Below are 62,837 nucleotides of genomic sequence, written 5' to 3' on the forward strand. Positions count from 1 at the left end.
TGATAATTCACCCTTTCTTTGCAGGAGGTGTGAAAGAGATGGGAAATTAAGGCTATAGGAAGCAAGCAGAATGAGGAAAGATTTGGGCTCAGACTGGATCTGGCACTAGGACACAGAAGATGCTGAGAAGAAGGTAAGGTGCAAAACTGAGCTTTGAATCTGGTTTCAAAGTGTGACATGAACCCATGCCCCACTTCCCAAATCAGTATCCCGACAGGGGACAAGCAAGAGTCCCTAACTTAGAGAAGAATCTGGATGTGTGTGATTTCTTTCAGTTCACTCTGTGTGGGAATGACTCTTGCATGTCAGCTTTTCCTCATCGTTCACATGGAAATAAGCCCACCCAAGTCACTTATGGAATCCACTGAATTTTCATAAATATGCTGAAGAAGCTGCACACCCCCAATCCAGTAATTAGAGTAAATTAATGCTGCTGGGATGCCTTTGTCACCGTTTGTCTGACTCAAGACAAAAGGCAGAGAGGTCACATCCTGAAGGGAGAGTAATCCTTTATAAGCAGTGTTTAAGATGCCAGAGAAAACAATAACATCTGCAGAGGAATCACGCGTTCCCTGAGCGCACAGGATTTATACTTCCCACAAATACCCATTGTATCCTCCTTGTTGTCATGACTTGAACACATTCCTCAAGCATATGGAGGAAGGGACGAAGAGTTATTAAGTCCTTCAAAGGTGATTACTCATTCCTCCAACTTAACATTTTACATAAACGCTACAAACTCTGAATCGCTTGTCAGAACAGAGTATAGTTTTTACAGAACATGAACTGAGTCAAATGAGTTAGGATTTTCTTTTCATTTTTTAATTTCCAAGGGCTATTTTTAAAGCTCTCCCATGTTCAGCCAGAAAAAAATTCTTACCACCCATGTTCCATGTCCAAGACATTTGCTGTGTTGTTAGAGAAGGAACTGTTTTCCTAGCCTGCTCCTCCAAGAAAAGCCAACCACTCTGCATCACCAAGGGTCTCAGCCTCCATCCTCCACCAGCTTTTGGAAACAACTGAGCTTCAGACCCATGTGAAAACAGTCACTGACTGTCCAGCCATGTCATGGCAGCCTAAGTCCATAGGAGAGGGCAAACCTTCCAGGTGCCACAACATGGGTGCTCCAACAGGGTTCCATCCCACTGGGTTGCCTTGCTCCCAGCAGCTGCTATAACAACTTGAACTTCAACACTGACTTTCTACCTTTCACCCCAGACACCTCTGTCCTCTTCAGTTGGTCCTTCCCAAGGCAAGGATCCCCCTTTTTTAAGATTTATCTTTTCTTCACCTCTCTTTCTCCTTTCTAGATATTTACCCCAACACTTCAATGAATCAGAAAAACCTTTTTTTTTGGACTGTCACCATGTAAATCAAGGGATTCAGATCTCTATTATTTAGTATCCCACTAATTCTGCACCATCTGCAGTCTTCACTAGCAAATAAATGCGTGTGTGTCTGTGTATCCTTAACTGGATCACTGTTTGAAAATATGGGATGTTGAATGAAGAACAATTCCACCCCACAGCATATAAAAGCTTTAGCACTGATGTCTCATTTTGAGATGTGTTGTTGAGACAGTTTCTCATCTAATATGTAAAGCAGTCCCTGTAAATGATACCGTTTGCAAAATAAAAATGGCATATGGTGCTGTGTCTGTTGCTGTGGAGACACCCAGATGTGTCCTGGCAGCACAGATGCCGTGCTGTCCTCTGGAAGGTGGTGAGTTTGACTGACCATGAAATCGTTAGCTGGCAATCGTTACACTCATAGCTCCTCACTTCTTCTTAACAAAGGCTTGCATAGCCATCCACTTGTGCTACCAAAGTGGGCAGGGAAAGTCACTGGAAACTCCGGAGCATCACAGAAAAACTTCATGAAGAGTTGCAAAATTAGTGCACAAGTTATTTGGGATTAGCGGGGTTAAGAATTAGTCTTGGGGACTCAAAGAGCTGCTGGGCTGATTCCCTTGGCCTCCTGAGCAGGAGTTGTCCAAGCTCATCTTACTCTGGAGGTACCCGGGGAAAGAAAAGGAGCTATGATGGTGCTCTGCAGGGAACAGCTCAGCTCATCCCTGCCTGCTCTTGCACCTCACAGGCAGGGCCAGGGCGAACGCAGGTTCTCCTGCACCATCCAGAGATCCCTGCATGGCTGAAAACTGCAGACAGCTTTCAGGAAGCCTGAAAGGGAGCACAGACAATGCCAGGTGGGAGCATGGAGCATCGCTGCCTGAGATTCACGTTAGCAGCTACTGGTGCTGCATGCCCTGCCTCCCCAGAGAGTGTGGCTGTGGCTCTTCAAGACCTTGCCAGAGGTCAATTCCTACCTCTGCATGTGAACAGGCCAGATCCTGGGGGGAGAGCCTGCCCTCCTGGATTCACTTTGTGCCAGTGTCCCAAGCCCAGGGGACATCGAGCTAGCATATGACTTCATTTTACTCAGAGCATCTCAGCAAACTTCCATCCCTAACCTGTAGCACCACACAGAAACAAGGGAAAAATGAACACAGACTGATGCATAGAACATTTCCACCCCCCCAAAAAGAGAGCGAAAACAAGACAGAAGCAATCTCTTTCTTCTCCTGGAAGGAGATACTGGCATATGCTTGAGTTGGGACCACAGAGGCACTCTATTGGCTGCATACATACCTTTGCTCTAGGGAAAGTCCTCTGTCACCGTGATGCCAGGATGGGGAAAAGTGTATGCATTAACACATGGAGCAATCAGGCAGTATTTAACCTGAGAGCTTTGAATTGTGGCTGCTGAAAATAGGGTCTGACCAACATATGGGCTCATGAATCTTTCCTGACAACCCTGCAGTTACAGAAGCAAGAAGTGGAGCCTCCTGGTTTTAAATCAGTCATGAATAAATTTAGGTTGACAATTAGAAGGTTTCTAATAATCAGAGGATTAGGTTCTGGGAATTTTCAGACAGGAGAGGGAGTGGGCTGTGAACCTTTGTCACTCCCAGTGGAGCAGCATAGGAGAAGAGAGGAGGGAACTGAATGGCTTGGAGAATTCATCCTGTCCATGCCCCCAGGGATGGCTTTGTATCATCTGCTAATGGTGCAGAGCAATAGGCCTGGAGCAGAGCTGCTTGCAAGTTTTGAGTAGAGTGGCCAAAAAGGTCAGGTTGTCAGGGGCTAGCTTGTCAGCTATGTTCTCCTTCCGAGGACCATAAAGACACCAAATTTCCTGTCTAAGTAGTGACCACCCAGGGCTGCTGGCAGTGCCTGTGACCCTGGGCACTCTTATCCTGTCGCATGGCACCGGGACTTTCTTCTGCCCACAACCTCAAATTTTCTATAGGACGCTAGGAATTATTTTGCACCTTGGAGTGTGTGGATGCTTTTAAGTCTCCTGTTGGAATCACTGTGCTGTGACACAATTGCCTGCATTAACATTTAAATGCAACTCTGCCTCCCAGTCTAGACCTGCCAGCAGAGACCAGGCATATCCACTGTGTGGACATCCTTCCTTCCAAGGTCATGTTCAGGTGTCTAGGACCTGAGGAAGCCTGCTCACATCTGGGATGAGGATCTGCATGCATCGCCAGCAGCAGCAGCTTGTCAGCCTCTCCCTGGACCTTGAAAAATGCTTCAAGCAACCAGACGAAAAATGATGCCACTTTCAGCTAGTCAGACTTAATTTATTTCATTATGCCATGAACTCTGATTTTTTTTTCCATTATCCGCAGAGACTTTCAGGATGAGCTAAGACTCACATGTGAAATGTGAATGAGACAAGCAGTAGAAATAAAAGATAAACAAGGAAAAACCCCCTCCCTGTAAAGTTATTCAGGGATTCTAGGGAGGAAGAGAAGAAATAAGGAAAAAGCCCTCGAGCCTGTTTTCCATCTCTTCTTTAGAACACTTTTACATAGCACCTGACTGTGGCAGTAACACAGCTAGCAATGTAAATAGGAGGTTCAAACAGTGGCTCTAAAAAGTCTTGACTGGTGAGTTATTGTGAAAAATATTCAGATGTTGTGCTCTCCCACTGTGTGGCCTTAGGTAAAGCTCCAGCAGATCTCAAAGATAATATTCTTCCATGCTATTTAAATATGCACACCATTACTTTTTTGAAGCATCTATCATTTTCATCAGAGCAGAGCTTCCTGATAAGATCCTGCCACAGAAACCTTTATCAGGGCACAGTGCCCTGAAACACCACCCATGCTCCACCAGCAGCCCAAAGTGGATGCAAGGAAAGAGCTCAGCTCCGCTGATCACCATGATGAGCAAGTCAGGGCCTCTCCTCACTGTGGAAGGAACAGTTATAGAACAAAATATTCAGAAAAATACCTTCCAACCAGGGATCACTGGGGAAATGTTAAAAAGTACTTGCTCTGTAACAAGAACTGGGTCAATGCACTTTAGGAAGGAGGAAGTGGCTCTGTGCTGGTGGCAATGGCATAAATTTTATGTTCGTGACCAGCACAAATAGCTGTCTGCAGGTGGAAGACTTCTCTAACTTGGATGGCCAGAGTGGTCTGAAAGCTTATGGGGGAAGACGGAAAGTTTGCTGCAAAGACTTCCCTGGAGCCCACTCAGTTTTATCATCACTGAAAGGAGGGTGAGGCAAAGATGACCAACTCTTCATTTATCTAAAACAAGAATAAAACACAGGGACAACTGCACAAAGCCAAGGTTGGGCCACATTCCCACTTAAGGACACCATGAACTGAAGTTGCACAGCTCCCAGGAATGAAGCTCATACAGGGAAAAGGGTGCAGGTACATCACCAATACCCACAGGGTCTGTGTCACGGCAGGGACAAGGACTGCAGCACAGCCACAGATGTCGTGTTTAAACAGGTAAAAGCTGATCTTTTTGCTTCAGGAAATCCCAGTATAAATTCAAAAGTACCTGAGTGTTACAATAGTATATGCAACTTCAAGCTCAAAACAACATTAAGAATGTCCAGATGAAACCCCCAAACAAACCAACCCAGCCCCCCTCCGTCTCCCTGGAATTATAGAATGGAAGAACAAAAAGCTGAAGACCTGAAATTAGTAGACCACAGAGCCATCCCTGTAATTTGCTCCACTTACCACTTCCTTGCAAGCTGTACTTACTCATATACCAATAATGCTGTGAACAGAAATTAGCACCTCTTCATCTCAATAAAAGGCAGGCACGTGGAGCTTTCAGAGACACTATCAATGTGCACAGGAGAAAAGCAGAGAAATCTTACAGGGCTGGAAGCATTTAAGGGGCACAATAATTGAAGCAAGACAAAATAAATAGAGCTATAAATTAGACCAGATTTGTCACAAGTCCATCAGTAAATGCAGAGATTTCTCTTTCAGGTCTACTAGATCTCAATGAAAAAATTGAAACACATTCAGATACCAAACACAGTAACAGACATGCTAGTCAAGAACCAAAAGCATGCAAAACCAGCATTTTCCGAGAAGAAGAAATATGCATCACCAGCAAATCAGTTGGCCCAGAACTGCAGCTGGTTCATGGTTATAGCAGATTTTACACCTTTTAACTACAGATCATGCCAAGGGGTCCAATCCTACTCAAAGAATCGCTCACATCTCCCAGACTTTGCAGCCCAGAGATTAGGACTGCATTTGCCAAGTCCTGGTATTGGTTCAGGAAGTACAGCAATTATCTGCTGATCTCAGGAGTAAACTGGGATTGGGTAGACGCCCTCCTCTGCCCCCAGCAAGCCCACTACATGTTCTGCATGTGATATGCAGATATGAAGAAGCAATATGAGAAAACAAACACAGGGACTTCACTTCAAGCTTTCTCTAAACAGCACATCCCATTTCTTTACACTCAGCTCCACAAGGTAAATTAAGAAGCCTATCCACAGTCCAGCAAAGTACAACTTAGTCAACTATAAAGGCAAAATGAAGAATTGGCTAAGCACATCCACTGCTCTCAAGTGTTTGTGCCACCCCTTCTGTTCGGGACCATTCCTTGCACGGGAAGGCAGCACAGTCGCCTGGCCTTAGGAACAACCTTATGAAGAGCTAACGTTGCCATCGTGTGGTAACCTTCAGAAATAAACTGCACTCCTGTAGCTTTTCGTACTCCCCGTAGCTTTACAAAAAGGAGGAACCAGCACAGAGGGCTGTACAATGCTCGTGGACTGAAAGGAAGGTGGACTGCCCACAAGAGAGACCTGCAGGTTGCAGAGAGGTTTCATGAGTTGATAAAGGAGCACCAGATGACATGGTGACATGGAACAGCCAGTCAGAAATGCAGTGGAGGTATCAAAACCCAATATATTCTGTTAGTGCTCTTCTCCCATTTTGGCCAAATTGTATAAAACAGTACTTTGACAGAAATACTGCCCGTCAGGTGTGGTGTTACAGAGCACAGCTTTCCTTTAAGGCACTGAATGCTCTCTGTCCCCAGCAGTGCCTAAATCTTTGATGCCTTGCTCTCATGGTGCACGGCTAGGGCAGACACAACCCTTTAGTCATGTTTTATACCGCTACAAGGTCGCTCTTCAGGACAATCCCAGCTCCCAAGGATTACTGTACAACTTACATCCTAGAAAAGCTCTAGCTGCCTCAGCAGCTGCCAAGTGATAGGAACAAAAACACTGGATGAATTGCTGCAGTCATACACAAAGATGTTCTGGAGAAGACAGTACCATTAAAAACAAGTAAATGGTGTAGAAAAAGCATTTCTGAGCTCCTTATGATTGAAGGCACGTCTATTTTCTGTACAGGCACTTTTACCATTTTTTCCCTCAGTCTTATATAACCAGGCTTAACAGCAGTACAGAAAAAAAAAAAATCAAGAACCCCGAGGGACAAATCTTTCACCTTAAAGGACCTCCAGGTTGATAGAACTTTGAAGTTACTTTCAAGTAAAGAGTTGCAGAGTAGGTGGATTTAATCACTTCAAAATCCAATTTAAAACCAAGGTCTCCAGACACTTGAACATGGCTTTTAGTCCCAATTTGCATAATTTCCGGGGTTTTTTTCCCTTAGCAGTTATATCCCTTCATATCAACCATGTGCTTGAATTTTACTTCAAGGGTACATGAAGAGCTCAAGACAATGCTATACTTTTAAGTGTTTGGGTATGCAGGTACCTAATGCTGGCTGAAATAAGCAGCACTAACCATGTAAATAGTTAAAGCACACGTTTTTAACAAGATATGCTTAACAGTGTATTTGACAACATATATTTGAGTATGTATTTGACTATAAAAGTCTCACAACCTTCATTCTTTAAAATACATACTTCCTCCTCAAGTTTGTATTTGACTGAAAAAAAATAATTTGCTTCTAAATTACCAGATACCTCAGACTTACAAGATTTCTCCAATCAATATGAAGAAAACATATCCCCTGCCAAGAAACTACAGGAGAAAACACAGGAAATTATATGGATGCTGATACTGAGATTTGTAAACATCATTTTATAATGCAAAAACTAAATTGAGTACTTCAGTGTTGAACTACTATTTAGGTCATGCTCTCTTACTTGATGGTTTTGATTAAATAGTGGAAATTATATGCTGCATAGTTTAAGGAACTGGAGTTAATCTCAGGTCTTGACACAAAATCTTAAAACATTCTGAAAAGCAAGCATACTAAAATACAAGCCAACAACTTCTATCTTGTTAATACCTCAAGATTACTGTAGCTGTGCTTACAGGGCAACGATGGTGTCAGGCATCTGAAGCATCCAAGTGTTCAGGTCACTACTTAAAAAATGGTGGAAGTTTTTTAGAAAATAATTTAGTGTTTGAACTGCAACTTGTCAAGTCTTTCAATGACATTCTTGTATTCTAACCAGAACACATACTTTCACATATGCATCAATTTATACAGAACTATTAGCGTAATTATTTTCATGTATTTCACACTCAAGACTGTGCAAGTAATTTTGTACATTCCTAACCAACTCCAAAAGCAGACTTTTAAATGTCAGGATCTGACCTACTTCAAATAACTGGGAATGCAATTATTTCAGCTGGCATTAGGGCACAGAGTATTGGGCATAGTGTGTTGATGCCATGAAGATTTTTTCCCTTTTCTTTTATACCCCTGTTATACCTTTTTACAACTTCTGTATTCCTAGTGCTTTTTGCCTACATTCTTGGACTTGTTTGTTCAGCTAGAAGACTAAACATTTTAGAAGATTCGTAGCCAGAGATCAGTGTGCCCCAGACCCCAAGGTCCTCTGCAGAACACATTCTGTAAACCAAGATAGAACCATCCAGGGGAAGGTTCCTTGGGGAGGGGGGCTCATTCAAGCCTCCCACTGGGGAATTTTTGATAGATATGCTAATTAGTAAGACCTATAATGTTATACCAGATCTTTTGGGGGGTGCATTTTGCGGGGTGCATTTCGGTATATTCAACCTGGACGTAGTGCACCGAAGGATCCTTAAAATAAATACCAAGGTAAAATCTCTTTTTCCCTTCTAACTGTGTTTGAGTCTTGATTTTAAGACCAGGAAATGGCACGAGTGTGACAAAAGCATTTCTGCATGTTCCTGGGGAACACTAGAACCCCACACATGGACATTAAAAAATGAGACAGACAACAACTCTCCATCAGAAATAAAAGCGAACTTACAATTACAATTTAAATCAGATGTTTGTAATTTTAAAATCAGAACAAGGACACAGTTATACATAATGAGAAGTTCATTTTATATCTGTGCCTTCTGTGCCTTCGGTGCTGGTGCTTTCTCTGGCTTCTTAGCCTTTGGTGCCTTCTCTGGCTTTTTGCCCTTCACTGCCTTCTCTGGCTTCCCTGGCTTCTTGCCTTTTTTAGAAGCCATCCTCTGGAGCTTCTTCATTTCATGCTTGATGATTCTGTTTCTCTGAAAAAAAAAAAAAGAAAACGTTTACACTTCATCAGAACAAAAAGAGCAAGAGTTCAAATACTATGCCTTAATTCAAATTCTAAGCTTTCAGATTCTGCCTCTTTTCATTATCACCCTTTACTATGCCTTTTATTTGAAATGTCAAATTCCACCTAAAACTGTTCCAATCTACCAAGTGAGCACCATCATTCTGGCTGGTAACTCAGGCATCTCAGTATTTCATGTGTAATGATTTTCATAATAGGGTGAAATACTAACAGCAACCCATCAAGAATATCTGATTTTATCAGCAGGCAATTCCTTCCTCAGCTGTAACTTGGGAGGACTGACACATGGATTATACAAGTTCAAGTTTCATCAGCTACTGAAGAGAAAGTGGTGGCATACAAAGAAGCATGGAAAATTCAAACCCATAGTGTCACCCCATAACCCAAGCCAGCTGGGAAAGTAAGGCTACTAACAGTGGATGGGACTCTTAAGTGAAAGCTAGAAGCATTAACCCCATAAAGAAGCAGCACCCAAACACTTACCATTTTCTTCGCCTTCATCACCTTGTAGCGATCAAAGTCAGTCATTTTGGCTTTCTGTGTGAAAAGAAGCAGTCGTGAAACTCTGATATATACAAGTAGTAAAACTCAGCATTCCAAAGCATTCCACAACTATCTGATCATCTCCAAATGAGGTTTAGCTGCACTTCTGCAAGTAGCTCACTATTTAAAGCCTTTGCACCATCCCAGGATGCAGGAAAAGAGGCTGTTACAGACATGACTGAACAAAAACACATTTACTGTTAAAATACAAGAAGTTGAAGCTGATGGGTAGCAACCATTAAAAACCTATGCCTTGTCTATCTTTAATCCTGGCTTGCTACTGAAAACATGCAGCTTTTAGACTGTACCTAACTTTACAAAGCAGGAGCAGTACAACAGGCACTCCTCATCCAGTGAAACACTGTTACCTTTTCTCGGGCTTCAATCTTCTTCGCCCATCTTGTCGCTGACCATTTTTCATTTATGTTTTCCTTCTCCCAGGCACGTCGCACACACTTCTGACGAGCACTGCATTGGAACAGTCACAAAATCATATTCACAGTCTTTATCAAAAAAAGGTTCTTCCTGAAGCTGGCCTACCAAATTTCATTCAAGGGAAGATGACTCTACTACATTACTTCAGACACCTTGCTTCAAGTCAATGTCACATCTCTGTGGCACAATTAAGGTTCTGTTGAGTAAATGCTTCACTAGAACTGACAGAATCACAGAACGGATCAAGTTGGAAGGGACCACAGTGGGGTCATCTGCTCCAACCCCCCTGCTCAAGCAGGGCCATCCCAGAGCACATGGCACAGGATTGTGTCCAGCTGGTTCTTGAATATCTCCAGTGAGGGAGACTCCACAGCCTCGCTGGGCAACCTGTTCCAGTGCTTGGTCACCTGAGCTCTAGGAGATCCATGTCTCTCTTGTCCTGAGGAGCCCAGAACTGGACACAGCACTCCAGGTATGGCCTAACCAGGGCCAAGTAGAGGGGAAGGATCACCTCCCTTGACCTGCTGGCAGCTCTTCCTAATGCCCCCAGGATACCATTGTCCTTCTTGGCCACAAGGACACACTGCTGGGTCATGGACAGCTTGTTGTCCCCAGGTCCTTCTCTGCAGAGCTGCTTTCCAGCAAGTTGGCCTCAAGCCTGTGCAGGTGCTCAGGATCATTATCCCCCAGGAGCAGGACCCTGCACCTGCCCTTGTTGAACTTCCGAAGTTTCCTCTCTGCCCATCTCTCCAACCTGTAGAGATCATTTTGAATGGCAGCACAGCATGCTGGGGTGTCAGCCACTCCTCCCAGCTTTGTGTCATCAGGGAACTTGTTGAGGAGGCAGCTCCCCTTCATCCAAATCACTGATGAGTAAGTTAAACAATATTGGGCCCAGTATTGAACTTGAGGGACACCAATGGGTGACAGGCCTCCAACCAGACTCCATGCCCCTGTTTATGGACCTCTGGGATCTGCTTCCAATCCACCTCACTGTCCAGATGACCAACTATTCCTAGCACTGCTTCAGGATCAGAAACACTGCCCTTTTTTGGTTCTAAATTACAAAAATTCATACATTAACTAAGCTGAAAGAAACAGAATTAGTTCAGCCTCCTACAATTCCAGTATAGTTCTGTAGGCAGGTGCATGAAGGTGACTTAAGCAGTAGCAAAAGCAAAGCTGCTGCAGCATTTACATTGTTTTCCCCCACAGCATCCACCACAGAACTATCTGTGAGTTGCCTCAGCCTCTGTGAGACTTCCTTTGCTCCTGAACAGCAGCTATCAGCCAATATTGGCAATGAAAATCGAAATATGGTATTTATGATATCATATGATATCACTGTGATATCACAGTCTGCCTAATTATTACTGTTAATCTACTACTGTTTGAGCTTTCTACACCTAGCAAGCATCAGCCATCAAGTGACAGTGTGGGGGTTCTTTTACATAGATCAAGATGCCAACTACTCACCTGTGTGGGAACTTCAGGACAAAGTCGGTCAGCTGCATACACTTGAAGGGCATGGCCTGCCTCCTGACACCACTGCAGGGGCCATCCACCAGTGCCTGAAAAAGGGAAACAAATGTGGGGGGGTTGCAGCAGTTTTCCCATTGTATTTGATTTACACAGCTGCTTCCTAATAATGTATGAACAGTACCTTGACAACACTGATCCAAAATTGAAATACATATTATGCAGAGAAAATTGCTTGTACAACCCAAGCTTTACAGAAAGAATTTTAAAGGTCTGCCTTTGACAAAAAAACCAAACTGAATTTAAAAAAAAAAGAAAAAAAAAGCACACAGAACTAAGATGTGCACAGGAAGAGCCCCCTAGCCCAAATATTCACTTTACACATACATTAATGCCATTCCATTCTTAAGCTTTAGACTCCAACTGACATCCCTTGTCCACTTCTACACCTAGGAAACACAGCAGAGGGGAATGTATCATTTGCCAGTGGAAAAAAAGCTTGCTCCTAAAGGTTTCAAATACAACTGCAGTTAAAACCTATCTTTTAAGCATTTGCTTATTTATTTGAAAACAAAATTTCTGTTGGAAGTCAATACGCATAGCCTTAGATACAAGCTTCTGTTAAGGCAAAAGGAGGAAATACAGGCACAGCAATCACAACTTACCCTATTTTGGTCAATAACATCCACGATGGCCACCAGTTTGCCAGCATGTGGCCCGAAGGAGATGAAGGCAACTCTGCCAATCTCCACGAAGCGCTTGAACACCTGGAAGAGTAGGTAGGAATGGACAGTTAGGTGAGAACACACCCAAGGACCTTTTTCAGATTCAAGGCTCTGAGAACCTTTATAAGAGCTTCCCGAAAAAAAATCACAGAATGGTTTGGGTTGGAACGAGACCTCAAAGATCACCCAGTCCCAACCCCCCCCCGCCGTGGGCAGGCACATCTTCCACTTCACCAGGTTGCTCAGAGCCCCATCCAACCTGGCCTCTAAAACCTCCAGGAATGGGGCATCCAAAACTTCTCTGGACAACCTGTTCCACTGCTTCAACACTCCCACAGTAAAGAATTTTTTCCTACTATCTAATCTAAACCCAGTCTCTTTCGGTTTGAAGCCATTCCCCCCCTGCCCTGTCACCACATGCTCCTGTAATAGTCCTACCCTATCTTTCCTCTAAGTTCCCCTCAGCTACTGGAACGCTTTCGAACTGCACGAAACTCCTACACTTGAGCAAAGGAGCCACGGTCCCGCCGCGCTCCGAGCCCGGCCCTGCCCGACCGCGCCGCGCCCGCACAACACGCGGGGCTCGGCCCCGGCCCAAAGCGGGTGAGGGGGGCGCGGGCTCCCCGCCACCGCCGGCGGCGGTGCAGGCGCAGGGAGATGCGGGCGGGAGCGCTGTGACGGGCGGGCGGGATGCGGCGGGGGCCGCCCGGGCCGGCGGGGCGGCGGAGCCGGGGCACGGCCACACGTACCATGATGGCGGGTGCAGCAGAGAGGGCGGGGCGGCCCCGCCGGCGCCCGGAAGCCGCCTCGGCGCCGCCGCTGCGCGTGCGCGGGGCGGGGCGGCGGCGGGGACGCGCGCCGTGGCCGCCGCCCGGCCGCGCGCATGCGCGGTGGTATCCTGGCGCGGCGGTGCCGGGAGGGTGTGCCCGTCCTTTCCCGTCGCTGTCCGTGGTCTCCTGGCCCTGGGCCCCTCCCGCGGACTCCGTGGCGGCAGGAGGTCCTTTGCAGAAGAATCAGTTCTTCTCTGACCACCTGCAGGTCCCACCCTCCTCCACAGGCACTGCATTAAACCGTCCCTCCCTGGGGTCCTCCACCGCCCACCAGGAGCCTACCCTGTAACGCCAAGTGTGGGATACAAGGAGATTATCTTAAATCAGGATGGTCTTTGATCTAAGATGTTATGTACTTCGTGCTGCTTTCAGCTGGTAGAGTTAACTTTCTGCACAGTGGCTTGTATGGGGCTGTGTTTTGGATTTGTGCTGAACACAGGGCTGATAGTTCAGAGATGTGTTTGTTATTGCTGAGCAGGGCTCGTGCAGAGCCAAGGCCTTTCCTGCCTTTCATACTGCCACGCTGGCAAAGAAGCTGGGGTGCATGGGCAGCTGGGAGGAGACACAGCTGGGACAGGTGACCCAGACTGACCTAAGGCATATTCCAGACCTAGTGACATCATGTTCGGTATATAAAGTAGGGGAAGAAGGACAAAGGGGGGGACATTCGAAGTGATGACATTTGTCTTCCCAAGTCACCACTACACGTGATGGGGCCCTGGTCTCCTGGAGATGGCTGAACAGCTGCCTGCCCATGAGGAACAATGAATTAATTCCTTGCTTTTATTTGTTTGTGTGTGTGGTTTTTACTTTCCCTATTAAACTGTCTTTATCTCAACCCATGAGTTTCCCAGCTTTTACCCTTCATTCTCTCCCTGATCCTGCTGGTGAGGGAGTGAGCGAGCAGCTGCCTGGGGCTTGGTTGCTGGCTGGAAACGACCACAACTTTCAAGCCTAATCAGCAGGAAAGGAAACCTTATCAGTGGAACACGCAGCAGCTGGCATCCCCCAGCCAAGGACATCCAGGAACTAACAAGCTTTAAGGATGCAGAAAAATCAAGATGTTGATATGTGTCTATGTATACAGTTCTAACCTGGCAAAATAAGATGCATGTACCCTGTAGTTGAACTATAATACTAAAAATCACACCTACAGGTCAAAATGACCCTGCCCAGGTGAAGACCCCTCTGCTGAGCATGTGAAGAAATTAGCTGGGATTATGTAATTTATATGGAAATTACTGACCAATCACAATAGAGGGGCTGTACTTGGAGAGCTACAAACCCTGGAGTTCTGTGTATCGATAATGGCGTGAAAAGTTTCTGGAGCATGTTCTCTCTGAGCTGATGAGACAAGGGGAGGACTGCTCTCGTTTTATTGCTTGGTACCTAGGCCACATTACTCTCCAGTACTACTGGAAAGGAAGGAGTGGAGGTTACCTAAATTCCTGGTCTGAAATAACTGAATTTTAAAATTAAAGCTCGCCATAGTGGGATAGGATTGACTGTCATACTCAGTGTTGTTTACTTTTCTGTCCTCTTAACTGGTCTTATCAATGCTGAATCATGCCATGCAGTAGAGGTTAGTGCTTGCTTCTGCCAAACTTGCATATTGCTGTATGAGAAGTTTTGTCACTTTTCAGAAATATCCATATGCATTTCATTTCTTGCTGCTTCCCCATAGATGAGGTTTTTCATATTAAATAATCCTGTCCCTGTGCCCAAAAATTCTTTCTCTAACCCCTCTGTATCTTGATCAACTGCATTTGATAAGTGGGAATTGCTGCTTCCTATCATGCCAGTGAACGTGAAAGAAGCTCTAGAAAGCACTGGTGTCCCTGAGTGAAATGTAAGAGTGTTTAAAAGCAGAAGTTGTATTTATGTGTGTTTCTAATATATATATATAAGGAAAGAAAAATAGAAGAGTGCCTTGCTCTTAACCACCAGGATTTTCTTGCTGAGAATATGGCATTCAGGAGATAATGACTCCTGTCCACTTCAGAACCTCGCAGGATCAGTTCTGCAGATTGCAAGTTTCCACTCCCTAGAATAGCATTTCAGAGATTTCTTACCCCTCTATTAACAACAGCTGGTCTACCAGCATAAAAATATTGGCAGTGGGGGAAAACGTGCTAGAAGTAAAACGTACACTTGGCTTAACTTTTCACAATTTTATTAATCTTCATAAGCAGGCACTGAAGAGTATAAAAAGATAAATAATCTCTGGTTTGTACACATTCCCAAGTGCTGTTAACTTCCCTGTCTCTCCCAGAGATCTTTTCAGTTCTGGCAGCAAGACAGTGATCTGGCCTGTTGATCTGGTTCCAGCTCACACTTGGGGGGGAGTTAGCTGTGGTCACTGAAGCTGCTTGGCTGGAAGTTCAACACTTTCAGCTTTCCCAGCTGAAACTGCCAGGAGAGGTAAGACAAAGCAGGTGGGTATCCTGGTGGCACTGAGGGAGACTATATACATAAGGACAAGAGGGAGCCACTAAAAAAGCAAAACAGGTGATTCACAGAGGGAATTTGATTCTTTGAACAGATACTGGGCCTATCCAAGTGCATCTGGAAGTCCAAATGGTTTTTGAACAACTTATTCTTTAGCTGCCAGCTCTACAGAGACTAACTTCCAAGTCTGTTCCATTTGTGTAAAACCACATCTGAATGGCCCTGCCACTCACAAAGGAAAGGTTGTATAGGGAAAGTAAATATTCCAGAATACAATTTTCCACAGAAATGTGGCAACTAAAGAAAACATTTTAATGCTCTCATCCCACCATCTGGGGTTTTTTTCACCCATAACTGCAGTTACAGATCCATCACACAAAAGAAAAAGCCTTTATCTCATGCCAGTGTCTGTAATGTCCATGCACTCTGAAGTAAATTTTATACTTTATCAGATATAACTTTGATGCCACAGAGCACTTCATCATCTTATAATACCTTATTGCTACTGCAGTAAGACTGACAAGACTTAGCAGTATATCAATAGAGAAGGAACAAAGCCCTATTGATCCACTTAAAAAGTCACTTTTTTCTTTTTTCCATTTAAAAAGATATTTAGCTCCCTTCAAATCATCTGTCAGCCTATGAAAAAAACACAAAAGAAAACAAAACCCCAACCCCATAACCAAACACAAATAAGAAGGAGATATAGAAACAAAAGACTGAAATTAAAAACATTATTTATGGGTAAAAATACTGGCCACTGTTCTCCTATCTATCCCCTAATCAATACTGGGAATAGATGAAGCTGAGATAGTCCTGTGATTCAAGGGATTGTGAGGTTTGGTGAAGAATGCCTGGGCTTTCAGGGAAGCGAGCTGTTTGCTGCATGAAGGCAGCAGCACTTCTAGGAAAGCTCTGGAGCCAGTACGTTTGACAGAAGCATCTGCCAGGTGGATCCCAGTGCTGCTGAAGGACAGTGGAAAGGCTGACCAAGGCACTACAGCCATGACTGCAGCTCCAGCAGTATGTTCCTGAACCCACACAGAAAACGTGTTTTGCTGGCCTGGAGACTGGCTCCTGCTCCTCTTGGCCTTGAAAGAAGGGCTTAACATGTTAATGCTTTGGAATGTTCAGATCTGAGACTCTATCCAGACAGCTGAAATAGTACGTACATGTCAAATCAGTACGGACTGCCACTGTCTGAGACCAACAATATGTGGGGTATACAGGTCAGGGTTTCAGTACGAGAACCTACAAAAAGCATTTCTGTGAAAGCTAGAGAGAAACTCTAACTTAGACTGAAAACTCCAGTGTCTTCTGGAGGTAACTATGAGATAAATTTAGGTTTAGTTACTAAAGTGTGAAAGCATTTTGTTCCACCTCCAAAGCAAATCTTATGTACCACAACAAAGGCATTCTGGGGTCTCCATGGTACCCAAAGATATAGCCCTGTTTAAGACAGGCTTGAAAGTCATGAGAGGTGTTGACAGCTTATTACACCTTTATGTAATGGGGATAGATCCATTTGGAACAGCAATAGAAACAATTCTATCACAGCTCTTCCTTTCAGTCCTTGTCATTATCCAGTGCTTGTTCCAGTTTCAGAAATTAGATTACTTCAGGGCTTTTAGTGTCAAGCACTGCACACGAGGACAGCTACCATGTTCCCACCTCCCACAATTGCTACTGGCTTGTTTAATTTTATCTTAAACAACTGCCACTGTGATCAAATCCATCACCACTTGAGTTCACCAGTTAGCACAGAGTTAATGAACAAAAAAATAATACATACCTGGAAGGAAAAGGCAAGTAATCCCTTACAAAGCAAAGTGACACATCTGTCCATGTTTTCTCTGCTGCACACTCGACAAATCAGGTTTACAGAAACAATTACCAAAATACTTCAAAAGCACTCTAATTCACCATATCACAGACTCCTTTGTGCCTCTTCTCTATTTATGCTTCTGGTCTGGAAGTCATTTTTCCTGTATTTATTTTTGAAAAATGGGGGGGAAAATAAAGTTCTGCTTAATAGCACTATAAAATTTTTGTTTTGTCTTCAGCGATGTTCATTCATTCTGGAATAAATACATGTTCAACACGAGGGACGTTCTTCTGATGATGTGATACAATACACAAGTAAATGAGGAAGAGGAAGCACAACAGTGCTGTAGCTGTGAGGAAGACGAGAAGCCCAGCAAACAGAGAAGGTTTCAGAGGTAACTGGATCAGCTTGCCTTCTGCTGGAATCATGTTTGTGAGGCTTAACATGTAACCGAGTGACCACGCTATACTGCTGTTGCCAACCTGAAATAAAGACAGAAGAGTCCTGTTCCCATGGAATTTTCAGTCAAAGATGAGAGGTTCCAAAACCTTAACTGCTGTTACTGGCAACTACTGTCCTTTAAATTAGCAAGGAGAAATCTTTAGTGGAATATACAAAGAGGATATGGAACCATTTTAAATTACCATTTTTCTATAGTTCAAGAGGATGGTAAGAAAATTGGTCCCTGGGCTAAAGAAGTGAGACACAGGTATTGGATGGGTACAAAGATTTGTGGTCTATATGCAGACAGCCTGTTAAGCAAATTTTCTGTGCAAGAAACACATTTTAAACAAACAAAAAACCCCATCACTGTTGTGCCAATTCCTAAAACTAGCCCCTCACCTTAGCTGAACCCTAGGATGTCATTTTAGTTCACACAAACAAAAAAAAACCCACAAAGAGTCTCACCAACATGGACAAAGAGGAAGCCAGGGTAAAGTTCCCAAAGCAGGAACTCTATTTATCATCTTTTGGTCAATTTTTGGTTTTGTGCCTGCAAATGAACCAAAACTAGGCTCTTCCATTTAAAAAATAAATATAAATTAAAAACTACTTCAAAATGGGTGAAACAACAGCAAAAGGAGTATGTTTGCATTTGCTCCATGGTCTTCCTGCTTTGCTTTCTTTCCCCACTTCTAATTTGAGCAACAGAGTTTACCAGTTTTCCACTGTCCTTTTCATTAAGTCATCATCCTGGCACTTGAAAAACACAGGATCAAAGGGTGAAGTATCCTTTGTCCTCCTCTCATCATGAGGTTTAAAACTTCTAATTTTGCAAATCATCTAGCTCTGGATCTCACCCAGATCTTAGCATTAGGCCAAGGATCTTTTCATTGGTTGTGTTCACTGATTAAAAGGAAATATATACTCCTAGCATAGACAAAAAAATCACCCTCCAGTCATAGTGAGATTGTGCTGTTATCTTTGGGGTAACTTAGCTGATCAGCCAACATTAGATCTTGCTATTTTAGCAGGGGCAGATCTAATTAAGAGAATGTAGTTTTGCCTTTTGAAATTTCATGATTACCCTAGTGTAAAATCTAGGCAACAAAGGTATTAATTTTAAATAAGCCTTTTGGGGTTTTATTTTGCTTGGTATTTTTATAGTCTTGGCTAAAAACAGAAAAATGTTGCTGTTTCTGGCTGCTCCTATCTGGTGGAACAGCTAAAATTTGGGCACTCCTCCAGAGCTGCTAATGGTTGTCCACCAGAGGTCAAAATGAGGCAAGAAAATCCTACTTGATTCCTTTATTCACGAGTAATAGATACGAGTGTTCAGAAAACATTGCTTTTGATTTTTCATTCACAGCTTGCCAGCATCCCCAGCATCTAAGGGGATTTAAGAATACACCATGAAGATCTACAACCTATTCTTTTGTTGGTTTTGCATGCAAGTGCTGAAGCATTTCCAAACTACATGGACATTAAGAGACACTCTGGGATAGGGTTTTAGAGTAAGGCTTGGTGCAGTAGCAGAGAGGAAAAGAAATGCATCTATTGCACAGATACTGCAAGCCTTCTCTCTCTGTCCACTGAAAGGCAATACCCCATCAAAATACATTCTTATTCCAGAGAACCAGATTATGGCACAGATGGATGAGTGGGGTGAGGATGAAAACTGTCCTAGTTGCTTCATCACCACTCACTGACTACGAACAGCTTTGCCAGTTTCCCCAAGGCTCTGCCAGGAGACAGAAAAGCAGAGTTCTGCTCTCCAGCTCAGAGGGTTAGCTCAAACTTATCTGCTGAGGTGTTTTAGGCAGATCACTGCCTAGAGCAAAATGCTGGGGAAATGTTTAAAACACAAGTGTTTGGTCTTTGCTTAAAGCTCTTTAAAAGAATTTATGTAGCATCTCCAAATAATGCTGCAACCTCTGAAAACAGGCTGAGATTGCTACTGAGGTTGGAAAAGTGGCTTTGTTTTATGCCAACCATTTGACAGTCATTTACAAAGGCTGTTTACAGCCATTCTATTTTTGCTGGCTGCTGCATCTTCTGTCTCCTCCTCGACCTCTTTGGATTAAAATGACAGTAAGAGAAAATGATTATTACTCACCTCCTTTTGAAAATGTATCTGTGGCCAAGTTTCTGCATTGAAGTTGTAACCATGTACAAGCAAGTAATAAATGAAATTGGCTGAGAAACAGTAGGATCTAGCATATATTTCTTCAAATTTAGGCAGCATAAACTGCAGCTGAAAGCAAAAGATTTTTTTAAAAAAAACCATGTTAATTATGGGAAAAAATGCTTTGGGGTTTTGTAACTAGAGAATATTTGGATTCTAACTAGAATTTAGTAACATTTTTCAGAAACACCAAGTAAAGGCGTAGACAATTAGATACAGGGATTTAGGAAAAGACTCTAAAAGTGACATAGCTTATGTAGTAAACAATGAAAACGAACATAAAACTGCATATTGAAGATTGAGGATGTTATGGTTTCTAAAATTTCCATATCATTTCTACAGCATGATTAGAACTGTGAATTGAAATTTTGAAACCTATTCCAAGTGTTAAGCATGATAGAAATACTACATGCTTTGAAGCACAGTGGAAAAACAAATGCTAGGTTGATACAGACCTTCTGAAGGGTTCTGAACAAATAGCCAGTCCATATTATTTTTATATCCGACTTTTAGAGGTTTAAAATTGAAAAGATAAACCCCAACAACACCAAAAAACAACCAACCAAACAACCCACTTACCTGTGCCCAGCTCTGTGAACAGAAAAACCACATACTTGAATTGAAATCATCTAGGGAAAAGTGTCCAGATAAATTCAAAGCGTTAATTGTATAGTAGAATCCAGAGAAAGCCTATAGAAAAGGAGTAGGTGACAGGTTACTTTCAGAGCTACAGAAATCAAAAGCAAGCAAGCTCAAAAAAAACCACACTGTGTTTGCAAACCTACCACAAAATTCCCTTTTGCTTTTGGCTGATGTATTCCATTAAAGGGACAGTCCTCTCTGTCTCTGCAAGCAGTGAAGTTAAACAATAAAGAAACCATCTCCTGGCACAGACCTGGGTCTCCTGTTCCATGGAAATTCACAAGCTGGGTTGGGTAGTAATTTGCTGGTCTCAGAGACTGTGTGCAAAGGCTGCCAAAGAAGTACTTCATCGTTAATGCTGTATTATAATTTTGAGGGTAACAGGGATTATCCACCTTGGCACTGGTGTTTGATTTCTGGGGGGAAAAAGAAACAAACAAAAACAAACAAGAAACCCCAAACAATAAATGCTAGTCAAAAGCAAGAAAGACCTAATTTGGCATGAACTACAGGAATCTTTTAAAAATGCAGATGTATTTTTGTTCACTGACATGACTGGTCAGCACAATACTGCTGATCACTATAATTCATAGAAACTCCTTTCTCCAGAAATTGTTGGCAAGATCGGCAAAACACTCACAAGGCCTTTTCATCAAATGGCACAGAACTCTCACTAATTTTTAACAAATATGAAGTTCTTTGTATGAAACCTAAGTGCATTTGGCCACAGCAAAGCACAACTGAGCTCTTACTGGGGTCTCCAGACTCCATCAAAGGGAAGAGAACACAAGCCTAAGAACGTGCTCAGACAATTACTGAACACTTGCAAGAGCACCACAGCAAAGGGTCTTAAACAGACCTGGAGCAGCAGTGCCAAAAGCCTTTTCTCAGCTTCATCTCTGCCATAGCACTGGTAGCTGTGAGTGTAGACATTGTAGTTGTAACCATACAGCTTCACTTGCAAGGTGCTGTTGGAGTGCTCCTCAGGGTCCTCGGGGATAAATGAAATTTGAGTGGAAGCTCCTCCGAGATCCAGTGCACCCATAGTCTCCTTTCTGTAAGGATGGACCCATGTCCTCCAAAGGTTTCTCTACATGTAAAATTATAAACAAGGCAAATTAGAAATATCATCTGTTTGTTCTCCCCTCAAGCTTTTCTACTCTCTACTTCTTGAGACTTTCCCCCCTTCTTTGTCCTGCACTTTTTAAAAAAATAAGTAGCTATGAGGAAGACATGCAGATGTTTTTACGTAAGAGGGATGTACTTTCAGAGAGTGAAATGATCTTGAAAGATGGGAAAACAAATGCAGCATAATGTTCAACTCAATAGGATAGCACAACGATCAAAGCATAGGACTAGCCAGATCAATGTCTATCCTAGAATGTAGGGAATTGAAGTTCAGATACCCATGAGAACTTGAACAAATCTGGATGGAAGTGGTATCAAGATTTACTTGTTTCAAGGTAAGAAGAAACATTAAAGGAATAGAAAATTAAGAGATCACAGAGATAGTGAAAAGAGGGTGAAAATAGAGTGAAAAATGCAAAAAAGTCAGATGAAAGCTCCATCAAAGTCAAAAGAACAAGGACCCTTAATCTGCACATTTCCTCCACTGAAACTGCAGTCTGATCCATTCAGATGGCATTTTTCCCTATTACCCAAAACATTCCCCAGATTCTGTATTTGATCTACATAGTCACAGTGCCAAATATAAATTTTCTGTGATTATCTATGTCAATATTTACCCACTGAGCATGATGAGGTGAATGTATACACAAAAAGGGAAACAATGGGGTTTATGGGCTAGCAAATACACTTACAATAAAATTCTACAGTGAAAGATTCCCATAATCAGGCCCTCACAGAATTTGATTCTTAGCCCATTGTCACAAGAAAGGTCAGAACTTCTCTCTTCCACTAGTGATATTCCACATGTATCTCTTCACATAACTCTAGACTAAACTGGTTTCACAGCGTCTTGCAGTCCATTCTTTATGAATTTGTCATATGGAATTTGATATTTGGATTATTAAAACTCATGTGGTAGAAGAGTTACACCATCCTGAAGTTCATGATGCCATTTTTGTTGCATGAAATGCACACAATGAGAAAAATTCTTACAGAAATGGGTGATTCCAATACTGTATTTCTTAACGTTGCAAGTCAGCAACGCATTCACCATGAGTTACTTACTCACAGCACAAAAAAGTAATTCCTTCTTATTTAATGGCCATGATCTGATAGGAAGAAGCATTCAGCCAGGACACATAGTAATACCCAGCAGTATTGGTTGAAATTCCCTTCAGCCTAGCAGGACAATCTGGGAGAAGTGCAGCCAATGCTAAGGGCAGCACGCTCCTGCCACAAATGCAGATGAGTGATTGCTGATCATATGGGTACAGCTTTTACTCTGAATGAAATGACACTGAATACCTCTACCTAAAAAGGGCTCTTCTGACACATATGACTCCCCCTCTGCTGTGAGGCTCCTGCCTGACCCTATTCCAAGTTCTAGAACAGCAGAAGTATGTTTATGTTGGTATCACTTGGCCTGCACAAGATAATTGGTATCGTAGCCTACTGCTCATAGCCTGCAGCTTTTCAGCAGTCTTGGAATGAGCTGTGGATGAATGATTTCTGGCTCAGCTGAGGTATATTTGACCACCTTCAGTGCTTCAAACAGTCTTGTCTGCTTAAGACAAGTGAGCCAACACTGCCAGGCTATTTGGAGACCCCTAAGCTGGGCAGGTCCTTCACCAGTAGGGCTGCAGGGATGGCAAGTAAGCAGAAGAAAAGATCTTTAGTTGGCACCACTGTCAAGACAATCAGCACCTGTCACCTGTCATACCAATGCATTTAAGAGCAGTCTAACTTTTTGGTTTAAGGTAAGGCACCCAATGTCATTTAGAGAGGAGCCCTTTTTTGGGGATCAACAATTTTACCTTTGCCATATCACATTTCCACAACAACATATTCTTTGATTTATGTTTGCCCTATTACTGCCACAAAAAGACCCTGTGAGAGACTTCAGGGGAAAATAGAAGTTGCAACTCTGACACTTTAACAGGCATGTCCTGTCAAACTTCTCATTTATAGGAGAGAAACAGTGAAAAGAAAAGCATGCAGTTTTTTCCACACACCTCTAAGAAATTGCCCATTAAATAGTTGGCCGTTATCCATCCATACACCCCTTCCTCTGGCCCCGTTATGATCTGCGCACCCCTAAATTCAAAAGGTTGTGCTCTGAAGTAGTTTTGAATGCTTGCAAGGACTTCATTGGCTGCCGATTCATTTTGCAACCTAAGCAATTCACAAAACACGAAACACTGAGCATCTGGAAAGGCAATTTCATGTTTATTGTTCACTGACTAGCAATTCAAGAAAACTCCTACAATCACCTAATATATTAAATAGACATTGTTTCTTTAAAGGGGAAGCTTATGATAGGGAACAGCCAGTATCCAGCATTGTTTCAGCAAGCAACTCCCTCAGTATGTACCAACTTCCCTCTTTATCATGCAAGTTCATGGGTGGGTTTTTCTCCTTATATATACACCTTTATTCTTAATGAACCGAGTGTTTATATGACAACTTCTGGTTAAAACAGTCCTGGAATCTCTCTTCCAATTCCATTTAGCCACAGAACAATATAAAAAGCCAGTTTGTGCCAGGGCTAAAGCCACAGACAGACTCCAAAAGCCACATCGCATCAGATCACATCCACACTCAGAATCCAGTATCTAGTTTCAATCTGTCTTTGCTGCCCATGGATGTGCACAGACATTATCTGTTTACATAACACTGTATTTCAAGTCAGATGTGAAAGAGAAAATTAAACTCTTGCCTTCTCCAAAATAAAGCAAGCATTTCTTTTCAATACGGCATAACAGAGGGGTTTTATGCAGACACACTTTCCCTATCAAAAAAGTTAATTAAATTAAATTGGCTGGGCTCCATTTCCCTTTGAGATGGCCAATTTCCAGTGGGTAAAAACGCATCCAGTACATTTTTCACATTCTGTTTTCACAGACTGCTATGCTAGTATGCATACAGAGTAGTTCAAGTTTCTGCCATACCTCAGCAGTCTCATGCCAGCTGTAGCCCCCAGATAAACAGAAGTGTTTTCATGCAGATGAGCTGGTATTCTCTCCTTGACTTTATTCAGACAGTCATCAAGAGGCTTGGCAAGAGCTCCAGGGCTACTCTCATAGCTGGATATACCAGGGCCTAAAAGAGAACAAGGAGACAGATTTCATTCTGCTTTGCCAACTACAAATTAGCCCAATTAGCAAGCAGGTGTTAAGAGAAAGACATTTCCCCCTTCCCCTCCCCGTAATTGCAAGCAAGGGTAGGATGGCTGAAAACTAGGAGTGCTTATTGAATAAAAAATGTGGTGCCTGTCTCAGCTGTGTGAGGCAGAGAAGATACTCGTGAACCGCTCACCTGTATTTCTGTGTCTATAAATACACACCTATAGTACCATACTTGGAGTAACACATACATGACAACAGTGTTACATGTTCATGAGGAAAATAACTATACTCATGGCAGATGCTGTACAAAATAGCATGTCTGATGGATGTCAAATTTGTCTGATCTGCTGAAGTATAGAAAATCCATCTATCCACAGCCTAAGACAAAGATTTTCTAACCTGGTTTGCCCCAGCTGTCATGGACACCATGGCACCCCTACAGCTCACTGCTCTCAACTGAAAGTACAATAAAGAAGCTTTTGCAAGGAATTGCTGGTGAAATTTCAAGATGCACAGAAATGGCTCTTGAATTCATAGAGGTACCAGTCTGCGCTGATGCATGAACTAGTAAACAGCTTTCCAAATTTTCAAAGCCTTCAAAGAGCAGGAATGAGAGTTACACCATACTGGATAAGGCATAGCTATTTGAACAATTAACATCAAAGTGCTGCCTTGCTCAACACTCCAAGGACCATCAGGATCTCAACTTGTTCGGGTTCAACTTGTGTGTAAATAAAATATTCCTTACTAAAATTCCCTAGCTGAGGAAGTCACACAGGGAGCAATCCAGGCATTCCCATGAAGCCACTGCCTCGCAGAGAACAATTGCCAGAACTCCATCTACTTCTGTAACAGCCATGTCTTGCACAACCTGGTCCCAAGCTAAGCAAAAGATGGCTTTTATCAAGTTGAAAAGAGAAACCTTTTACGTTCAGTCACATTGCATTGATAGAAACAGAAGAAAAAATACGTAAGCCTTTACAGATTTCACACTCCCAAACTCCTTTTTTGACAGTGTGAACTTAAACACGAACATTGCCCTGTAATCATTAGATGTTCACAGCCCTGGCTTTGGAATAAGACTTTCTGAAGTCTTAAGTCTAGCACAAACAGGCCTGAAGCTGGAAGGAAAGCTGTTACCAGAGGAAAACAGAGCAGCAACATCCTCAGCAGCTGCCATTGCCTCACACTCCTTTGGTGGCTGCAACTTCCCATCTTCTAGTGTTCAGACAGAGCAGGCCACAAGGCAGTGACCATTTTCTTCTGGACAACTGCCTGCTTTGCCAATGCTTAGAGTCTTGCCAGGACAGATTAACTACATTATAAAGACAGGACTTTGATTTGGGGCTGGTTCCTACACACAGCAGCAGAGGTACTTAATAAAAGCAGTATTGGAATCATAAAACCACCACAGAACTCACAGAGCAGTTGATCATTTGACCTTCAAGTTCAGTACATATGCGAAAATCTGCCGCTCATTATGCCCAGAACCATCCCCCAAATTAAGTGCTTAAGACTATGGTTAGAGGGTCACTAAAGAATCACTGACAGATGTGTTCGCCACTGTGACCCACAACATTTCTGGGGACAGCTCCCAGGAACCAGCCCTCTGTCTCCTCCAGTACAGAGTTACCCAAGACTAGAAGAGTGAACCCTGGTGATTTTGTACACTCAGGGATGAAGAGTACTTGTCTGACCATGGCAAAGGACATGAACCTAGACAGTTCATAGCAATTTGGACTCCTCTGTTTTGTAATTTATTTGTATTCTCCAGAGGTAAAACAAAATCTAAACCAATTAAAGCAAAATCACAAAGCACTGCTGTTTTTTTCGAGAAAAAGAATAATGTAGTTTCTCTGTGCGTTTTTCTCATACCAGAATTCCTAAAGGCAACATTCCTAATGAGTCCAGACATGATTTAGCAGAGTGTACCCCTCACCTCAGCAGGCTGGCCATCATTCCAGCAGTTTGTAAGGACATTTAATCGTTAGAGACATGACAGTGCATTACTTCTGTTCATGTTACACTTGCTTTCCTTTCCTTGCTCTAGAATTGCTAAGAGTGTCCACACGTACATTTAACACTGAAGACAAAAATGCTGGTGCTGTTGAGAAACCATTGCCTTCTACTCCCTGTTACTCATGGGCCTCTGTGGCTACATCTCCAGCATCTATTTCCAGACACAAAGAGGGATGCAAGACTTTACGAGATCATGACTGAGAGAGAAGGAAAAAATTCTCTTTGAACACCGCAGTTATTATCAGAGAACAAAAAACCTGATTTCCCTCCCCTACCTGTCCATCTGTCTTCACAAAATGCGTGGCATTTTCATATCTTTGAAAGCTGAATCAGATGTCACTGAAGTTGACTAAGAGTTTCTATGAAGGAATCTACAACCACCTAACCATACTGGAGTGTGATCAGAAGTCAGCCTAGTCTGTCTGTCTTCAAAGAATCAATTCAAAACCTCAGACAAACGACATGGCAGGTAGCCAGCGTACTTGTGGGACACCTTCTAGCAGTGCACAGACACAGATCTTCCTGAGACAGAGGCCACACCTACATTTTTGATAAAACTATGACACCCTTTCAGAAATAGTTCTGCCAATTTATCTATTTTCATTGATATTTTTATTAGCTGCTTCCTAGTTCTGTAGTGGGGAGAAGCTCAGTTAACAACATCTAACAAGGAATAGATTCCCATTCTTTTAAAACTCTTTTTATTCCCAGCTATTTGAAAATATATATACGACTTTTATTCTGAAAGAAACACAAGGACTGAACAGGTCCTGACTCTTTAGATTGAATTCTGTCTGCACCAATCATGCACTGCCATGGAGTAAATCAAATTTAGCTACAATTTCCTCTCTCTGGTGCAATGATTAGAGCACCTTACTGTATCAGCAGGAAAAGAACTAATGCTGACAGACACAGACATAGTCTTGACAGTCTTCCCTCCCCAGCACTGAAAAGGGAACACAGTGGGTGTCATAGGTTAGCAAGCATAGGGAAAAGAAAAAAAAAAAAAAAAACAGCATAAGCAAGGCTAAAAATAACTAAGGAACTTTCCTTTGAGCTCACCTTTCACATTGCACTTGAAGGTTTGGCTCACTACTCCTGTGTTGTTTTCTTTTTCCGCCGGCCACTCATAGACATAGACTGTAGTCCGAGAGGATCCAGCATCAAGGACGATTCCATACTGGGGATTAAAAAATAATACATTAGATGAAGAAAGAAACAATGACAGCTTAAATGCCCATATGCAGCTGCACTTCATTGCACCACCAGACATTTAGAAAATGCATGCACAGTGTATTATTTACAAGAGAGATTAATTCTAGTGTTAGGGCGCTTAGGCATGAATCCAATAGCCAAGCACAGAATGAATCTGGCTGCAAACCAAGGAACATACTACATATATTCAATAATTAATTCAGTGGGGATGGAGAATGCTCATCTCCTTTCAACATCAGGTTCAAAACCCACACTGACAAACAGATAACACTGTGTTAGGACCTGATTTTGCAGCAAATTCATTTCCCTTTATCCCAGTCCATCCCTGAACGCTGAAGGGTTTGATATCTAAGCACAGGCTCTAGACTCGAGGATGCACGTAAAGCTATGAGCAAAGAGGTAAAGTACATAATAGTCGACAGTAAGAATGATGTAACAAGTCTGGTTCTTTCCTAATTGCCCCATATACCTCTCCCTTTGAGTGGTTTAGGCAGTCCACCTGAGAGCTTGCCTCTGAGAACAGGTTGTGCCAGAGTATGAGACAACAAAGACAGAAAGAGAGTCAATATTGCCCCATGATTATTTATTAAATAAATGAGAGTGATTTAAATTCCTTGCCCCAGGTCCCTTGGACTTTGGGATTAAAGCACAGGTTTCTCCATCCCATCCCACTGCTCAACAGACCAGTTTTCCCCGTTTCCCATATTTTATGGCAGCAGAAAACTGTAGTAACTGGGAAGGCAATCTCATAAAGGGAAGCAAACTGAAATTTTGGTATCCTCTTTATGATCCCTAAAAGTATGTTTAGCTCTTCCTAAGTCACCTAATTGGTAGGAGTCACACAGTGTAGGGTTCATTTTTCTGTCAGCTTTTTTCTTTTGAAACAGACAGATGCCCAGGAGCCTGACAAAACTGAAAAATGAGAGCCTCCATCTGTCTACAAAGCAGTAAGATCCCCTGTAGCAGGTTGATAAATTTCATCCCACTGCCTCCCTGGGGACCAACAAGTCCAACCGGGAAGGATCACTGCTTCAGGTGGCAAACCATTCAGCTTTCACACCTGATTATTCCCAGCCTCTATTGTAATCCTAAAAACTCCTGGCCCCCAAAGAATACCAGCAATACCAGTCTAGTCTGTTTCATAGAGGACTGTTAGATAATGAAAATTTCACTTATATTTATGCAGACAATGTTTACCCTGATCCACTAAAAGATTAAAGGCTCCACAGATACTATCAAACCACTACATCATTGGATTCTGTTTCAGTAACTGCTTTAGCAAAGATAATTTGAGTGTATATCTTCTCCTTGGAAGAGATGAGCACTCTGGAGGTACATAACACAGTAATGGTCAATCTGCTTAAGGACTACTAATTAAATCTAGTCTCAGTCAGCTTAAAGTGCCAACCATAAGCTTTTAACTTGGCTACTTTTAGAGCTAACTATCATACCCAAGTAGGGCTGGAAGATAACAGAAGTATTTTTACCTCAGTTAACTGGGGGCTTTTCAACCTACTTCCTCCCTCCCCTGCATTTTCCAGCTTCCTTCTGAAAGGAAGAGATTTCCATCCTGAAGAGTAGTGGTACCCTCTTCTGAATTAATGCATGACTGACAATTTTATTGTCTTTCTCCTCCTCCTCCTCTGTTTTTTCTATACAGCCTCTTGCTTCCTTTAAAAGAGATGCTCATTTTTGAAAAGGTCTCTTGGACCCATTTCAGGGTGACTCTTGAGGCTCCTCAGGACTTATGTGAGTTCACTGTGTGCAAACTGGCCCATGCAGCCTCAAGAAGTGGTGATCAGCAACAACTGTGCCACATGCTAGGATTAAGATTAATCTTTAATTCAAAAAGCAGAAATGACAGATGATACTGTATCTTAAGAAGGTGAGAGAATTCTACCTGCCTTGTCTTAGCAGCCTACAAAAGACAAACTGGCTGGATTAAATTTTTCCAGGGATGTTAGATTTCTGTCCAAGTTGCAAGTTGGATCACCTTTAGCTGCCCTTTAAGGACAAGCAATGCCTTCCTGCTTTGAAATGCTCTGTGTGGGACTGGGAGCATAGGCAAACCCTTATCCCAGACTAGCAGCTATTAAAGAACAGAACTGCTTTTTCTCCCTTTCCTTTCTACTTCAGCCTTCCCACAGAATATTTCCATCATCACAAAGGCCTAGTGAATCCCTAACACCTAGGAACTGCACCATTTAGTCAATGGACTAGATTGGTCAGACAAGACAGGGAGACAACATCAACCCAGAAAAGCTTCAGAGTTCTGTTTTCTAGTCCAGAAGAAAAAAGAAAGGGGGGGGGGGGGAGTGACTAAGGAAAAAGCTTATTATGGGAATATGGCTTTGTGGGTGCATCCTGAAGAGTAGTAATCGCAACAGATAAGCAAGCACAAGCCCCAGGATTAATCACCTTTCCAGCCTGAGTATCATTCCTATAGGAGGATGTAGAGCTGCACAAACCCTTAAAGCAGGCACAGTTAAGATGGGTCACCTGCCTTCCAATCACTTTGGAAACTGCCAAGAGAAGCTAACAAGCTAAACCAGTTACAGGGAAAATGGAGGCCACAAAAGTGGATCCATGCTGCATGCAGGCTTCAATTCAGCTACATAGGTTTGAACAATTTTTAGTCAAATATAACATCCACAAACAATGCAAAACACTTCCTAAGAGCCAAAAGAGATGTGCAAAATTTAGGTGTTGAAAACTTTAGCATCTTGAGAGGCAAATTAAAGAAATACAATAACGAAGTGGGTTGTTTTTTTCTCTAGGGCTCACAAAACAGCAATAGACAAACAGATTTTTTTTTTTTTTTGACTGGTCCAAAGGCTCATTACATTCAGAGCTATCATCATTTACAATTGCAGACTTCTCCACTGAGGATGTTTGTGGTTTCTTCATCACTCTTCTCACTTAATGATATGTATCAGTGAGTCACGAGTTGTTTCAGTGCCCCAGCCTCATGCAATGGGCAGGCCCTTCCTTCACTAATCACTGGCTCAGTCTTCAGATAATCCAACCATCAAGGATCCAAAATATTCCATTTTGCAACAGCAGTTTAAAACATCAGGGCCATGGCATATAATTTATCTCTTATGCCACAATAGATGCTCTCAACATACGTCTTGGGAAAGAGCTCTTATGCCACAGGTAACACAAACAGTAGTAACAGAAGAACAAGGCCATTTACAAAGAGTAAGTCTGCTTTAATCATGTTGTTGCCATATTTAATTTTAACCAACCATGAAGTTCAGGACACTGTAATTTCCAGGCTCCATTGTATCAGCCGGGTACTAGAGGGTTTCACTGGCCTGCCAAGGTCCTCCTTCTGTGAATTTCTTGTGAGAATAAATCACTCACTGAGGAGGACTCAGTGTTTCAGGAATCAAAAACAGGGTCCTCCTTATCACCTGCATTAGCAGGCTTACAGCCCAAACTCAAATCCAAAGCCAAGGCACACCCAGTAGAGGAAACACCAGCCTTTCTCCAGAACCAGCCGTGAAGCTGTGATTCAGTAAGCAAACCTCCCCACTTAAACCAGCTCCAGATAGTCCAGGTGGTTCCAATGCTTCCTCAAAGAGTAACATAAACAGTTTTATCATTCTGAGTGTGAAACTGAATTAATGACAAACACAAGAGATGTGTAGGCTGTCTTTTAGATAGTGGCTTCAGCCTTTTCCTGGTGTCAGATGGGATACATGTCAGCCCAGTCTTGCCTTGCATGAAAATTGGTGGGATGTGAGGCTGCTGCACGCAGCCATTTGGGGCTCAACGAAGCATATACTTGATGCACTGTGTCCCCATGCAAGATCCCAGCACTCTCCCCCTGCCACACCACATAAACATATAAAACGGGTATCAGAATACAGTTTTATCCCATTGTCTGACTCACACACCACCAAATGATTCAGACAAAGCCAAAGGTGTTTATAATCCCATGAAGTGCAACGAGGTGTTAGCCTATCGTTATCAGGATGTGAACTATCCAGTTAAATACACATGCAGATGGAAAGGTAGAAGAGACTTCAAAGAAAAATCTGACAAGAGGATCGTGGGAAGAAAACAGAGCTCAGCATGCCAGGCCGCACAGCTTCTCTAGAAGGGCATTTTCTATGGCTTTTCCTCAGTTGTGTACATCCCTCATTAAAGAGCCTGCACACGTGTCACAGCACAAGGCAAAGCCTGAACTTCAGAGTGTTTCAGTTTGCCTTTTGCAGTTTACTCTGTCCCTCCTAATGAAGTTGGTTTGCTTCTGTTAATTTCCAGCAAGTCCCAACACGTGCTTAAGGACCGAGTGCATACTTAGAGCCCAAATGCATTTGATACACAGGAGCAATTTGCAAAGGCATCAGCATAAACTTCCCAGCTGTGCTAGGGGGAAGAATTTAAACTCTGGGTATTTCCCACTTCAAAATTAGTTTAAAATTACTTTCAATCTCTGGCAAAAATAAAGAAAAAAAAAGAGTAAGATATTCTCCCCATTTGGACTTTCAATCCTGAAGAAGACATTGTGTGATAGCTACCACAGAGAGGGAACCAAGAAATACTTTTCCTGCTTTGCCACTGACTCTTGACCAATTCTCTTTTTCTCTCAGCTTCAGTTTTCCAATGATGATATGATTAAACATTAATTTATGGCTGTAAGCTCATTTGAATCACCCCATAAAAATGAGTTTAGAAAGGCACACTATTAAATATCAGTTCAAAACATTGTTCTCCTTCCTGAGGTATCCTAAGACTTACCTTAAGCCCTGGGGAGAGGACTTGTTGCTGGTTTATCTGAATCACTGCAATAGCAATAACAAGAACTATGCTTAGAAGAAGGAACACTTGGGCAACAACACTCGGGGTTCTGGTGAGCATCCTGAAACGACAAAATGGGAAACACTTAGGGAACTTGAAAGGATTCGGCGATTCTCTCTTAAAGCCTGAAGCCCTGAATCAGTGGAAATTCATAAAATCTAATTTCATCAACTGGATTACCTAGTGGAAATTCCATCTTCTCTTCAAGAACTGCCTGGTGTTTTGCAACCACTAACTTTTTATTGTCTGGAAGGGCTGTGTCTATATTGTCATGCTAATGATGCCAGATTTCACCCTCAGCCTGCCCATTTTCCACGGTGCCTACGTGTAGGTGCCTGCTCCCCACCTCCCACGCCTGAGGAAACGCAGGCTGTGGACAGGCAGGCCGGGGCTGGTGCTCACCCAGCTCTTCCCTGTGCTCCTGCAACACGGACACAACCACGGCCACACAGACACCTGAGGGAGGCTGCTGAGTGCAGCTGATGTTTCTGCCAGAGATGCAAGGTCGGTGTCTTGACAAGAGATACAGGCTTCTTCAGCAAGAAAAAAATGAAAAAGAAAAAAGGAGGTTTTAAGAACGTTAAAGTAGGCATGCTTCTGCTAACAGCTGATGAAATATGTGTGTGTGTATTAATGAGGAGCCTATTCATATCATGCTGCACTGCACATAAAATATAAAATACTCAGTTTAACTCTGAGATGTTACAATGAAAAATTACTAAATCTAAGTAAATCTAACATGGTTATGTCAGACAAACCCCAAGGTGACATGAAACATGCATACTAACAGTAACACTATTTATATGTTCATATCCTCTAGAAAAGTTTCCTAGAATTCAAACGTGGTTTACGTTTTCTGGAATTTCTGCTCATCCTTTTTTTCCCATGTTCCTGACCAGACATCTCTTAACCCCAAGAGGCCATTCAGTACCTGTGAATACTGATAGTCCACATATAAAAATCCTTATGCTCCTCAGGGGTTGAGGAGGAAGGAGGCAGCTGGAGGGATATGGCAAGCTTAGAAGTGTTCGAGGAATGCAACAAGGAGAATTTTCCTGCCTTATTTCAGAAACCATTTGTTTTGGCATAGAAAAATCAACGTGGCCTGGAGTGATCTATCCTGAGTCACATCTCCTAATTCTTCCATACTGATTGTTGAACATACCAGTGGCTGCTCAGGACTGTCCTATTCTTTCAGCAGTCACCAGTGCCAGTCTGTGCTGAGGACAGGAGCTTAAAGGTGGTCTCCAGTCCGTGGCCAGAGCACAACTGCGTCAGCCCCATTGTACCTGCAACACATGGTCTTGTCCTTAGCTCCAACCAGAGACAAAGGGCTGAGGGAGAGGGCAGAACAAATGCTTCTCCCACAGTTTCCATTTTCTAAACCCCATGGGCTCTTCAGCCTGGTCCAACATCTGTGTTCACATTCAAAAGAGAAAAAAGAAGTTTGTTTTGTTCTGGGAGTAGCTTCACACTGAGCTTTGCCTATTGCTACTGCTTTCCTTCTTTGTCTTGCTACTTCTGTTCCGAAAACTGGCTCAGATTGGCTTTTGGAAACTCTTTGTTTCAGTTTGACACATCTTACTTCCAAAACATCGGTTTTTACACTCATTAACTCCCTTTTCTAAATCCATATAGGCTCCTTGTTTATTGCCTATCTACTCTTCCAATACTTTCTTTCTTGGCTTGGTAATAGCTTTGTCATCTTAATCGTCAGTCAGTTTTAAGGGAAAATTACCAGCCACATTGGTGATCTATTTACTTCTCTTCATTGCTTTACTATCCTGAGGCTTTGAAACATCATGTACACAAATGCACAAATGACAGAAATCTTTTTTTTACTCTTAGAAAATGTGCTAACACCTCCACTGTAACCTGCAAATAATGTCAGGACATACCAATTAGAAATATTTCTACAGATCAATTCCTCTTTGAAAGGAGAGGGAAGATTCTTAACTACACATTTATGAACAACCATCTGGATAAAATACTTTAGGGGGACAAAAAGTCACTTTCTTTAGCTTTCAATTGTACATGGATATATCTATATAACATTGTAAAGTGACTGAAAGAGAACTATCTGCTCACAAGCTAATATATACCAGTCATTCCTGGATCAAAGCACTGATATTCAGTGCTGGAAAAAAAGAAGTCATCATCAAAGAAAAACATGCAGGACAAATGACTCTTTGAAAAACTGAAGCATTACTAAAAAGCAAAGCAATAATGACCATTAGACTATTAACACTTAAGTCTTGAATGACTAAATATTTTCTGCTCCCATTTCTGGGAACTGGAAATTTTGGTTTGTTGAATTTCCCATGTGCTTCCCTGGTACTGGGATTTGTCTTTATCAGAGGTGATTTTTCTCTTTTCAAAAAATTTTTTGAGAGGGAGAACATAAGGTAAGGGCAGATGTCTTAAGACATTCCTCATACAATCTCGTCCCACCAGCAATCAGGACAATTTCATCAGAGATAATCTGCAAATCCTGATTTACAAAATAGCCTCTGTATCAAAAGGGCACCTTACACACCATGCCCCCTAGAAGTCATCACACAGCTGACACCTTTGCTGTCCTGCCTGTCAAAAGCACAGGGCTGTATTTACCTCTGGCTACACTCAGATCTAAGGCTCATGCATACACCAGGCAATGCAGTCACACTTGCCCATTCAGTGAAATCTGTAGAGACACCAGAGAGGAGTTCATTCACTCCACCGTTTAAACACAGTTGTAACGTTAGGAACTCTTGCTATCGTTGTGCACTTGTTGGCAAAAAAATAAAAGATGTTAACAGAGTGCCAAAAACCAGTTGCATTCCATTATTAAAACAACGTCATCCTGAACCAAGAGAGAGAATAAATACATATTTTCCACACCCAGTTAAGTGCACTGGGCCACACATGAGCACACTGGAAGGATCACTTTCTACACCTTACCTGCAAGCAAAAGGAATTCCTGCCTGCAAAGGGAAATGCACCCAACTTCTTCATGCCACCAACATTTTAACCAAGTTAAATGCACACCAGTAAAAATGACTGTGCTGAAATTCCTTTTCCCAAGTAACTTGAAACATCAGATCCACTTCTTTTAGGTACTGACCTGTTTGTTCATAGGGTGGGTAAGTAAGCACCTTTCTTCACACTATAACCTGAGAGATACAAACACGTTACCATTTTTTTCAGACGAGGTCGACAGGTCAATGTTTTAAGTGCTGGGGGGAAAAAAACCCAAGCAACCAACCAACCACAAATCTAATCCCATAGCACCAAAACCCCAACATCGACAGCGCTTTAAACCCCGTGATGAAAACCTGCGAGGAGGTTTCACACGCCTCCCTTCGGAGGAGAAATTAAGTAAAAACAAGCACATGGACACAAAATTGCGGGTCAAGCTTTCCCTCTCCGCCGTCCTGGGTGAGGAAGCTTCGCACGATGATGTGTTTTGCGAGGAAACACCAAATTATCCCCTCAGGATAACGTCGGAGATACGGAGCGACACCTCCGCCGCGACGCCCGGGGCGGCAGTCACCCACCCCCTCACCTCAGCCCGGCCCCCGATCCCGGGATCCCGGCTCCCACCGCATCCCCAGCTACCTCCGCAAGCCGGGCTTCCCCGCCCCGTCCCGGGATGAGGAGCGACGGGAGCCGGCTGCACCCTCGGAGCAGCTGCGAGCGCCTCTCTCCCGGCAGGATTTGTGGAGAGTCACCGGGTGGGTGCCCGCCCTCTGCTCCTGTATCTCCGAACAGATGGAAAACAGACAAACGAAAAAACAACTTGCAAGTCAAAAAAAAAAAAAATCCGGATGAAGTGACTGAAGTGGAGGGAGGAGATCTGCGGCCAGGGGACGCATGCGAGGCGTCGCCGCAGCGGGAGATGCGGCGGGGGCTGTGCCCGGCGAGGGATGCGCCGGGGCAGCGAGGCTGGGAGGGGACCGAGCATCGGCCGCAGAACCGCCCGTGGCACTGCTGTGCCTCTCTCCCTTGCCCTCCTCCGGCGGCTCCCCGCTTTCCGGAAACGCCGCGCGGGATTTGACGGCAGCTGGTGCGGCAGGGTGTTGTTGCTGGCCGCCCCTAAATCACATTCCTCAGTTCCCTCCCAAAGCGAGGCCAGAAAGGGGTTTGTCTAGAGGTGGGTGAAAGAATCCCTGCGTCTTCTAAAAGGAACAGGTGCTTTCTCAGGAAGGCATTTCTCAGACCCCAGAAATCAGCAGCCCCTCCACTCTTAGGGCTACGTTTCCATCCAGGTTCTAGCATACAGGCACCACTGATCTTGCAGTTTTGCTGGAGTTCTTGCCAAACCTAGGCTGCTCAGTGGACCAAACACATTCCCAGAAACAGTGTCACAGGTCCTGCCCTGTTCAACCTGTGGGATCAGCTACAGCCAAGGATCATCCTACAGCCTGCAGGATGGGCTTGCCAGGGACACGAGCTCTGGAATCACAGTGAGACACTTCAGCTGCTTTGCCACCATTTGCTCATTGTTCTAGGATTCAGAGTGACATTAATGCAAAAAACCCAAATGCACCTCTTTGATGCTTTTTCTTACAAAGATCTTGAAGAATTACAGTATCTTTGATTTTTTAATAAAGGAGGACAAGAAACCAGCTGCAGCCTTGTGAACCATCTGTAAGCATCCTTTCATAATCTGCTCATTTTGGGAGCGGAGGCAATTTCCTCTTTTTGATGACAACACATTATTAAAGCTGATTTAATGATGATCTTGGGAGATCAGTTATTTCTAGCACATGAAGACAAAGCCCTCCCATCCCTCCTGATTGCCTGTCTGTTGCATGTAATTTATTTCTTTTGTATTATTTCCATTCATGTGGCATATTTTTCTTCTGCCATCCAAATGTATTTCAGGCCCTTGGTCCAACTGACTGCACTGGTCAGTCACCTGAATCTGCTCAGGTGTCCATTTAAAATGACAAGTGAACCGAATTGCTTACCCCACGGAAAAGCTTATTATTGTTACACAATCAAACATGAACACTCTGAAGTAGAAAATAAAATGTCAACCAGTCCTACACCAGTGACTAAAATGTAATGCTTGCAAAGAAAGCAAACCCTATCTTCTATATCATCTATAAAAACAGACATCCGAGATTTTTTTCTTTCTGCACCATTTCCAAGAGCTGGGCTGTTGCATGAGCTGCTCTTCTGGTGACTTTTATTGCCATGCTAAAACCATGACAGCAGCATAAGTGATATGGGCTATAACATCCCCCAGCTGGTTCAAAGTCCAGAGCACTGCTCCAAAATCAAATGGACTAGAAATAAGATTGCCCTCCAGACATGCCCAGTGGCTGTGTTTCATTGGTTCTTCTGCTTCAACCCAGGGGACCCACCTTAGATCCACTACTTTATCTTCTTGTTTTCCTAAGCCTTTTTCTTTGACTTTTCTTCAGTTTCCTCCTCAGCCCATTCCACACTTTTATAGTTCTCTTCACCTGATCCTCCGTCCCTTCATCACTCCCAAGGCATAGATTAAGCTGGGTGCCATTTTCCCAGCCTTTGCTGAGCCTGCAGCACACATACCTCTCCTCTCCATCATTTTCTTTGCTGCAGCACCTTTTCTTCTCCCCCGTCAAGTATCCTTGTTCAGATGCACTTAGTGTAACTAACTGTATTGATTTGTTTTGCTTGGACAGAATCTACCCCAGGTGTCCATTTAAAAATGACAAATGAGCTGGATTGCCAGCAGTCCCAAGGAAAAATTTATTGCTTTTGCTGCCATTGAGCATGAATACGTGGAGTAAAAATACAGTGACTGTCATTGGCAGATTCATGAATACCAGTTGCTATGATCAGTACCAAGTCTCTAGAAACTAAAATATCATGGATATGAATAAAGTATTTGTTACAGACACATTTCTGCAATGCATTGACATTTACACAGGACACAGAGCAGATACTGCCTCATTTCCCTATGGAGTGACAGCAGCAACATAGGGAGAGGAGATGGATGATTATACATCCCAAGAGACCATGGAACTGCATCTGTTCCTTGCGTAATGTTCATACAGCATTGGCTGCTGGAATATCAAGAGGCCTCAAAATACCCTCTGAAGAGACAGCAAAGGGTAAAATGGGGAGAAATCATAATGTAAAAAATGGAGGTAAGAAGACACTGGTGGCTGCAATAAGTTTGCTTTCCTGCGTGGTACTTTGCAGTTCATAGGAATAAGATCCATCCCTCATTTCTGTTAATTCTTTGCAAGGTCCAGTAAACAGAGGGCTTCTCCTCTTCATCCTAAGGTTTTTGCACCATTTGTGTTGCTTTTTGCACTGCCTTTTCCACCATTTGTGTTGTCAGCAGATTGGTGTGATGCCCTTTAACTCAGCTCATCACTTCCATCAATCTTATTGGTTACTTTCCCTCAATATTGACAAAGACCGTTCATTCACAGTTTCTGCTTCCAAAGACCTCCTACCTTCATGTTCACCTCTTTACCTCAGGATCAACTGTGACAAATAGCAATGGAGGCAGAGCTGTCTGAAGAATTTGGGGCCCTCTGGGCCATCATGAGTCACAACATTAAAATTAGGCCTTTTTTGTAACCAACATGTTATTCCAAAGCAAAAAGCACTTTTTCTATTTGTTTCAGAAAAACATTCTACATATTATGCATCCAAAGAATTGCAATAATGCTGGTGAAGGGTCTAGAGCACAAGTCTTACGAGGAGCAGCTGAGGAAGCCAGTGTTGTTTAGCCTGGAGGAAAGGAGGCTTAGGGGAAACCTTGTTGCTCTCTAGAACTACCTGAAAGGAGTGTGTAGCCAGGTGAGGGTTGGTCTCTTATCCCAAGGAACAAGTGATAGGACAAGAGGAAATTATCTCTTGTGCCAGGGGAGGTTTAGATTGGACAACAAGAAATATTTCTTCATTGAAAGGGCTGTCAAGCATTGGAACAGGCTGCCCAGGGAAGTGGTTGAGTCACCATCCCTGGAGATATTTAAAAGACCTGTAGATGTGGTGCTTAGGGACATGGTTTAGTGGTGGATGTGGTAGTACTGGGTTAACAGTTGGACTCAATGGTATTAAAGGTCTTTCCAGCCTGAGTGATTCTATGATTATAGCAGCATACCACGTGAACTGTTCCGTTTAGGAAGATAGCTCCCTAGGCTTTCAAGCAAGGAAGTCACAAACCATGTGTGGCCTCTACATTTAGAAGAATGCTAGATGAGATTCTTCTCAGAGATCAAGAATGCAGGTTTTTTTGTTTTACACTGTTGCAAAACAGATTTTTAATAGTCTTAAAGCATCTGTTGCCCTATAGTTTACTAGCATTACTGATAAACACCACCACCACACGCCCATAAAGTAAATTCACAGCTATGGCATGAGAAATTCAGTTTGTGCAATGCTCATACGTTCTCACACATTGCTCATGAGATATTCTGATTGCTTTAAGTAATCCTGGATACAGACATTGCCTTTTCTCTTTCAGCATTTCACTGATGGCTTCTTTGAAATACCTTAGACAGCTATTTGTTGGTTTATGTTTTTATTCCTTTACCAGAGCACTAAAGTTAATGATGTGTCTTCGATTTAGTTTCTGAATCTTCTGCCCCATACATATGACTCTGTGGTAGTAACAGTTTTCTGGTTTCTACATTATCTTGGGAGGCCTTGAAACAAATAAAAATTTAATTCTGAAACTGAAGCAGAATATTTTCTAATTTATTTATTCCCCTTCCTGAGGCTTAGAGCTTTATACCTTGCCTCTATTGTCCTAAGAATCAAGAGCTGCTTCAGTCAACTAAAAACCCTCAGGAACAGCCTTCATCACATGGTTATGAGCCAGCACAAGTTGTAGGCACGTAATTAGGGCAGCAGATTGCTGGGGCAGCAGAAAAAGACAGCCCCTTTGTCTATTTTGCTATGCCCGTGTTTTAGAAAGCCAAACGAGCTGCTGCGGCAGGAGAGGGTGTGTGCTTGCCATGCTGTGCTGCTGAAAGGAGAGATGCTTTCCAGGAGTAACAGTGGCTGCTCCCAGCCCTTTGCTCCCTGCCCCTCAGCTGCAAGACAAGATCATGGAGCTTTTCAGCAAACTCATCATGGTTTTTTTTAGCCACACCTGCAGATTTATATGTTACGTCCTGACTTATATATCCCATTGTCATAAAACCAGACACAGGAATCTGACAAAGAAATACCATTCTCTTACCAGAAATTCACTGTTGTACTCAAACACATGCACCACCTCCAGTGAATGGGGATAAATTTACTGAAACTACTCCTTGGGACTTAATCCTTTTAAAAATTGCTGTGTGAAAAACTACTCAACATGGACTATTTCTGTGTGGTTGACCACTCTAAATGAATGTTTCACTTTCCATGGCTCAGAAGTAATTGCTGACAAGCTGCTGGCTCAGGAGAAGAGAGTCATCCCCTATGTTTTCAAAAAGTATGAAGTAGTCCTTGTAGCAACATTTCTGACATGTTTTTGTGCTCTTCCAGGAATGCACCAAATCAGCCGAATAATTCTAAAATTCCTAGATAAAATCCTTTCCATTGCAACTCCATACAGGTCAAGCTATCTCTTTGAGCAGATCTGTGGATGAAAAAAGTTCTGTTACAGCTCTTTCCAAGTTCACCTGCCAGTATTGTCATTCACTGTTGCTTTGTTTCCCTAACTCTGAGCTAATGTAGCAAGTTCCTTTTTTGCTTTCCATTCACTAACATTAAACTGCAGTCGTTTGGGATAGTTCATAGGCTCAGAAATGCCACTGTAGCCATTAAAGTCAGTTGTACAGAATATGAAGCCTGTGGCAGAAAACAAGCAGCACACAGAAGAGTAGAATGATCCCTGTAATAGTGATTCTAACAACCATTCCTGATGTGCAGACTCACCCTTATGTAGTTCCTGCCCGAAAATAGCCTGCACTAAACAGCTTGTTTTCTCACTAACTGAACAAATACAGAATGACTTAATTAAATGCCTGTTTTGATTCCAACAGATTGAAAAGCCTTTTCTTATCTGGTATGTGGGAAGAGAACTTCTTGCTAAATAGAGTGCAAGGTGGGATTTGATGGAGGGCATGAGGTGTACCTTTATTGGGATGTTCCTACAACCTTGACTGTGTTTCATTGTCTTCATTCACTTTTGCAGCCACAAGTACAGTATCATCTCTCCAGCCCATGGTAGTAATAGTAAATAATGCACCTGACGTGAAAAATGCATCCAGGTTTTGGTATACCTGTGAATTTCCCCTTTTTTTCATTCCCTTTGTCTCCATTTTGGTGCCCTGAGTGTTTATGACCTGCAGAAGGGCATATCACACACACCATTTTAGCATTGACTGATGGCTTTGTGAACCTTCCAGGGAGCACCTCAGGCAGGTTTGTGCCTTGAGTCAGCCCTGGGTGTAAGCAAGTGCCAGAAACAATATAACATCTAAACAACATCCTGCCTGCAGCTCCACTCTGCTATGTCAGTCCTGAGACATCAGCCCTGCCAGCCACAGGGCTTGTGCATGCACAGGAAAGCCAGACACATTAAAGGCAGCTGTTGCATTGGTCAGCCCCTCATGAGAGTCCTGTCTCTGTCAAACACTGAAGTTACTTGCTTGGCCATATCAGTCCAATAAGCGCAAAATAAGAAGGGTGATGATTTCATTTGGATGCTTTGAAAGTTGGTGTTGGTTTGCCCAGGTGTTTGTTTCTTTGCCTCCCCCAGTCAGGTATCCTAATGGTATCCTGTCCCACCATTCTTCCTCCAAAGCCAAATCCACTTTTTGGACTCTCAGCTTGGCAGTCATCCTGCACCATCTTACCTGTCTTGTTTTGCTCCTCTCTCAGGCTTCTTCAGCTCAACCCACTGGTTTTGCTGTTCTGGTTTTCCTCCTTGAATGACTCACACACGTAAGACCTCTCTCCAAAATGTTCCTACCTACCAGTGGTAGCAGATTCCTTTAAATAAATTCAGGACAAAAAAAAATCCTCTCCTTAAAAAAGCATATGCATACACTGAATAATCTGGGACAACAGACAGGGTACTCTCCTCTGATCTTCCCCCAGTCATGGTCTGTGTCTGTCCAGAGAGCTCTCTGAGGGAGAGATCATCTCTGAAATGGTGGAGGCATGGTGCCAAGAACAATGGAGCCCTCATTTGGCCAGGGTACAGGATAGAACTGTGACAAAATACATTAATCATCATAAGCCTGAAACGGGGCTCCATGAAACCACGCATGCTTTTAGTCCCGCTAACTTCGATTAAGATCCATGTGCACAAAAGCTGACCTCCCTGGGGTCACTTCACATCAGTGCAAACAATTATCACCCACAGGAAAACAAATCACTTCTCTAAGGTTTCCAGTCTATTTTATTTGCCAAGACTAGATTAGCTTCATTTTGCACTTTATATATACAGCTTTTTACGTAAAACGGTATATGCAAGGTTTTACATGTGAGAGGCTGCCAGACAGGCATTTTCATTTTGACTTCTATCTGCTGAGCAAGGTTAGCTGTATTTTGGGAGTGTGCCTCTGCATACTTTAATACTGTATTTTTCAGTTTGCTCCTCCTCCTTCAACACAGTAATTTAACCCCACTTTCCAAGACTAATACAAAAGAACTAACAGATGTACGAGATCAGACAGAAGGTGGATGTGCCTTCTTTTTAAGCATCAGTAGGAGCAGATGTCGATGAGAAGGCTGTTGGGACGGGGCTTCCACACGTGGGTAATTCCTCTGAAATACCCTCTCAATTGCTGCCATCTCAGGCCTTGGAGACTCCTTGAGCCAGATGTTATATCTGGTCTAATAGCACCTCATGGACCTCTCTGCCCCTGAATGTATTTGATGGCTTTTTGAGCAAATGCTTGTGCAGCAGGCAAATCCACAAGGTGCCTGTCTCTTTCTTAAAGGTTCAAATGGAGCTTGAATGCCAGAAGGGGTCTGGTTTAATCAGCTTGGCTCTCTCAGTAGGTTCCAGACTTGCACAGAGAAACATGTCCAAAAAGTTCTTTTTTTAATTATCTGAGACATGCTTAATTCTTTCATAAACGTAGATGCTTATCCAGTGTTATAATAGTTGTGGTTTCTTTTAGGGTATATTTATGTTTGCCTACTGCTTATGATTGGATTATTACTTTTAGTATTGTCATACATGAAATCCCTAATTAGCTTGGTCTTTGCATGTTAAGTGCTTTAATTAGTTAATTTTGAGTTAAACAATTTTTTTAATTGAGTGTTAAAGTTAACCCATCAGCCCAGGTACACAAATCAAGTTTTATTATTATGGTTTTCACTTGTTCAAAGCAGTTGATTTGCACCAGTCCCAGTTAAAATTCCCCAGTTAAAATCCCTTTTCAAACTTTAAACCACTTGTACACTGTAAGAGTTGTTTCTCCTATGTTCATTGTCTACTTTTATAAGTGTTTTAAGAGGTATTAGATGTATTTCAATATTTTTTTTAAGGTTCTACTTCGCACTTTAGCCTCAGGACCAACTTCAAAACCCCAGTTTCTAACAGCCAGCAGCTATTTTTAGCCCCATAGCCACCACCCTGTAGGCAAGCACCGTGGCAACCTGAATCTTAATGACCCTTATCTCAACTAATACCACCCTTCTGACAACGATGAGCCATTGGTGGACAGAGATAATCTGTCAAAGGGAAAGCACCAATCCCTTCAAACCGAAGGGGCGGGCTGTGGGCGGAGCAAAGGCACTATAAAACAATGAGGCCGCGAGGGACACACCCCATTTCTCCCTCCAGTCTTGCTGAGGTGGAGGTCAGTGCTGGGAAAGCCTACTCCTATTAAGGAGCCTTTAGAAATATTTTTTTTTGCTTTTGGACCAGCCAAAAGCCAGCCTAGCACTGTAAGTCCTTTTTCTCTACCTGAGGTCCAGTGCTGTTTCAGCCAGAAGATCTCAGATCCCTGCGCTCCTGGGGCATACCATCTATCGAGCAATAGGATCCCAAATTTTTCTATTTTTCTAATTTCTGTAATTTTTTCACTTTTCTGTTTTCATTAAATTATTTAAATTTTTTTTAACTAAGAGTTGTCTCTTTTCTTACAAGTATAGAGATGAAAAATGAAAACATGAATTGCTCTAACGTCACTGTTTTAAGTTCCTAAGTCTGTTTGTGAAAGCTTAAGTAAGACTAGAAAGGTCTGTACACTAATAATTTGATACTGAACTTTAAACCCCCCTCATGGAGTATCTGAAGGAGCCTGGTCAAAGAACACTGGACTCCAACAGCATCACAGACAAAATCTCAGTGTATGTATGTGGTCTTTGCTGTGCATGAAATGTCTTTTCATGGGGTGTATACAGCAGCAAAAAGAGCTTAACTGGAGTGTGATGGGGTACAGAGGTTTTTGCTGGCTCCCTGCACAAGCTGAATTTTATCAGTACTAAACTGTCTCATAATCAGCTTGTTTACATGGATCACCATTACAGCCATACCTGGGCAGAGCTTTCTGACCCAAACGTGAGTTTGAAGTTTCACATCCTTTCAGGAGTCTGACTGCCTGTGGGAGACAGAGGAGTAGAAACTCCTGCAATTAAAGGAGGCTTTGATTTACAGCCCTGGAAGAGACTAGGTCTGGCTTAATTGACAGAGATTTGTGGACTTTAAGCAACAGGATTACAAACTTGTGTTCCTATCATTATAAGTAAAATTGTACACTGGGTGTTTTGGTGAAGGGTTTTAAAATATAATAGTGTGATTTTATATAGTTTAAGTTAAGAATGTAGATGGTATAAGAGAGACAACTGTGTGTACGTGACATGAGAAGTTATTGGTCAAAACATAAGCTGCACTGCAGTGAGAAGTGCCACAGGTGATAGGTCATTAATCTAAAACAAAGTGTCATTTTAAGTATCTATTGGATTAGAAAGTTATAAATTACAATGTAACCCTAAAGCTTGTGACTAGTCGCCATTACTCGGAGGTGTTGTAAAATCTCAGGCCTCGACTGATGCGTTTGTTATTTTAAACAATAAATTCATGTAGTTGCACAGTCCCATCCCTTAAAGTTATTTTCCTCCAACACGTGAAAGCGCGAGAAACGGACAACTGCCAACACTTGCCCTGGGCCTGATCTGTGACCCACCTGCCACCTCCTGCAGGTCCCTCTGACCACTCCTTTATGTTTCTAGCAGACGTTAATTCATGCAAGGTGTAACTTTGTGAGACTTTTGGACAATAAAACACATGAGAAAACTGTGTGAATTAGGGATTCCCAGGGTCAGAATTTAACAGCCAACAAGAGTTAAAGTCTCAGCCTGTACACTCTGAGAAACATAAGATTCACTTTTGCATTAAGTTATATATATTTGCATGACTCTGCACCAACTTTTAGAACAACCTCATCTTATGAGGAAATTGCATCTGTTCCTGAATACAGTTATAAGAAAAATCTAGCAGGAGAACTAGACTGTTAGTGCCACCTCATCCTAGTAACAAACCAAAAAAAATAGAGTAAGAAAGTTCAAACATTCGAGGAAAACCACAATGTTTCCATTCTTGTCTCCTTCAGAAAAGGGGCTGGCTGCTGTCACCCGGGAAGGGTCAAATAATAAGAAACATTACACCTAGTGCTGTCATGTGTGCCTGCAGTGATCATCCACATTTGTGCCACTATTCATCAAAGGTGACAGACTGGAAATTAAGGGACTGCTCAAATGAGAAGTGCTCTCCTGAAACACCAGGCTCCCAGTGAAATATATTGAGTCAGACTCAGAGGCAGCTTGCAGAAATGAGGCAGCTCTCCGTTGCTGACACAATACACATGTTTACTGAAGAAGCAAGTGGGAATAGAAGTAGTACAGCATGCCCACGGCAAAGAAAAGCATGTTTGTGCTCAGCACATCAGACAGATCACCACAGAATTGTTCTGTGAATATATGGCTTCTGTACTGCTGCCAAGGGCATGGAAACAGGGCATGATGAGAAGCAGCTCTCATGAAGCACCTCATATTTCTATAAGACAAAAATGACAGAAAAGGCACAGCAAATTTGTTGCTCTCAGTTATTTAATCTGTTTTCACTCCACTTCCCAATAATACCTGTCTCATCCCTTTTACCTGGGGACATCCCAATACACTTTCCAAGTCAGTAGTAATTTTGCCTTGTTTAGATCTGGGTTCATGAAAGAGAAAATCCAGACATGAAAGAATGTAATATTTTCTAAAGTTTCTGTTAGAGTCATTTACAGTTATCCCTGTTTTCCAGAGTAAATGCAGTTGATTTCTAGGAACTGACAGCCCACTGACAAACTGGTCTGTTGATACCATGGAATATTTATTCTTTTGAGGTCAAATTCTCTATTGATTCAACTGTACTGACTTTAATTGAATTCCATAGTCATAAATTTTACAAAGCTAAACTTCACAGACAAAATTAAAATTCTCCCATTCTTTGCAGATTTTTTCATACGTAGAAGGTAGCAATGGGAACTAATTAGTTTATGCAACAAATTCATATAACTATTTTTCTTTGCTGATGGTTAAAGTTGATTCTAGATACATTCTCTCCCTAAGGCTGAAAATGAGACACAAAAGAAGAGTCTCATGTATTCTTCTCTTCACTCATAACAAAAAGGACATAGAGGTCTCTTCATAAATTGAAAATTTCATTACTGACTACTGACTCTGCTTTCTGTAGAGACTTTAAAAAACCTTTTCAACCTAAAAGTATTTTTAAAAATCACTCTGCTGCTAGAAGATGAAAATTTGTCAACAGAATTGGCATTTTTGATCAAAATTTTCATTCCAAAGCAAAAATATCCTTTTCAGCACAAATGACATTAAATCAGTCCACAGACAGAATGGTGAAAAAGCAAGAATGGGCTGAGTTCAACAGGGCAGACTGAAAGTGCTTCCCCAGCCCTCCTCTCACAATAGTTAATTGCCTGTTGGTCCCAACATTGTTGTGGGAATGGAAAGTGTGTATGTCAATCCTCACTGAAGGAGACATTAAGTGGATCTGGGTCTCTCATGTCATGGAAAAGAGCTTTTAACAGACATTATTTTTGGCAAAAAGGATAGAACACCTGCCATCTGCTTATCTCCAACGGGTGATTTTCCTTTGCCAGTTCCCAAAAAATACCTTGATACCCATTTGGAGGAAAGGAGGACAAGCCACCCATCCCGAATGGAACAAGGCGGTTCTCAGTGACACAAAGTTAGGCTCTTCCCTCCTGGAGACAAACAGGAACTAAGACTTACTCCTCTGTATTTTCCTCTCTGTTTTCTGTGGCTGTCATTTCTGAGAAGGATGTCAAGAATCCTGTTTGGAGGCACTTCTCTGCCTCCATGCACAATTCCGCATGAGAGCCACAGGGACTAGCTGATGGCTGTGCTCTTTGTCAAGAGATAAATGTGTGGGAGATACCTATTTTCTCTGCTGGGTTTGGACTTCTACCCTTAACCCCTGACTGAGCAAGGACAGTGAAGGTTTCACCACAGTATCTTGTCTCTGGATACAGGTAGCAAGGAAATAGCTATGGCAAAACCTCACTTCCTTCCCAGGGCTTGTGGTCAAGGCTCTTGGGTTAGACTGGTTTTGCCAGCTAATCCCACCCTGAAAGGCAATATAAAATGGTCAGAGAAAAGAGGAAAAAACACCTATTTTTTAAAAAGTGAACAAAATTTTGTCTCCTAAAAAACAGCATTTCTTCCCAAGGTCTTTTTATTAGCTTTGTATCTAGACCTTCAGTACAAGACTACATGCAGCCAGGACAGAACTGTGCCTCTGTGAACATCTGGGGGACCAGTTATTTCATAGTCTTTGTGAATCAGAAGAAGAGTCTTAAAATGGTAGTTCCAGCTTGCTTAAAATACAGCCAAGCTATCCACAACACTGCCTACATTGTGACCTGCTAGGCTGGGGATTGAAATGGGGGGAGAAAAAAGGTTAATGCATTCAACATGGGAAGAACAAACACTGGTAGGATGGTGAGCCAAGCTAAGAAACACAAAAATTTTGCTTCTTTCCAGGCAGTTTCCTTGCTGGTTTTAGAATGTTATTTAGACTGAGATGTTGGGGTCAGTTTGGAAAAAAAAATTAATAATCCTTTGTATGTTCCCAAGAGGTGAAAGATCTGCCACGTCTCGTAGTGAACCACTGGTGAGCTCTAACTCACCTGGTGAAACCTGCTCTCAGATGCACAAATACTGAGAAACTCATGAGACCATATCCAAATACAAAAAGGATCCCAGAACATTTTCCCACAGTTCTTGGAAGCTTCTGTTAACTTCATTCCAGTGGCACTTTAAAATATAAAAACCTACCCCTTCCAGGAAGAAAGAGAGGATTTAAATCAGAACAGGGCCTGTTATGCAAGACAATATTGCATCAGCACAGAGACAACTACTTAGGGTTTGGCAGCTTGTGATTAATACCAAGCTTAGTTCACCTCCCAAGAAAGATATTTTCCAATTGATTTCTATGGGCTTTGGCCAAGGCCCACACTGCACATGCTCTGGATTGTTCCTCTCATCCTACGCACTCAGAAATAGTAAACAAATAGGAATGAACTTGGAAGGGGGAAAAAGGGTCCCAGTTTTCCCCTATTTTTGCATAGACCAGTTCCATGAGACTTTCAGGGAGTAGGTATCTTCTAGATATCCTTTAATCTGGTGTCTTTTTTACAGTTTTGAGAGTAGTACTGTGACACATTTGAAACATCCATTCTCTCATGCCCGACTGGCTAAGTAACCATAAGTAATAACCTTGTTCCATTGAGGAGCAGTAAAAATATACAAAAGCTGCAATTTCTCTGATTACACACCCCTACTATTAAAACATCAAAAAGACCAAAGTCTTCTGTAGGGAAAAAAAAGAAAAAACAAAAAGGCAAAAAAAAAGCGCTAAATTTTAACTTTTCTGTATTGCTGCTGCTCACTGAAATTTCCTTCTGACATTGGTTCAATGGTAACAGAATTGAGCAATATGCTCCACAGGAAAAGATAACAAAGGATCGATGTCTAAATTTCAGGATCATCTCTGAATTTGATGTCCAGCAGATTAGTTTATATCATAATGATTCTTCGGTCCTATTTTAAGCATCTTAGAGAAGAACACTTTGTAACCCAGTTAAAATGCTTCCTTATCAGACAGAAATCAATATCCAACAAAGCAGCAATGATGTCTCCCAAATGTTGTTAATGCTCACTACGGGAACACTTAAAATATTAATCTGAGGGAACCCACTGCAAAATTGAGCAAGTTTTAAATAATCCAGCATGGTAAAAGGAGCTTCTAACAATTCGCTGAGAGAAAATAAGATTACCTCTTCCTGGGAAGAGCCTGGGAAAAGGAGATTGTCTGGGAAAAGGAGATTGCCTGTTCTTCCTTCCCTCACACAGACTGGGAACACTTCCAGTTCTGGGTGGCTGGGCCTGTTTGACTTGGTCTTGAGACAAGGCAACTCTCAACACCTCTTGGAAATAAAAGAGAATAGCTCATCTATATCTCATACATATATGCATACATACACACACATATTTTTATATATATATATTTATGCCTGTGGGCATCAGGTATCCTCAGCTGTGTTTTTGGAGTAGGGCTCCTAGGACAGTGTTGTGCTTGATTCCATGCACGGCACATGAATCTTCATTGTAGTGGCTGGACATATTAACATACTAACAGTACAGCCACAGGCACCTTGAATGATGGCCAATACTGAGAAGCACATACTGACAAGCTGAGGATTGCACACAGCTCTCTTGGATTAAATCATCCTTGACTTGATTTCATCCCTCATTATACTCATTTTTCGTAACATTTTGCTAAAGTCCAATGTGCTTCTACTTACAACTTTCTGACCCTTTCATTAATGACCCTCATCAGCTGGTGGGTTTTTTTTAATTCAGAGCAGCTCCAGCTACCTCTGTTACACTCTGCAGATCTGCATTCTAACTTACCTCTATTCTCATGTCCCTGGAGTTAATTCAATGCACTCTTCTTGCCTAGATATACAAAAGGGTAGCTGGGCATACAACACCTTAGTGCAGTTGTGGTCCTACCTTCCAGGACCTTGTATCCAGTACTGCAAAACACAATTACGGCTGTTTAGCCATTTGGAAAAATCCTCCCTCTCCTTTTCTAATGCACCTGAGTGGGGCACCAGCTGACTATCAGACAGTTTTCCAGACTTAGAAAAGCCAATACAGGAAAGAAAAATGAAGGCTAACTGGAAGAGAGGGATCTGGTCTGAGTCGAGCATAAAGAAGCTCACAACAGCTTGAAGAAGAATAGAAGAAATTACCTGTTTTGTTGATGTAACAGACCAAAAGCTATTCATCTTGAATGGCCTTTGCACAGCAAAGTGTTCACAAGGGGAACGTTTCTCATCCCTCTCCCTCTCTAAACTGGAATGGATGGGGCATTCTCCTGCAAACATTGCAGGAATAAAAATGGGATTCTCCTGTCCTGATCAGCCAAGTACATTTCTTATCTGTGGCAGCAGAAAAAATTAAGTGCTGGAAAAAGTATTGCACAAACTGCAACTTAGGGGGCTTCACAATCACTCTTGTTTAGTACCAATTGTTCCAAATGATCCAGTGGATCACTGATGGAATGAGGAATAAAAGGGATGATTGCATCACATGCTTGAGAGAGAAAAGGTGCATAGACTCACCCACTGGGTGTTCCTGGACAGGCACTGAGAAATTTTGTACTGCCTAATTTAGAAACAGACTCTGATCTTTTTCCTCAATTGCAAGGGTGATTAAATTCTGAGCTAATTAAACTGCATAGTAATTACCTTGCTTGTTTTAATGTGTCCTCTAAAAATTGTACTGCTGTATTTGTCATACTGCTGAGGGCTTATAAAATGCTTCTAATTTTTTGCTGCTGCTGTTCAGAGGGAACTCCTGGGGGTTGCAACACTTGCATCCTTTGCTGCTCAGACCCATTTCTGCTGGGAGCCAGATGACCCTGGGCAGCAGAGAAGCTGCAAACACCAGTCAGGAACAGAAAATCCCCAGAAAACCTGAAGAGAAAGAAGTTAGTGACCAAATAAAATTCTCCTGTTCAGCTGGTGAATCTGAAAACAGCAAGAGAAGAATATCATCTCCACGAGGAGGCAACTGTGCATATTCTGGTGTAAGGTCAGCTTGTGGCTTTGGTGCCTGGTCCATGCAGGGCCCATGTGGGATTGTTTGGATGGCACCACTAGCCTTCACACCCTGTGCCTGGAGCAGGGTGTCTGAGCAAGGGAGGATCATGGCTTGCACCTGTCCTCCTCCTTGCCATCTTTGGCTCAGCTGATGACCACAGGGCTGGGAGGGCAGAGGGGGAGAATACCAACCACTTCCAGTGTGTCACCCTCTCTCTCCTTTCACAGGGAAGTGAGTAATAGTGTTTTCACACTCTCCCCTCCTTATATCTTTGCTTGCATTTCCTCTGCTAGTCATCCCACACAAAACCACCCTTCCTCGGGCAGCACCACCCTGCCTTCACTGGGAGTGTGAGTGGAAATGGAGTAACAATCCACATTTGGGTTATAGCTGCGGGAAAACAACTTCATCCTCATAAGAGTTTGGTTATAACCACATCTTCATATTAGCAAGCTATTTAAAACATAAAAGAAAATGTCTCTCTTCTGCTCAGCTGTGGTATCTTAGGCTGTGTTCCAGCCAAGGAGTGCCTGATAAAGACTCTGTATTTTTCCATTAATTAAGATGCTTTAATTAATTGGGACAGCTAATTTGAATTAGCTCTATGAATAGGTATAGCCCTCAAGAGAGCAAAGAACAATGACTGCAGTTAATTCAGAATAGATGAAGGAAATCTCTGCTTTAGGAGAGGCATTCAACCCTATAGACCAAGGCATCACTGGATGCACAGCTGGTCATTTAAATGCACCAGGTTTGGTTTTGTTTTATTTTATTTTTTTACATACAGTGCTTGTTTGTCCTTTCAGGCGTTACAGTCACGGGGTTTTTCTCCCACATGATGTGATCACAGCTAGGTTTCTGCCTGGACAAAAAAGATACTTTTGACAACCCTGTATTACCTTCATATGACACAAGAACTAGAAAGAACTCCCGGGCTGTGTCTTTCCGGTGCTGGCACACCGCATTTCCCCCAGCCCCGAGGCAGTCGGGTCATTAGCAGTTCTTTCCATTACTGCCTTTCTTTCACCACATTGAGGGACCACATGTGAAAAACCAACACTCTGATGGCACATAGCGGGCTCACCCACCTTGTTAGAGCAGCAAGCAAGGGTGGAAGATGAGATCAGAAGCCTCTGAAGTAGCAGGAGATCCAGGGCTGATTCCATAGATGATTCCTGATTCAGAATGGGCAAAGAGCCTTTCCAAGGGGGAAAGCTGGACTAGGGGTGCAGAAAACAATCAGAGGTATTTGCTTTCTCCTTTGCACAAGCACACTCCTCTCAAGAACAGAGGTGAGAGGGGAAAACAAGGGGCAAATTTCGATCAGCCATTGTGATTATTCGAGCAGTAGCTTTGCATTTTAAACTCCCTGGTGCGTTTATCACTGCAGGAAGAACTTGTTCCGCAGAACAGGTAGGTCTGTCTGCAGGTGCAGACAAATCTATAGATCATTATTCTTTACACTGAAACACGGCAATAGGCTGGCCTGTGGAAGGATTTTGATGCTAGATACTAAAACGAAAGTGTTCACTCAAGAGTGAAATGTTCTAGCTAACCAAAAACTGCCGCAGCCAGGATAGAGTCCTTATCACTGGCACAGGTGTGCAGATAACAGCAGCCTCCAAGCCCAACAAAATACAGCTATTTTAGAAATAGCAGGAACTTCTCCTTCTTGTAGAAACAGCTGCAGTTGGACATTGCTGAAAAGGCCAGAGAATATTTGCTTTTTTCCCACCCTGACATGAATCCTTCACATCAGATATGAAGCAGGATCCCAAGCCAATGACTTGGATTTCTTGAGACTACGCTTCTTTTTTTCCCCAGGAAATACCACTTTGAGCTCAACAAACATGTCATCATGTCCTAACAGAAGCAGAGGTTCTGCAGGACACTCATGTAAACATAAAACAGCAGATTAAAATATTTTTAAGCTTTCTACAGATCAGTCAATCCAGTTTTCTCCAGGAGCACATCAGAACAAGAACATGAAGCTATGCTTGCAAAAGTCTCCAATGGGGATAACCACCCTAGATTCAAATAAGGCCATTGCATTCCCCACTTTTCACCCTGTATAATAATGTAAACCCCTATCAGCCCTGTATGACGTACCTCACTCACTACCTGAAGGACCCCAAAGAGCTGGCCAGCATCAACATGAGAATGACAGTTTTCAACAGATTTTTCAGTTCATCATTTTTCTAGAAAACATGGATTTGTTTGGGTATTTCTTTGCTGCTGGGGGGTGGCACTTTTAGCTATTTTGTTTAAAAATAGTCATCTATTTAAAAACCTGATTGCTACTAAGTACACCAGGAAGGCTCCTTCAAGTAAACAATTAGACAATTACAATGGAAGATATTAAAATAAGGTTTCTGTGATATGATGGGATTGATTTAAGAGGGTTACAGGAAGATGGAGCCTGCTGTTCTGTGACAAATTATTTCCCTGAGAAAACTCAGTAAGGGAAACATAATCACATAATGGAATTGATCTTGAAATATCACTAGCTCCTGGATTTGGAAATCAGCAGCCCCCAGTGACCTTGTATTTAGTATCTTTATTCATGAATTAGGAAGAGAAAAGGTAAACACATAAAGGATAAACCAGTAGACAAGAAGGGCAATGTCAGGCTTGTTTAGTCCATGGGGAACTCAAAGGGAAAGAGATCTGATTAGAGAAGTGAATTGGGATGTTAACAGGCTACATCAAAAAAACAAGTCTAATGAATCATTTAAGGACAGGACGGAATGGAGACCTGCAGAATGACAGAGCAAGGCAAGCAGAAGCTGAAGGTAAAACAGAACTTACTGAAGCAATTTAGGGTCACATCAGAAGTACACCTGGTGCCCACCTGTCCCTAAGAGCTCTAGAAGCCCTTTGCTTCTCAAACACTGCTGCACTCAAACATCAGCCCAGATTATCAAAACAAAAATATCAAGAGTGGAAGTGCTTACTGTGCTTTCTCACCCCCTTCACCTTGAAAAATGTTTTTGCTTATGGCACCCCATTACAGGCTGTCCCCTGAGGCCACTGGTAACACCAGTTAGCCTTTGGGACAACTCTCATGGTGGCAAGCAGGTAGGAAAATCTGCTTCTGTCCATGAAAACCAGTGTACTTGGGGCTCCAGAGACTGGCAGTGGCTGTGGCTCCAGAAGGGATCGATTTCATTCAGGAGTTCACATGAGCACCAGGAAATGCCAGGACCCTGTTCCCTAGGACACTGAAAACTGTGCCCACAAGATGAGCAAAACCAGGAAGGCTACGTGGTGGGAACGTCAGGCTTGAACTCCATGGCCAAAACTGAAGGGGCAACTATTGCACTTAAAGCAACTACAAAATCTTTGTTGAGTGCTAAATAACACCACAGGGTGTTCATCAGGATGTGGGCTGGAGGAAGCACCAACTTCTCCCGCGTATGGCAAAGTGAGGAGATGTGAAAGAGGCTACAGCCTTCTCAAGCAGCAGCTTTTGAGCTTTCCATCTGCATCCCTCCCTCCCGGTGCAAAAACGCTGCTGGCAAACAAATGTACACCAGGGTGAGTGGTACTCACGGTTTTCCAGCATCTTCCTTACTGGAGGATGGGGAAAAGCTGCTGTCCCAGCTACTTCAGCAGGTAGGAAAATCCAGAGACTGACACAACGAGTGATGGCTGCCCGATTTGGCTTCGCCAGCGTTACAGTCTCCCCGTATTCCCCGTGGAGCGAGAGTGGCACCTGGTGGTCACATCGCCCTCGCACTAGCCAGAAGGATTTTTTTTATTACTATTTTTTTTTTAATGCTTGGTAGAATGAAAATGATGGAGGAGCACTTGGTATAAAGCAGTCCTGATTAACTAGATCAGTGACAACCGCTGGCTGCAATTAGTCCTGTAACTCATTATTTTCCAACGCCCCTTGTCATTCAAGTAGTGCCAATTGACAACAGTTGTTGCAACACACCCACTGCACGGGCCTCCCTGTGCACTCATTATGCTCCTGTGAGTGGAAAGGAAGGAATGAGGACCTGTCCTAGCTTGCTGAAAACGTTGGGGTTTTTTTTCCTAGCTTCTCAAAAAAAAGTTCAGGGCTTTCTATGCAGGCAGAAATAAAATATGTCTGTTTCCAATCAGCTACAAAATGCACATCCCTAGAGATGCTCAGGGCCACATGTGCCTTGGAAGAAAATATTGTTATTCTCCTTCTGTCTGTCATTGAGACATTCTGTGCCTCGGCAGGACATGACTTCTGTATATCCCTGCACTCTGCAAACCCTGTGAATAATAGATGTGCTCCGAGGCAGAACTTCTGCCAAGGCTGCTCCTGATATTGTTAACTTGTCTGGCAAGCTGAATTTTTGGTTCAGAAGGGCTCTGAGAGATGAACAGAAAAACAAGCCCATACAAAGCACTGAACCTAAGACAACCTGTTTCCACTGAATTCAGGTCTTGTGGCTGAGTGATTTTTGTATGACTGAAGTGTGAGTGCTTCATTAGAGATCAGATTATGATGGATTGTATGTCCCTTCACTTCTGACAAACAAACTCCTATTGCAAGTTTTTATGTAGCTGGGCCCCTCTCTCTCTCCTGGGCAGTGTCTTTGCTGCCTAAGAGCAGCTTACTCAAACTGCTGCCTTTCCCTGTTATAGACTTATTTTTTTCCCCAGCTGCACCTTTCCTAAAACTCACAGGAACACACAGTCTCAGAGATCAGTACATCTCTGCTTGGAAGGAGTTTCCCAATGTGTTCAGCAGTCACCAGGACGGGCAGTGAAGGATGCACACACTGGTGTGGGCACACGGTGTGATAGCATGAGCTGCACTTCCTTAGGAAAACAGACTACAAGGTCTGGGACTGCATGAAACAAAATCCATCCCTCCATAGCAGTTGTTCTGCAAAGAAATTATAACAGCAAAGATGAGGCAACCATACAGCAACTGCCACAATGTGGAAGCCACCGGGGCTGGCTTTGCTACGGGCCAGGGTCACCTTCCCAAGCACCATAACTGCACTCAGAGAGGGATGTCCACCTGTCTGGCACTGCTCCAGCACAGGCAGCTACTGGAGAAAAGGTGACTTTATGTGAACACTGCTATCAATTTTAATGAAGAGTGGGATCTGCAGGTACAGCCTGAGGATGGCTTCTTTGGCTTTTTAACCCAAGACACCCTCAAGGTAACAAAAATGTTGTAGTACATGATGTATCTCAGATGTATCCTGGAAGGTCCATCTGATGAAGAAAGCAACAAAGTTCCAGCACCCTTCCCACCAGCAAGTGTTTTCTCCTGTTCTAACCCAATGGTTGAATCCCTGATGCAAGGGCAGAGGCTGTGGAAGAAATAGAAAAATTAGGGGAGAGGGAGAGAGGTGGTAGGAAAAGTGCTCAATCACTGGGAACAAGTGCTAAGAATACTGTCATTAAAAGGCAACAGTGTAGAAGTGCAAGATGAAAAGAAAAACAGCTTTGAGGGACAAAGCTTCTCCTTGAGATGTGCCCATAGATGGCAGAGGAGCATTAATATTCTTGCCCCATCTTCTGCAGAAATACAGAGCTTGCTCCCAGCCTGCTCTCTCCCCCTCCTTGTTTTCCATCATATCATCATCATCACAAAATCATAGAATGGTTTAGGTTGGAAGGGACCTAAAAGATCCTCTAGTTCCAATCCCCTGCCACGAACAGGGACACGTTCCTCTACACCAGGTTGCTTCAAGCACCATCCAACCTGGCATCGAACAATCCCAGGGATGGGGCATCCACAGCTTCTCTGAGCAACCTGTCCAGTGCTTCATCACCCTCACAGTAAAGAATTTCTTACTAATTTCTAAGCTAACCCTAACCCAAATCCCCCTTGTCCTGTCACTACATGCCCTTGTATAAAGTTTTTCTCCGTCTTTCTTGTCAGCTCTCTTCAGCTACTGGAACACCACAATTAGGCCACCCCAGAGTATTCTCTTCTCCAAGATGAACAATCCCAATTCTTTTAACATTTTCTCATATAAGAGGTGCTCTGTTCCTGTCATCAGCTTAGTGGTCCCTCTCTGGACTTGCTCCAACAAGTGAGGAAGGGAGAAAAACACTGCCAACCCCCCAAACACAGCCAAGTTCTGTGCAGCTGAGCTGGACAGGTCTTGTTGCTGGTTCAAAGATCTGCTTACACAGAGGAGCACAGCAATGGCAAGCCACAGCATGAGCTCAGACTGCTGTTGTCACACCAATGCAATGCTCAGGGTCAACCCCTTTTTCTGACACACAGGGATTTTTCTGGTTTAGCTTATGTCATGGTAAAATGAGTTTAAAACAAGTGAAAAAACAGTGCTGCCTTTATTCCACAACAAAAGCATCCACACAGGCCACCAGCCCAGTGGAGGACTGAATTAGATTTACCAGTAATTGTTACATTTCTGTCCAGAATCACTCGGTGGGGATCTGTACCGTGTTTTGTGAGGTCTGTGCAGAACTAGGAGGAACAGTACAACCAGGGCCTGTTTTGACATCCATGTCACATGCTCTTGCAACTGTTCTAGCACTGCTCTTACAAACAGGGAAATACTACTGCCTTTCTCCATCCCAACATCTCGCAGGCCATAGCTGCCCTCAGAGTTCAAGAAGTTCAGTGGTGTTGCTCCTGGAAAAGGATGTGGCTATGAGACACGTTCCTGCATCGTGGCTGGAGCATGTGATGCCTTTTGCAGGCTGAAGGTTTGCAGCACAGGAATGGTTACAGACATGGCAGTACAAAAGGAGAAGTATTAACTTTGTGTGAAATACACTGCAGGGTTCAAATAAAGCCATAGGGTTAATACAGGACTGGAAAACACCATCTGGAACTGACTTTATTTGATAATTTTTCTGTTTTGAAAGAGAATAAAAGGAGAAATAACCAAGAGTGCCCTCAGCCTGCAGAAGATAAGAGGATGGGAAGAAAGCAAATGAACACTAACCTGTAAATAATACTAAGTATTAAAGATAATTTAAAAAAACACAAACCAGCAGCACATTGTAAAAATGACACTAAATAGCAAAGCTGCCTAAAGACAGCGTTTAGGCAGCAGCTGCCTAAAGAAAGGATACAGGCCTTTCATCTACTGGTCTGCATTTGATAGTCATAACTTTCATGGGGAAAAAAGGCTCGAGTACTTGACAGACTTGAGAGAAAACCTGTTTGGTATTTGGTGAGACACAAGTCCCTGCCAGAGGCAGATGGCAATGTGAACTGCTCCTCTGGAAGGAGCCATCACTTCTGTTGTGAGAGAAGATAATGCACCCTGAGACAACAGGACACAGAAAACATCACACCGACAAATCCTCTTGACACAGCAAACGAAGGGATTTCAGTATCAAGGGAAACTATTTTGAGTAAATCTCCTGTAACCATTTGTGTCGTATCAGTAGAGAACTGCTATCATTCAGAAGAGCTTTACAATGAGGGAGGTTAAACACTAGGTCCTAGGAGAAAATGACAGATTTGGAATGTACTTCCACAAAGATGATCGGGGTCAACCTCTTTTTCTGACACACAGGGATTTTTCTTCTTGTTCCCACTATTAAGTTGTTCCCACTGTACATTCATACACAAGATAAAAACATTGGGTGCCAGGTACAGTCTCTGCAGTACAATGCAGCATTCTTCCTTTGAAACAAGACTTATTTGGCAAGATTTATTAACCAGTTGCTGAAGTCACACATGCAAGTAGCTGTAGACCTCAGATGGCCCCAACCACATGGTGAAATCCTAGAACCACACCAAGTGTGCAGCAGCCAGGGAGAGCTTGGGACTGCCTCTGGATGGGTCCAAAACTCACACTGGCATCAGGCAGAACCAGAACAAAAAGGCAGGTGGATACATGCACAGACCCAGCCATTTTAACAGTTCCTCTCCTAAATGACTGCACTATTTGTGGAAATGTGTGAAAACAGAATTGCAGAATGAATGACGGATATTCCTCCTGGTTGTCAGTGGGGCCAAGGCACAAGACCCATGGTTTAGTGGCTATTCTGTCAAGCAGGGCAGGGAAAGAAGCTGGGTTTCTGCAGGACAGCATGGTGCCTGTATTGTAGGGAAGGAACAAGCACAGCAACATCATGACACCTTGTAAAATCATTTGCATTCATCTGCATGAACATGAAATCTCTGCAGACCCCCAGACCTTGCACACTGTATTAAGAAGCCTCCACCAGCTGTAACCATCTTGCAGCAAAAAGGTATCATTTCGATGAAATACTAATTGCAGAGCACATCCTACTAGGGCTCCTGAGGGAGGAGTGAAAAGCTGCGGGGAGGACACAGTTCATTTACATCAGTTGTCCTTATTATTCCTCCACGTTCTCTTCTGTCTTCAATATCAATTATGGCTCATGCTATGACAACCATGGGGTGTAAAGGGAGTGATGGGGAGGCATGTTGAGTGGCTGGCAGACATTTGAGCAGGTTTAACTTACCCCACTACGTCTCATTTTCCCCCTAATTCCTTATTTCCTCCTAATTTTCTTTTTCTCCCCTCTAAAGCCTAAGTAGGATATGCTCAGGAATATATTGCATCTAGGCAAAAAACCAGACGGAAACAAATTTCTGCTTTCTTTGCATAAATAACCCTGTTGATCTCCTCCACAGACAATGCAGAAATAGCTGTGGATATCCAGAGCTTTCGCCCATGTTTGGGAAGGTCCCGAACAGGAGGCATACTCCTGACTGCTTACTCTGCGCAGGTTTTGTAGCAACATGCAAGGGGAAACAATGCTTCCAAATTGTTTGGGGCTTCAAACAGGTTAACACAGGTCTCATGTCAGCTGCTCTGGAGATCACCTAGAACTGATTTAACTCAAGCCCCCCTCCCCCCTCAGGATTTCATTTAACACACTCCTCTCTTGGAGAGTTAATTTTCACCTGAAAAGGTCATGAAGCAGCAGAAGCGTGAAATCTGGTAGCACCACCAAAGCCTGGCAGGTTTCTACTCAAATTGCTACAGGAAAGGTCCTTCTCCCTGTTCTTTCTCTTCTAAACTTGGTTTCCAAGCAAGGTCTGCCCATAGTGCCCAAGTATTTCTCTATGCACATACAGCCATTTGGTCATGATTTGGACATACATCAGCAGAAAGACTTGAAAAGCTTTCACTCCAGAGCAAATTTCCTTCCCTCTCGTGCTGCCTTGCCATCAGACTGGCCAGCTGGGGAAGAAATGAACTCCCAAAGTGCAAACTGGTTGAATCAGTTTCAGAAAAATAATCACAATAGATCTAAGGTTTACCTAGGTAGTTCAAATAGCATCTGAGTTAGCATCAGGCTACATCTAGACACCATGCATACCAAAAGCATGCTCCTGGAAATATGGGCTCATGTTCCTTGGTAAGAGAATAGGCTTGGTATTCGGCACAGACTGCAGAAAATGGAAACCTCAAAAGATTTTAATCTGAAAAGGCCTTTTTGAAGGATGAAATACTTAGAATTGCAAGTGGCAGTGTTTTAAACTGATTCTCTTTCCATAAATTTGACTGTAATTTTGCTAGATGCCTTTGCTAACAAAGGCTTTCAGGTGTACAAACCCAGCCATGAGATCAGGGGCTCCGTCTCCTCATTTGTCAATCATCTGACTTAGCTCATAACATTGAAGTCTTGATTTGAACAGCATGGAAAAGAACAAAAGCTTTAGGAGAAAACTTTCACCTTGTTCAAAATCTACATGCTTTTTGAATGAAAAATCATCACAATTGTTGTTGAAACTCTGAGTTTTGAGAAAAAGAATGGCTTTTTTTGAGCAGAATGTCAAAGGTTTCAATAATTTACAAACTGTTACAAAAGGTTGGTTGGGGGTTTTTTAGAGAGTCATTTTGAGATTAAAGAATAACAATTGTTGCATGCTTCATTGCAATTCCTATATAAGTTTTTTCTGTTTAGAAAGAAATGTCTACCTCAGCTCGCAGGTGACAGCTCATATAAAGCCCAAACACACCAAGGCTGGAAAACCTGTTCACCAGCAGGCTTACTCCCTGGGGCTTAACAGGCCCCTCTGGAAGCCTCCCCTGTGGGATCCCTGCTGTCTCACAGCCACCCTCTTGACTCTTTTCTTGAGACCAGGAGAAATTCTGTCATCTTTGAAACCTCATGCTATCTGGTTGAAGTTAGGCAACAGTCCAGAAGCTGATAGAAGATGAGAAACTTCTCATGGAGTTTGCATGTCCTTAGGGAAAAGGGACTAAAAGCATATACCAGAAGCAGATTTTCAAAACATGGGCTCAGCTACTGGTTGTCATAAGGAGTGAGAGTGAGGAAGTTTTGCTCTATAATCCTATGACCTGTGTAATCCCTCTCACTTTACAATACCTCATTCCTACATAAGAAAAATAATCCCTAAAAATAGAAAGCTACTAGTCAGGAAGGATCAGAATCATTTTTATCACTTTATGTGCTTTAAGATGAATCAGTCTTTCCCAACGCCTGTGTTGGGAAAACTAAAGCAGGGACTTGAATGAAGTGCTGCTCATATTATTAAAGGAAGGAGCTGTTTTCCCTTTGATATTGCAGGATGAGGATGTGCCCAGAGAGGCTGGGCACTGTGCTGCCAGGGATCTTGTGCTAAATCCTACATCAGCTGCCTCTCCTTGGGAAGACAACTTGCACTGAGGGCTACTTTAACTGCATTAATGAGTGGTATCTCACCATCAATGGTTATGCTATTGTTAATTACATCCTTCCATGGCTGTGTTACACATATGTATGTATTGCTTCAGCAGCCAGCAAAAAGGGCTCCTCCTGTCCCGTTCCAGCACTGCTTATGTCAGGGAAGGAGAGGAAGTGCCTCCGTGCATGGGTGTGCAGCTCTGCCTGCCCACATACCAGCATCTTCTCGCCTTTTACTCTTGCACATTCCCATCTTACTCTGCTCTGAGTGCTTCCAGCTGGGAAAAGTTGTTCTACTTTGCTTCTCATGGAATGTATTTACAAACCATCACTGTTTATCTCAGAGGTGGCCAGGATGCTCATTTCAGTACCAGGGGCTGCAGGCCCTGCCTGCTGACAGCCTGTTCCTCCCCGCAGAGGATGCCCCTCGGGAAGCAGCTGACAT

General features: G+C 42.9%; 2 protein-coding genes across 4 annotated transcripts; both read right to left on the reverse strand.

Annotated features, from left to right (window-relative positions):
• Positions 1 to 8,566: 8,566 nt before the first annotated feature.
• Positions 8,567 to 12,874, reverse strand: RPL14 (ribosomal protein L14). Its single transcript, XM_069007414.1, has 6 exons — positions 12,796 to 12,874; positions 11,987 to 12,088; positions 11,319 to 11,413; positions 9,776 to 9,875; positions 9,348 to 9,401; positions 8,567 to 8,814 (listed from the first exon to the last, which is right to left on the reverse strand). The coding sequence occupies exons 1-6, from the start codon at positions 12,796 to 12,798 to the stop codon at positions 8,641 to 8,643; spliced, it is 528 nt and encodes a 175-aa protein (XP_068863515.1). The 5' UTR covers positions 12,799 to 12,874; the 3' UTR covers positions 8,567 to 8,640.
• Positions 12,875 to 15,290: 2,416 nt separating this feature from the next.
• ENTPD3 (ectonucleoside triphosphate diphosphohydrolase 3) lies at positions 15,291 to 55,428 on the reverse strand. 3 transcript variants are annotated; one of them, XM_069007415.1, is made up of 10 exons: positions 55,352 to 55,428; positions 32,654 to 32,774; positions 27,752 to 27,869; positions 24,494 to 24,644; positions 23,558 to 23,717; positions 21,277 to 21,507; positions 20,561 to 20,833; positions 20,355 to 20,465; positions 19,707 to 19,844; positions 15,291 to 17,631 (listed from the first exon to the last, which is right to left on the reverse strand). In XM_069007415.1, the coding sequence occupies exons 2-10, from the start codon at positions 32,771 to 32,773 to the stop codon at positions 17,398 to 17,400; spliced, it is 1,536 nt and encodes a 511-aa protein (XP_068863516.1). In that variant the 5' UTR covers position 32,774; positions 55,352 to 55,428; the 3' UTR covers positions 15,291 to 17,397. The 3 variants fall into 3 exon arrangements, with proteins under 3 accessions (XP_068863516.1, XP_068863517.1, XP_068863518.1); XM_069007416.1 differs by lacking the exon at positions 55,352 to 55,428 and adding an exon at positions 35,817 to 35,848; XM_069007417.1 differs by lacking the exons at positions 32,654 to 32,774; positions 55,352 to 55,428 and adding an exon at positions 28,187 to 28,277.
• Positions 55,429 to 62,837: the final 7,409 nt, after the last annotated feature.

This window comes from Aphelocoma coerulescens, chromosome 2 (genome assembly GCF_041296385.1).
Source record: "Aphelocoma coerulescens isolate FSJ_1873_10779 chromosome 2, UR_Acoe_1.0, whole genome shotgun sequence".
NCBI classification, from domain to species: Eukaryota; Metazoa; Chordata; class Aves; order Passeriformes; family Corvidae; genus Aphelocoma; species Aphelocoma coerulescens.

Excerpts from the sequence above, each read along its gene's own strand:
- RPL14 (XM_069007414.1), bottom strand. Across the intron at positions 9,876-11,318 it reads GTCCTGAAGTTCCCACACAG|TGCTCGTCAGAAGTGTGTGC; the intron begins GTGAGTAGTTGG and ends GTTCCAATGCAG. Across the intron at positions 9,402-9,775 it reads AGATTGAAGCCCGAGAAAAG|AAAGCCAAAATGACTGACTT; the intron begins GTAACAGTGTTT and ends CTTTTCACACAG.
- ENTPD3 (XM_069007415.1), bottom strand. The coding sequence starts at position 32,773 with ATGCTCACCAGAACCCCGAGTGTTGTTGCCCAAGTGTTCCTTCTTCTA. Across the intron at positions 27,870-32,653 it reads TCCTCTCCCCAGGGCTTAAG|TATGGAATCGTCCTTGATGC; the intron begins GTAAGTCTTAGG and ends TTTAATCCCCAG. Across the intron at positions 17,632-19,706 it reads AGATACATTTTCAAAAGGAG|GTTGGCAACAGCAGTATAGC; the intron begins GTGAGTAATAAT and ends TCTTTATTTCAG.